At 37.8% G+C, this 72,089-nt stretch overlaps 1 pseudogene; it reads left to right on the top strand.

The window, feature by feature from the left end:
- The first annotated feature begins 12,337 nt into the window (after positions 1 to 12,337).
- Positions 12,338 to 53,849, top strand: LOC149164524 (protease Do-like 9; annotated as a pseudogene).
- The last annotated feature ends 18,240 nt before the right edge of the window (positions 53,850 to 72,089 follow it).

Raw genomic sequence — 72,089 nt, 5'->3', positions numbered from 1 at the left:
ATATTGAATCTGTTTTATCTCTATAATTTCAAATCTCCAAGGTCTAATATTTTGTCTAGTAGTAGTACTATGAGTCTTCTTTCTAACCCTACTATCCTGATCAATATTGGATTCTTCAAGAAAGAGTTATGCCAAATCTCCCACGATGAGTTGATTATAGACTAGTTCAGTAGAGCGAACTTGTACGACCTTCCATGTGTCATTGTTTCCACCTTCGGATCTTAAAACGATACACAGAAAAATACAGTCTATCCTCTTTCTATAACTTCTTATGAAATTCCAATCCAATGTTCAGAGAGATAGTTATGATTATTTTCCCAATGTCAATTGATTGGGATGTAATTTGGGAGCCTGCAAAAACCCTAACTTCCTTGGATCATATGTCCGAAAATATAGCAATAAAAGATTTAAAATTTGGATCCAAATTTAATCAAGATTTCATCTCAAATGGATTTTAATTTCAGATTTTGAAATTTCGTAGAAAAAAATTTATAGCAAAAATTCCACGATGAGTTGTTTGGAGCAGCAAAACCCTAGAATCCAAAGCTCTGAACCAAATGTTATGCAACCAGCTCACAAAATAGAAGAAAAGATAGATCAACGACTTCAAAATCATCCTCTTCGAAGTGGAAACCTCCTTTAAATTACACAAATGAATAATTCTTGGATGATACAAATGACAAGACCTCCTTTTTATGTATAGGAGTCTAAGGGGTCACAATATAATTAGAGTCGACACAACAATAATATTCCAAGGGCACAACAATAAAAATAGTGGGCTTCTAAGGGGCACAATAATAACAATATGGGGACTACATGGGCACAACAATACACTAAGGGAGTTTCACTAATAACAATAAGGGGCTACACTAGTAGTATAGGGACCTAACATCAAATCAAAAGTTTAATATCATGAGTTTCATATCGAAGGTTCTAGTGGAAGATGTCTGATAAAAAGTTTCAATAAAGAGCTTTAATGGAAATATCAGAGGTATCGGAAGTGAGAGGTATCAGAAGTGAGGGACATCGGAGGTGTAACATGATAAAAATTACGATAACGAATGCGTCGATATAATAAATGACAGTTGTGGGGCCAATAGATAATTATAATATTCGTTTATATAAAGACACACAAGTCTTGTTATAAACTTTGGTAAAAGCTATTTATATGATTCTATTAATAAAGCAGGCATTGGGGAAAAAGACATTGGGGAGGAGTTTTATCATAACATTCTTAAAAAGGAAGTTACGTTATAATAGAGTTATGATGGAAGTCTTTCGATGAAGATTTGACTTTATGATTGGGGCTTATTAGGGTTTACGTTTATTGTAATTTTTTTAAAAAGGTGCAGCTCCTATATATGGGTTCTAAAAAAAGAAAGCCTTCATACCTATCAAATTTTATAATTAATTCAAAAATGTCCAAACTTTTATTAAAATTTGAAAAAAAATATTAAAAGAAAAGAAGGGTCCCCATTATTTATGAATAACTAAGTATAAATAAATGGGGGGTTGTTGAACACTACAACAAGTCCATGAAAATAGAAAACAATAATTCTAATATGTGAATTATGAATGAATAAAAGAAAGAGCAAAGTACTTTTTTGAGGATGTATGGCATTGCATGATGTTTTGAAGGTGAATGTAAAATTATTGTAACAAAATATATATAATACTTAAAATACAACATGAAGGTTCATGTTTTTTTTTGTGTTAATGATTTTATGGGGTGATAGGGGCTATTATTAACCTTGGGGAATGGTGTGCACTTATAAATGGAGTTTGGTTCTCATGACAAAGAATTAAGTAGAAGCCTACATAGTTTTGTGAGGACTCATTCTAGTCATCATTTTACACATAAGAAATCTCACAATGTTGGGGGACTCTCATCTCTTTATCCAACACATGTTGAATAATTCAAATCCTTTTAGACTGTCATTTATCTTCCACATTGGATAGGGTTCAACAAATAAGTGGTGACATTGAAGAGGTAACATGGTATTATGTCCTTAGTGATCATGATACCATGGTGAACTCTAAATCAAATGCAACAACTAGGAAAAAAAGGGGTTTATTATATGTTAATGATCATGCATATGAATATCTAATTGCATAGCCCATTTATTCCAATATATGTCAACGAATAATTAAGGTAGATGGCATCCAAATTGCTAATTCCTTCACATGAACCCTGAATAGGAGGGATACGACCTCACACTCTTTGTCACTTGTTCTCATTAATTCACATGTTGTTTAATGAATGTCATACTTTAGATATTTGGTGAGGAGGTGGGATTATCGTGTCCATCACCCTATTTTTATCTCGGGGGAGGAATGCAACATTTTACCTTAGTGTGTATTGGTAGGTTGATTTAGCACCATTCTTCTTAGAATGTTTGACAACCTTCAATCAAAAATTCCAAAGCAAGCCTAGACTTGTCGACAACCTAAGTATAGTAAAGTTTAGTTGCAGTTTGTGTTTTTCTTCTTTTGGTTGGAATGGCCTCCTCTACAATTTTCCATTCTTGAAACTAAAATTCTTCTCTTTGTGTCCATGGAGGCTAAGGAATCAAAGGAAATGCATCTCTTTTTATAGAGACATGAGGAAAACATTTTGGCTTTGACCTATCATTTCAAAAGTGATTTGGATTCCTCGTGTAATCAAGAGAGAAGTGTTAACTTCAAGCTTGAATTAGCTATGGGAATGTTGTTTCTATAGAAACTTTAATTGGATGCTTTAAAACCTTGGTGTGGGAGCTTATTCATTAGAAGGAAATTTCTTTGGTGGAACAACATGATGAGATTTCAACAATCTCACCCAATATTTCACTAACATTGACATTGAATGCACATAATGATGGAAGGAAACACATCCCGCCATCAGCTCCAAGATCAAAGGACATCACCAACACAGAAACCAAAAACCTGGGTTCTCATCTCAACATGTAAAATTTGTTTGACATGTTAATTTTGGCTATGGTTAAGCATATAGCTTCTATTTCATATTTGTTCAGTACACTTTGTATCTATTCATGTATCCTAGTCTGTAAGCTTATTAGACTATTTCTTTTTGAGGAAATTATTAGACCACATAATGGCCACATCATGGTAGGTAGCCACCCTTTCCACTTTTTGTTGTAAACTATGGGTCCAATCCTTTTATTAATACTATATTTTCTAATGTGTATTAAAAAAAAAATTAATTAAAACACAACACAAATCTTGCAAAAAACATTCTAGGAATTACATCAAATTGAATATATGAAGAGCCTATATATGTTTATTATAGATAATAAAAAAAAGAAGAATCAACATAGAATATTGAAAAAATTAAATGGCATAACCATTGTGAGGAAGCATTATGTTTAGTGTATCTTTCCTTCTCACTCGAACTATTGTTTCATTATGAAGAATGGAAGCAACTTGAACAACTATGTGGTAACACAAATGGAATTTGTGGTTATCATCTAGAAAGTGAAATAACTAGTTTATTTTCATACTATTTGAAAAATTCATTTCCAAGTTCAAATCTCTTCAACTTCAATTAAAATTTTGTGATATTGAGAAAAATGATGAATGTCTCACTTTTGTGTTCCTTGATAAGTTAGGTTAGTCTTATTTAGTGTTCGTTTCCACATTTTATTTTGAATAACTTACTCACAAACAAAGTAAACTTATCCAAAGGGACGCTCTTTGCTCCAAAAATTCTAGGTCTCATGATCTTGTAGCGAACTCATCTTTAAATTCAAGAATATAACCTAAAATGCTTCTAAATGAAAAGAAATGCAAAGTAATGTAACTCTTCAAATCCCTCACATACGGAATATTTTAAAGGAAAATCCCTCTTGAATATGCTTTATTGAAAAGAAGCGAAATCTCATTGCTTAAAGATATTTGTTGTTTTGTCTTAAAAAATGAAGAAACAATTTAAATGTCAATTGATTGTTTTGTCTTCAGAAATGAAGAAACACCATTTAAATGTCAATTGATTTTTTGGATTCAGAAATAAAGAAACGCAATTTAAATGCCAAACTATCTTCTTCAAGCATTGATATAAGAGCTAAATATCTCTTTGTTGCTGCAAGTTTCCTTTCAATTGAATGGATATTTGATTCTTGAACAACACCTCATATTATTGCACATAAGAATTTGCTTTCCTCCATTAATTTCTGCAACACTAAGTATATTTTTAAGAGCAACACTTCACCTCTGGTTATTTGAGGGAAATGTTCCACTGAGGTGATAAATGGCATGCTCAACAATGCTCATGCATTCTTGATCTTTTAAAGAACTTGCTCTTAATTTATTGTATTGTCAATTCTCATTCAGGGAAGTCTTGAATCTTGTACTCGTTTTATCATTTTGCATTGGAGTAGCCTATCAATGTATTACTTAGTCAAATGAGTTAAGTAGACTATGGTTTGAGTGATTTGCTCACCTAAATTACCATCATCTTCAATGACTATGCAAAATATAGTGATTGATATTTTGCATACCTTCTTTTTTAATGGTGTTTGTACTAAGTGCCTTTTTGGCAACCATCCCCCGTATAATTTTGATAGAGAGAAATCTTGTATAGCTTATGGAGTTCGTCAACTTGTCCACAACGATGTTGTAAGTTCTTTTCTCTTTTCTAAGGGCTCACTATTTTCTTACATTCATCAACAACTACTTGAAATGCAATTGGGTCTACTTTTCGAAGAACAAAAGTGACTCCTTTGACGTTTTTCTTGTATACAAAAACTGAGTTGGAAAGCAAATTGGGAAATTGAATACATCAACCAAAAAGTTAGAAGACTATTGTGTCATCGAAGGTATGCTATTGCAACATACCATGTCCTATAGTCCACATCAAACTGATATCACTGAATGGAATGATTATATTAAGGGAGATAGCAAATTCCAATTCCATTCTAGAGGTCTTGCCCTACAATTTGGGTTGAAGCCATTAATTGTGCCAACTACATTCAAAATTGCACACTTCACAAATTTGTCAAAGGAGCGACCCTAGAAGAAGCTTGGAGTGAATAGAACCTTATGTAGGTCATCCCAAAGCCTTTGGGTGTAATGCTTGTGTCCATATCCCCAAATAAATTATAAGGAAATGAACATACAAAGTAAGCCTTGCATCTTTGTTCGTTGCCTATAAGATGTTAAAAGGTATAGATTACTTCATCCCAACACACATGAGTTGATGATCCAAAAACACAGGATTGACTATTTGCTCAATTTCACCAAATATTAACTAAGGTTGCTTTTATGTGAATGAATGAGAGAAAATTGGGTTTTTAAGTGCCATAAACATAAACTTAAGAACCGAAAATAAACATGAGAAACAAAAAGAAAAGAATCAAACACAATAAGCCATGTATTTGCACTATGTTGGCATAGGTCACGGGTTCGACCCCAACCCTGCGCATCCGACCCATCTTTGACCACTCGTGTTGACTACCACGTGTCACACTGAAAAACTACCACTTTCCGTGTATCCGATCGATTTTTGACCACTCGTGTTGACTACCACCTGTCACACTAAAAGACTACCACTTGCCCTGTATCTGACTACCACGTGTCACACTGAAAGACTACCAATTGCCCTGTATCTGACCAATCTTTGACCATTCGTGTTGACTACCACGTGTCACACTGAAAGACTACCACTTGGCCTGTATGAAGATCATTTTCGAAACTTTTTCACACTGAAAGACTACCACTTGGCCTGTAGGAAGGTCATTTTCAAAACTTTTTTTTGCTTGTTTGCCATAAATTTCAGATTGTGTTTTTTCCTTCCTACGAAGATCATTTTCGAAACAATTTTTTTTTTTTTGCTTGTTTGCCCTCAATTTCAGATTGTGTTTTCTCCTTCATATTTTCGAAATTGAATATACTGTCGGAATCAGTGCAATGGGCTCTTCGACTTGGCGCCAGTTTCGAGAGCATTTTGGACTGTAAAATTCTAAGCATTTTGAGGATCCTTCTGGATCAATTGATCACTCAATGATAAACATAACCCTCAACATCTTGCATCTTCATATGGTATTCCTTCTTCAAAGTTGACTTCCCTTGCAAATGATAGTGATCTTAAAGCACAACATAATGAAGTTCTTCCTCCACTTCCTAATTGGGGTAAAAGAAGAACTACAACCTCTTTTCAAAGAACTCCTTGAGTATTTATTGTTAGTGCTTCAAATCCAAAGGATTTCTTTGGATTTTCATGAGGCTCATGGTATGGTAGAGTGGGACACAACAATGGAATATGAGTATAGTTCTTCATTGAAAAATAGCACTTGGGACTTGGTCCCTCTTCCAAATGAAAAAATTGGTAATTGAATATGCTACATATGGTACAACAGATAAGAGTCAATTGTCCCTGAATCCATGGTTAAGGGTTTTTCTCATGTTGATGGCACTGAATATTTTATAACCTTTGCACTTGTGGCTAAAATGAATTCTATTCACCTTGTTCTCTCAATCGCTGCATCTTCTAAGTGGAATATACACCATATGGATGTCAAATGTGTCTTTCTTCATAAAGATTTGTAGAAAGAAATATACATGGAGCAATTATTAGATTCGACTCTTCACTTGTGTTTAAGGTTAAATAACCCTCTGATAGTATCAAACAAGCCGCTACAACATGTTGGATTCTTTTCTTCTATCTTTAGGGTTTTCTTGATACCACCCCTATTCAAATCTTTGTATTTTGTGGCTTCTTCTGTCTTTTAGGATTTTCTTAATACCACCCTGATTCAAATGTCTATATTTTGTGGCAATATAATGAACTTCTCTTGTTCTCTATGTTGTTGATCTCATTCTCATTGGGAATTCACTTGTCTTCATTGATTGATTGATAACGTGAAGTTTGTTTATCATTAACAATTCAAAATGATAAACTTGAGTCCCCTTTACTAGTTTCTTGAATCACAAATCACTCAATCTACATTTAGGATAGGTCTCAACCCAAGTATGTCTTTGGTCTTTGAGCAAATTTCACACGTTAGATTACAAATCTGCACCCATGCCATTTTTGTTAGAGATTAGGTTGTGAACAAAATGTTACACTCCTTTGGTTAATCTTATTTTGTATTAGCAACTTGTTGGCAACCTCTTGTACTTTGACTCGCAATGGTAGTAATATCTCCTATATAGCTGCCTTAGTTCCCTGGTTTATAAAGGAATCATATAAGCTTCATTAGAAAGCCACAAAACAATAACTTCACTAACTTAGAGAGACGCACACGCAGATTTAGTGGATTGTATCGACTTTGAGTAGATTGGTGATCCTAATGACCACAAGTCCACCTCTAATGATGTCTTCCGTCTTGGCTTTAGAAAAGAGTGATGTGTTGTGGAGTCTATTTGGATTCAAGAAGTTTTCCCCAACTTTAGTTTTCAGGAGATATCCATATTTCCAAGGAGACACTAGCTGAAGTCCAAATGCATTACATCCAAAAATTGATTCATGGGCACTATTGATTTGCAATGCTATTGCACTAAAATTGATTTATTGATTTGCAATGCTATTGCACTAAAATTGATTCATGGGCACTATTGATTTGCACTAAAATTGATTTATTGATTTGCAATGCTATTGCACTAAAATTGATTCATGGGCACTATTGATTTGCAATGTTATTGCACTAAAATTGATTCATGGGCACTATTGATTTGCAATGTTATTGCACTAAAATTGATTCAATTTGCAATGTTATTGCACTAAGTTACATGTTATCGACATCTTCACTAAGCGATTGCCAAAGACTTGCTTGGGGTTAAGAAAGTTGTCCTTGTGATGCAAGGGAGTTAGTTTGAGTTCTCCTTTCCTGCATTTAAGATGCTTTTTTAGGTTGAACCTCCCTTTCATACCTCCCCAGGTATCACTTGAGACAGGGTGTCAGGAGGGCATCTCAATGTACATAGTTGGCATATCAACCGACTCTCATTTATTGTCCAATTGGCATATCAACCAATACCCTTCGTAAATGTTGGGCTCCTCACAAGTCTGATATAAATGAAGGGCTTCGTGCTATATTTCTTGGTCACACATCTAACTCTCTTTTTGAGTGATATGGCTTTGAATCGAGGATAATTGTGCTCCTTTTGTTGGCTTTTGAGTCAATTAATTTTCTACTAATCTATTCTTTAATGTATGGAATTTACTGAACAAATCTAATAAATGCAGTGATTTTCTTGTTCCTTTTGTTGCCCTTGAATCTCTGTTAATTCTTTGTTGTTCTCTGTCTATGTATGGAGTTGAAGTGAATAATGATCCCATTTCTGATTTCACAAGAGATAGTTGGGAGTGATTTTCTTGTTCCTTTTTGTTGGACTTGGTCTTGAGTATCTGTTAATTCTTTGTTGTTCTCTTTATGTGTATGGAGTTCAAGTGCTTATGATCCTGCTTCTGATTTCATAAGGGATCCTTCAGTCTATGTTGACTCTTTGCCTATGTATGGAGTTCAAGACCACAATGATCCTTGCTTTTGATTTCACTGGGATGCCATTGAATCTCTAATTCTTTGTTGATGTATGGAGTTCAAGTACATAATGATCCTACTGATTTTCACAAGAGATACTCGCGGTGATTTTCTTGTTTCTTTTTGTTGGCCTTGAGTCTCTGTTAATTCTTCTTTGTTCAAAATGTAACATATGGGTTGCACAATGTTTTGTTCAGATTAATTACTTGGCCCTGTTTGATTACCTAGGCCTTCTAAATATGTTCACACACAGGTAAGACTTTAAAGAGCCTTCTAAATATGTTCACACACAGGTAAGGCTTTAAAGAGCTCATGGTCAAAGTAAAGGGCCTTTATTTGAAGGCCATGACAAAAAATAGCTTCTAGGCAATTTCAAGATTTCACCTAAACTTGTTTGAACAAGACAGTGAACAAGCCACACATAGGTCAAGTAATGTAAGTATTTAGGGTTCAACTGAACTGCATAAGAGAAAGCCTATTAGACAATCCAATATATAAAATCTAAATGGCAAATCAGAGAATAAAATATATGAAACCTTAAATGATAAATGGTGGATGGCAAAATGGGAAATTTCACTCTATCCTGGTCAAAAGACTTTCCTACCGAACAACCCAGAGGACTCAGAACCATGCAAACAAATCAAAAGCAACTCCAGCAAACCAAAGCATTTACAACATCCAGAGAATTTGAAAATGGTGTAGGATAAATATTATCACATATTCGTTACCACAAGAAAATGATGCCCTACAGAATCCCTAAATCAGCCCAAAATCAACAACAATCTTGAACATCTCAGCTCAAGAGTACAAGCTAACCCCATAAAATCTTACACGGCTTCGAAAACCAATGGATCTGAAAATAGCCAGTAAACAAAAGCACAAAAATGCAATGAAAAATGCTAAACGCTTATGACGCTTCGGAAAAGAAAAATGAACCGAAAAAAGGACAAAAATCATACAACTAGAACAAAGGATAAAAGGGGTATTTTGAGAAACAGAGGGAGTGTATATAGCTAGGGCGACCGTCAGCTGGTGATGCATGTTGAATCTTCAATATTATGTGATTCAGAACAGGTCTATGAATTCATTCCTCATCCGGCGTGCTCGCTATATACGCACTTTTCCCTTCACAGCCCATATTTCATAAAAACCATAAGCCCCCATTAAAATTTCTACTAACAAATCAAAAAGCATAAATCCGTAGAGTAGAATTCGGAAGACATAGCCCATATTTCATAAAAACCACAAGTCCCCGTTAAAATTTCTACTAACAAATCAAAAAGCATAAGCATAAATCCGTAGAGTAGAATTCGGAAGAAGAAGAAAAAAGAAGGTTAACGACAAGTTAAAAACCCTGATTCCAAAATAGAGAAAATATAATTGCCCCAAAAAACCCAAAACACCCAGGAAATAAACACAAAAAGTTCTCATGAACAGATCCATAGCAAAACTATTTACATTTTAATAAGAGAAACGAAGTGAAACCATTAATGGTCGATGCATATAAAAATCCATCGTCATTCACAACAGATCTAAAGCTCTAACCATCCAAAACTTATACAGAAATAATGCCACTGTGTACTCAAATCACAAAACCCTGAACAATCTGATGTAGTTGAGACAGAAAGCGAGATAAGAAAGACGACCTCCGTGGTCATATCTAGCACCGTCTGTAAAGATGAATTGTTTCAGTTTCTCCCCGTATATATATGCATATTCCTTTCCAAAACCCTAGTTGATCAAAAACCTAATTCTGAAATTTCGAAGAGTTCGAAAAGCATGTTGTGGAACTAACGCTAATCTATCATAATTCTCTCTAGTATATTTACTTTGGTGGTTCCATGTGATATTTTCCCGACATTTATAGACTTTAAGATTCCATCAAACCCAAATCCAAGTAATGTATGCCCATAGGGTTATGTATGGTGTTATGTTTACTTTTTCAAACCCAAATCCAACTAATGTATGCCCATAGGGTTATGTTTACTTTAAGGGGAAGTAAATTATAATTTTCAGTGGTAAAATTAGTAGTATCAATGTAGGTTGATTCATCATTTTTATTAAAAGAAAATTATGTTACTTAGAATAATTCACTATGATTGGTAAGAAACAAAGTTAATTATGCCACTTAAAATAATCCGATGTTGATCCGTAATGGACCTTTATCACTCTAAATCTTGGACCCTTACCTTATTTATTTACATCCGAGGAAAACAAACCCACATACTCCAGACTCAGATGAGCTATATTTACATATCATATTACTCATTTTTACTTTTTATGCTTTGATTTTTTGGTTTTTTTAAATTTAAATAATAATATATTTATTTTAAGAAAATGAAAGTTTTTTATAGCTTAAAATGATTTTTTTAAAGATATAAATAAATTTAATATTTTGAAATTTGTTTATAACCATTAGATTATGCAAATTTCTATTCCAGTGAGAATTTGCTTAAATTTTGGAAATATATCTAAACAAAACCAAAATGTAAACCATAATGGATTATTGATTATGTACTCTCCGGTTGAGAGTTTGTCTTAAATTAAAATTAAACAATGGTCCATATTTATGATATTGTTGAATATCATGATAACCATGACTAGTTGAAGGATCACTTTACTTAAAAGCTGGCGCCTAAAGTATTTAGTTACATTGAAATGGAGACCGTGTCGAAATGATATCAACAAATTGAGCCAAATCATATCTATAAACGAGATTAAATACTTACCTAATATCTCCCCGCCCTTCTTTTTATGGTTGCTACCCTATCCCTGGTTACATCTTCTTTCCCATGTTTTCATTATCACGGCTTTGTATTACTATGAACAATTCATAAAGATTTTAGTTAGGATTTTTTTTTTTCAATTATTTATGGTTTTTTATTTTATTTTTTATTTTATTTTATTGAATATTTCATATTTTTATAAATATTTTATTATTATTTAAAATTATTAAAAAATATTAAAATTTTGGTTTTTAATAATTTTTTAAATAATAAAATAGCAAAAAGGATAATAGAGTAAAGTTTATTTTAATTTACTAATTAGGCTGATAGGCTTTCCTTTGAATGAGTTTAGTCATCTACCTTTTGATTCTCTGATTGAAATTTGCCGTCCAACTGGCATCTGGTTTAATTGACATGTGGCATATGTTCTCAAACTATTCCTCCCTCACAAAACTGCTTTCCGATCTCTGCTCCTCCTGCTTTTCCCTTTCTGCTCTTCCACTGCTCTTCCATGACCTGCTGCAATAATGTTTCCGGGCTCTTCCACGACCTGCTGCAATAATGTTTCCGGTTTCTGCTATGCACTCTGTTATGCACGACCTACCTTGCTGCCTAACGATGAATTTAGCTCTCGGTTATTCAGTGGTGATTCACTATTCTGATTTACAACCTCGAAACCTTTAAATGCCAATTTCTACTCACTAATAATAATGGCGATTTGTATGCAGTTGTTATCCCGCGTGGATAGGACGGCCAGTTATTAGCCTCCCCACCCAAGTTCCTTGCAATACATGTTCGTGTTGTTGTGCAGCGATATTGTACTTGTTGGGTTGCTGATGATGCAACATTTGTACAGAATATCCCGTTGTAATAAATTTTACCATGATGTAATAGGGGAGGGCCGCAATTGCCTGTGCGCCCTCCCCACCACGTCGCAAAACCATGTGTCAAAGTGCATGGATCCAGTACAACACATGTCCACCGTGGAGCTCCACGTGTTGGGCATCGTGTCATCACATAAAATTTTGTGTCCATGCCATTTCCCCTGTTTGTTTGGGGTCATTGCTACGATGTTCCATTTTCACTTTGTCTTTCTGCTCGGGGCTGGTTTTTGGGCGAAGCCCCCCGCCGAAGATGGCGCGGGACGGCCCCAGAACTTGCGCGCTTCGTCTGGTATGCATGTGTTGTTGCAAGCATTTGTTCGAGTTTTAGGGTTTGTGGTTGGAACATCGCTTCTGCTTTTCTTGTGGTTTTCCACCTGGATTTCTTGGTCGTTCTGGACTGCCGGTTGTTTAGGGTTTCTCTGGTGGTGGTCTTATTCGCAGTTTTTGTTGTTTGGGGAGGAGTCGGTTGCAGTTTTACCGAGCTCGAGGTAATTGCTTAATTTGTTGTTTTGTGCTGGTTTTTTTTGTGGTTTTCTGTTGTCTAATGGCTTTTTCTTCTCGTTGCAGGTGTGGAGAAGGTCTGGCGAGCTCCGGGGAAGGTCGGCGACCATCCATGGCCTGTATCCGGTAGGATTTTAATCCTACCAGCAATTTCTCTGTGTTTTTCAACACAAACAACTCTATTTGGATATTTTGTAAACTTTCTATGGCAGGTTTTGAGGGTTTAGGGTTTTTGTGGATATTTTGATGTTTTTGTGGCTTTTCATGATGGCATTTGTGAATTTTCGCTATTATTTTCACCGCCCCGTGCCATCCTCGGCCGTCCCGTGCTATCCTCGGCCGTCCCATGTGTTATAGACATTTTTGGGCACTGCAACCCCAATCATAAATGTCCATAAACCAAGGGCTCTTAAGTCCCTAAAAGTTTTGTTCCAACCTCTAAAAGAACAAGGTCAACTGATTACATCTTCTCCCAGAAGTTCTCCATGAAAAACTGCTCAGAACTGGTCAAAACTGTACCATCTCACCTGCTCCATGGTCAAAGTGCACTGCATCCCACCTAAATACACACAAGAGGTGCGATGCATCTTGAAAAGCCCTTCTATGGGGTGCGATGGGCGAAAGTGGACAAATGGCAGGGTCAATCTGCAAGGTGGAGGATCATGGAATCTTCTAGAAACTTCTCCTGTGACACTTGCCTCTCTGCATTCGCCCAGGGATGAGTAAGAGATCATCAATCTCCAAGTGGAATCAAGAACTATCAGAGAGAGGACAATAATCAAATCTCAAAAGCTGACTCACCCCCCTTGCAGACATCTATATATGGATCCCTCATCCCAGAGATCCAAAGGCTGGAATTTTGTATCTTGTAAGGAAGTGTTGTTGGTTTCTTGGTGCAATATCATAGTGTTGGGTGATCTAAGCTTTTCATGAGGTGAAGAAGGGCTTTCTTGCTGAGAGGATGATGTTGGGTCAGAACAATTGGTTGTAATCCTCTTTGCTTCTCTTGATTATTAATAAAGCTATTCAAGTTTTCCTCTACATTCTTGTATGATTGATGATATATGCATTTGTGTGGTCAATATATATCTAGTTCTATATTGTTTATGATAGTAGATCTATGTTCTTGGATAGTGTTATGCTGCTTTGATTCTACAAGTGCTCTTTGAAGCTGGGTAGACGAAGAAGCGAGTGGCAAGGATCTATCAGAAGGGAGAGGAATCAAGCAAGGAACCAAGCGCAAGACAGAGGTTGGTCTCCTTTATTCCCCTCTTATCTATTTCTCATAAAGGAAAACGAAAGTAGTTTTAGTTTGTTTGTTTCTAAGGTAGCTACCAGCCTTAGTGGGACTAGCAGCTCTGCATAGACACTAGATTTCCTGATAACAAAATGGCGACTCCACTGGGGAGCGAATAGATTGTTTGTTTATCTACATTTGTTTACTTTATAAACTTACAGATGGAGCCTGAAGTTAAGCCAGCTAGCCTTCGAACTGCATTTGCTATGCAAGTGCAAAGTAGATCAATGTTGCTTTAGTATATCTCTGGGTTTTGTTTATGAACTAAAAAAATGATTTACAAGCTCTCTAATTTCCTTTGTGGTGTCTCTAGTAACCTCTTTAGATCTACCCCTGTGATTGGTTTACTGATTACCACTTGCTCGGCCTAAATCCCTGAACTGAGCTGCAAACTGTGACCCAGAACCCAGTTAAAGTCTCGTCCCTGGTCCATCGCACTGTCTCTTCTGTGAATTCTGGATGCATCGCACTTCCCGAGTGTAGTAGGTGCGCTGCATCTCTTTTTCACTGTGTTACAAGTGTGCTGACCAGACAAGGCATTTCCTGCTCCTAGATTTTGGTTTCTGTGTTCACTCTTTTCAGCTCTATTCAAGAGTTTTGTTGCATGTAGTCAGTACACCTCTGTTGAAACCCCCTTCCTTGCCATTATTCCGCCTCCATTGTACAAATAACTGTAAATGTTTTTATGTATTTTGAGTCATTTTCAGTTCTCTTTTACAAAGAAGTAGCGTAATTAAACTGTCGTTTCTTGATTTGAAAGTGTCGCAAGTGTCGTTTTCAGTCATAGAAGAGAATCCGATTGTTCTTGATAGTCGATTACACTATTACTATTGTATTTGATTTGAATTAGTAGTTTTTCAAGTTTCGAAAGCAAGTTTCCAATTCCAAATCGCAAAGTGTCGTCATTGTCCTCATTTTGTCTTGAAAAGAAACTTGCTAGTAATGTCGCTTTGAAAAATAATTCAGATTTGCGCTTAGATTTCTTTTTATCATTCACACATTAAGAAGGCTAAAAACAAATACATGCACGTGCATTTGCATTTAGACTGTTTGTTGGTTTGATTTAGGACAATGCATATAATGTGTGCTCTCTGCTCTATGTTGAAAGAATATCATCTCTCTTTCCTTAGTAGCTAGGATTTTCATTGCAAAAAAGAAGATTAAACGACTGTTTATCATCTTAGATTGCATTTTAGGAATTGTACATCTACATCACGCGGTGAACCTGAAAGGCAAATTTCTTAAGCAAGATCAACTGTAAAATAAATTTAATGGATCTAAAAACGCTTTGGAACCTAACGCACAACATTTAGAAGTCTAGGCTAGAGATGTATTCCGGCGGTGTAAAGCCTGGTAACTGTTGTTTTCATTGATGGTTGGGTGATTCCTCCACTTTGAGACGATAAGTGCCAGTACGGACTTGTGCTCCCACGTACTGTCGAGTATATATTGGGAGACCACAATAGGCTTTATCCTTTATCCATAGGAAGCTGTGTCTGTCGCCCTATCGATCACAATTCATTGAACACAGCATTCAGGAAGATTGACTGTCATACCGTAAAAAGTATTCTGCAGTTTTGCGATTGGTCTGGCAATCCCTCTGTCTAGATTTCCAAAACAGTCTCTTTCGTTCCTTTTTAGACTCCTTAAAGGAAAAGGTCCATCTGAGCACTTGTCACTTCAGGCTCGTTAAAAATGAAAGGCGACTAGAGTCATCTTTTGTTTTTTCTCGACTCTTAAAAATTGAAAAAACAAGTTGTGTCAAAGCGTCTAAAATTCATCTAATTCGGAAACATACTTCCCCTTGATTTTTGGTTGATAAAGTAATTCGCAATCGTGGAAGAAAGTCAATTGAAACCTCGTCGTTCGTGGAGGCTTATGAGTCAACCGTCTTTGTCTCCAGAATCAAAAAGACTATTTTACCAAATGGGCCGAGGCGATGCCTACATTAGATAACACTGGTGAAACAGTTGCCCTTTTCTTTTTCAATCATGTAGCTGCCAGATTCAGCGTTCCACAGGCTATAGTCAGAGATCATGGATCGCATTTTCACAATCACATGATGATCGAATTGGCTGCCAAATTAGGGTTGTCCCACGATAGCTCTACTCCATATTACCCGCAGGCCAATGGACAAGTTGAAGCAATCAACAAAGTCCTGAAGCGGATGCTGCAAAGGATGATTGGAGTCCACAAAAGGAGTTGGCACCTGATCCTATACTCAGCCTTGTGGGCATACCGAACATCGGTAAGAAATGCAACCGGGTTTACACCTTTTCAACTGGTGTATGGCCTAGAAGCAATCTTACCAGTTCAATGTGAAATCTCGTCCCTCAAACTCGTAGTCGACCTTCTCCCCGGAACTTCAGAAGAGGAGGCTCATTTCTTGGAACTAATGCAATTGGATGAAACCCATCGTGATGCCGCTTTGGCTAACGAAGCCCATAAGAAATGAGTCAAGGCGCAGTTCAACAAAAATGTCAAACCCCGTGTCTTCTCAGAAGGTGACTTGGTCTTACTTTATGACCAAGAATCCGATAAATTGGGAGCAGGTAAGTTCAAGTCTTTATGGATGGGCCCCTATATTGTTAAGCGAGTGTTAGCAAAAGGAGCCTACGAGTTAATGGATTATGATGGGATTCCACTGGCGCAACCCCGTAACGGGTTGTACCTTAAGTGTTACTACGCATAAATTCGGTGTGGTAACCCATATGCTTTTGTTACATTTTTTTTTCGCTAAGAGTAATTGTTTTGGTCAAGTAATCCACTTTTTACATTTTTCGTAGATGTCGGACCCATTGGAATCTTTCATTGGATATGCCGACGGAGCGAGTCGTAGTTCGTGGAACCTATCTTCTGCGGCCTGGGCCATTTTTGATCCAAGCGGCGAGTTAGTAAGTTTCAGAGGGGTATGTATTAGTCGGTCAACAAATAACATCGTTGAATATACCGTGTTGATAGAACTTCTCTCTAATGCCATCACACATGGCATAAGCCGACTTGTCATCAGGCTAGACTCACAGCTCATCATACTACAACTCACTGGTATCTACTCCGTCCGAAATCCAACTATCTATCGTATGTTCCTAAGGGTCAAGATTTTGGAAAGACAATTTGATTTTATTCAATATCAGCATATTTCCATAAACTTAAACACATTAACAGACTCATTGGCAAATTATGTGTTAGATAGACATTTGCAACATTTATAAAAGGAAGCATTTCATCAGTATTTGTATCAGGATCATGTAACTTAACTGAAATAAAACTCTGAAAATCAATATATATATATATATATATATATATATATATATATAACTATTTATGGTTTACACATAATGTTCTGTAACCAAGACAAAATTGGTCAAATGACCCAAAACTCAAAACTCTAGGGGGCACCCTAGTCTAATGATGCTGGTGATAACAAGTCACCGCCTGTGCAATCATGCGTAAAAGCCTAGTCCACCGACTCGGCACACCAGTAGTATGTCGCTGCAACCTCAAGGGCAGCTCGTTGGTCCTCACGTCTGGAATACCAAGAGTAAGGCCCTCGACCTGATCCTGCAATGCTGAAAGAGTCTCGACCACATCAAGATTGTGAAGGATAGCCCTTCCCGCACCCTCTCTTGCTGGAGCGGCAACTGGCACTCTCAGGCGTACTACTGGTTGAATTGGTCCAACATTTGCATGAGCACATGAGTTTTGGTTAGTCTTGATAGAATAAAGCACAAGAACCTTATAAAGAGAAACGATAAACAGAGATATGGTCAGAAAATTTACCGATGACACCCCACTGCTCGCCAGCAGGCAATACCAAATCCGGATCACCCCGGAAATCCATACCGGCATATGGATACTCGGAAAAAACCATCTCCTGATGATTGAACCACTCGAAAAAGGTATCAGAAAAGGAAATCTGGGACTGACCAACATGTCTAGCCATAAGGTCGACCCATCTCTACATCCGTGGCTCAGTCGGTGGAGGTAAACCAAGTGAAACATACTGCGGCTACATCAGCGGGATCTTTTCCAAGGCGAAAGTTGTCAATACAGAACCATATCCAAAGTTCTTCAATCTTCCATTTTTCACCTTGGTCAGTTGTTCTTTCATCACAGAGAGTATTGCATCACATCAGTTGAACACCTTTGGTTCAAGGCATTCCAAGGCGTACTGCATATAAGACCTATTGGCCACATGAAGTGCCGCACTACCAGCTAGTCTAGCAAAAGTGAACAGAATGGTCCTCAGGGACCTATCAATGACATCTCAGATAATGATCTTTCCATCCTTACTTGGCTGAGATCCCTCTCTGTAATACCTGCGAATGTAATCTCTCACAGATTCACCCCCATGGGTCAAACCTGATAATGAGATAGGGGCACCATGCCTCGATAAGCCGGTCAAAAAATAGATGTCCACGACAGTCAAGGGGATGGACTTGCCCCTAATCTGGAACTCCTGGGTGGTAGGATCCCATGCATCGAGAAAATATTGCAACAGGTTGATTTGTTGCCTCATGCAAGAGATGTAGAAAAACTTGAACAGGCCACAGTTTCGCAATGCATTTACCGTAACCGAATCATGTAAAGCAAGCATGTCCTCTTCTTCATGCTCATGTTCTCACCATGTAACAGCCATTTTTCTCCAGTGAATCTCTGAAACAAACAAGAGAAGAATCAAGATCTTGATTTGGTGAAAAACAGGCAAAATTTTCCATGAAAAATTGTGCATAAATTGCCCTCTTTGCGCCCATCGCACCCCCAACAGTGTTCTAGGTAGGATGCATGCTGACTGGCCAATGGCCAAGCCAACATGCATCACACCTTTCGATGTAGGAGAGGTGCGATGGAGCCAGGGCGAGTTTTTCAAACCCCAGAGGCTAAAAAAAACCAGAAAACATGCTCAGAATTCAAAAAGGAAAGGATGAAATTAAAGAGCTCAGGTTTAGCTCCTACCTGGTCCAGATGGCGCCGAGAATCGTCCACAGAATCTCCCGGAATCAGCTGGTGAAAATCAAGGGGGAAAGCACCTCCAAAGCTCCAACAAACCAAAGTTCAAATGAAATGTTAAAATGAGAGGTAAAAAGCACTTTTAAATTACTTTTCACGTAATTCAAGTAAAATATTAGTGTTTTAACTCATTTTTCAAACATGTATTGTTCGTTTCTAACTAGTTTGATGAAGCAATTGAGCAGGCAGTACAACCTTTGAAAGAACAAAGTTGTCAATGGTAAAATCAAGCCAATCAATGACCATTATATCGAGCATTTTTAACGCAGAATTCAAGCTCGTTCAAAAATAAACATAAGCAACGAGCAAATGTTCCCCTAGAGTTTAAGCTCATTAAAAAATAAACCAATTTCCTGTAAATAACCATCGTGAATGTATTATCATCAGCCTTTGAAGCCTTGGTCGTGTTTTCATTATCACCTCCACTCTGTATTGGCCGATCATTCACCTCCATTTGATTGTTTACCCTTTTTGAGGAACAGCTGTGAAGAGTGATCCTGTTAGCCATCCTTGTGACACTGCCGTGATTGGAAAATTCCAAACCTTACCTGGAATCAACTGCTACCCGAATTTATCACTCGTTCCTCAAAAAACGAGTCTCCTTTAAGCTCTTTTCAACTGACTCGTAACATATGAAAAGATTGTCGAGCCATTGGCCTCTCCAGCTTGTTAAAGGGACCGAAGTGCTATCCCTCCTTTAGATTTTAATCTCTTTGGACTTGAGGGATCATTACACAAAAAGATCGAGCGTTTGTCTTGTTCGGCTCGTTAAAAGTACCGAAAATTCATCCCTTTTGTATTGTTTTATACTTTTTCAGACTCAAGGGATTATATGACGAAAAAGGATTATTGGAGTTTTCTTTACGTCCCTTTTCCAGACTCTCTAAAATTGAAAAGGACCGAGTTATCCTTGTCGTTAAACTCGTTAAAACCGAATAGCGACAAACTTGTCCATACAGACAAGAACGAGTTTCACTATCGCTAGGCTCGTTAAAACATAGCGATGGGTTTGCCCGAAGGGCAAATTATAGAACAAGCATATTTTATCCTCCTCAAGCTTGACAAAAATAAAGGGGTACTAGTCAGCAATGACTGGGGAAAAATTGGGAAGAAAACTTGAAAAAACTTTATTGGTAGCAAGTCACTCTTGAACATGACACTTTCACTCCGCATCCGAGTCGGGTTGGGTTGTTCCATTCACTAGTCACATCACCATGGTTTCGTCACACCATCCATTTGGGGTTAATGCTACCGATCCACCATGTTAGTGTCGCCGATATGTTCAAGAGAATTCACTCAGAGAATTCACCTGTGTCTCACCCACTGCAATACATTTACGCTCCATTCTTTCATGACCACCACTCTGAACCTTATATCACCAGATCGTTTTCACCTCCATTAAAATTATTTGCTCCGTTCTGTGTCATTTATGTGGGATTCACTAAGGCCCTCCTATGATGGATCGCTTCTTGTCGACATCAGCTCATTATCCAAGAAGTCGATCTAGGAACAACCCTTTCAGTACTTTGAAGCTTGCATGCCTCAATGGCAAGTTTCTCACTTCCGGCGACAGGTTTACATCAATGGCCTTCGACCGAAAGATTTTGCGTGGTGTTCGACGCCAAGTCCCTTATTCACACCACGTGAATTGTATTGTAGTACCTTGAGGGTCATCATCATTATCAGTGATTCCTCTCGTGCCTGTTAACAGCTTACATCGTTGGCTGGTAATCAGGCGATGTCTTTCCATGTTCGACTCCAGAGCATCTCTCACATGGATTGACTTGTACTTTGGGTGAAGATCGAACGAGATTGAAGACCCCGGATCTAGTTTCATCCATCTGGGCTGCGATGTATATTGAGGAAAGTAAAGACATCAAATGTACATCATTACTGCACAGATAATCATCCAACCTAAGGGATGATGGCTCTACCAGAATCATCAGTCTACACTCAGACGATTGTCTGTCTTATGTACATGAAAATGAAATTTATAAAGCTGAGCATGGGAATGCCCGCCTAAGCTAGATCATGAAAATATTATGAAGATAATGTATTGTATTGTATCTTATTACAGGTCGCCTTGCAGCTCGAAAAAAACTTCAGATCCTCATGATAAAGCATTTCACCCGACATCAACAGATTAACGACCTCCTGCTTTAGGGGGCAACTGTTACAGACATTTTTGGGCACTGCAACCCCAATCATAAATGTCCATAAACCAAGGGCTCTTAAGTCCCTAAAAGTGTTGTTCCAACCTCTAAAAGAACAAGGTCAACTAATTACATCTTCTCCCAGAAGTTCTCCATGAAAAACTGCTCAGAACTGGTCAAAACTGGACCATATCACCTGCTCCATGGTCAAAGTGCGCTGCATCCCACCTAAATACAGACAGGAGGTGCGATGCATCTTGAAAATCCCTTCTATGGGGTGCGATGGGCGAGAGTGGACAAATGGTAGGGTTAATCCGCAAGGTGGAGGATCATGGAATCTTGTAGAAACTTCTCCTGTGACACTTGCCTCTCTGCATTCGCCCAGGGATGAGTAAGAGATCATCAATCTCCAAGTGGAATCAAGAACTATCAGAGAGAGGACACTAATCAAATCTCAAAAGCTGACTCACCCCCCTTGCAAACATCTATATATGGATCCCTCATCCCAGAGATCCAGAGGTTGGAATTTTGTATATTGTAAGGAAGTGCTGCTGGTTTCTTGGTGCAATATCATAGTGTTGGGTGATCTTAGCTTTTCATGAGGTGAAGAAGGGCTTTCTTGCTGAGAGGATGATGCTGGGTCAGAACAATTGGTTGTAATCCTCTTTGCTTCTCTTGGTTATTAATAAATCTATTCAAGTTTTCCTCTACATTCTTGTATGATTGATGATATATGCATTTGTGTGGTCAATATATATCTGGTCCTATATTGTTTATGATAATAGATCTATGTTCTTGGATAGTGTTATGATGCTTTGATTCTACAGGTGCTCTTTGAAGCTGGGTAGACGAAGAAGCGAGTGGCAAGGATCTATCAGAAGGGAGAGGAATCAAGCAAGGAACCAAGCGCAAGACAGAGGTTGGTCTCCTTTATTCCCCTCTTATCTATTTCTCATAAAGGAAAACGAAAGTAGTTTTAGTTTGTTTGTTTCTAAGGTAGCTACCAGCCTTAGTGGGACTAGCAGCTTTGCATAGACACTAGATTTCCTGATAACACCATGCCCTCGGTCGTCCCGTGCCATCCTCAGTGGAGGGCTTCGCCCAACAACCGGCCCCAAGCAGAAAGACAAAGGGAAAATGGAACATCGCAGCAATGACCCCAAACAAACCCTCGAAACCCTCTTGACTTTTGGTATGACTTAATTTCTAATATGTCTGATAGATTCCTTGTTTTCACTGTTATTTTCGTCGTCCCGTGCCATCCTCGGCAGAGGGCTTCGCCCAACAACTGGCCCCGAGCAGAAAGACGAAGGGAAAATGGCCAGCAATTCCCTCTTCTCTTGGCATCAAGGACAGAGCACAGGCTCTATCTGTCAACAGATAAAATGTGTTCAGGTTCTCTGATGTTAACAAGCCTTCAAAATTGTCTCTGCATATAACATTTATGTTTGTTTGTTTGTCCCCTTCTCTATTAGTTTATAGGAAAATTTTGTTCACGATGATGGGCTGCCATAGCTGGGCTTCATGCCCTGGCTATCTTGATGTACAGTTCTATATATACATGATTAAATGATACGAGTTTTACTTAACTGTTGCAGTTTGTAGCCACCGCAATTGAAATTTTTGTGTCCTGTTTATTTTTGGGGATGAGAAGATCATTAAATGATGCCAGTTTTACTTAACTGTTGTAGTTTGTAGCCACCTCAATTGAAATTTTTGTGTCCTGTTTTTTTTGGGGGTTGAGAAGATGATTAAATGATGCCAGTTTTACTCAACTGTTGTAGTTTGTAGCCACCTCAATTGAAATTTTTGTGTCCTGTTTTTTGTGGGGTTGAGAAGAGATTTGGGTTTAGGTATGGTTATTGGTCAGAAATGCATAGGAGGATGATTAAACTTCATTTTCTTAAGGATTTAGGTTATTCTCATATTTACAACAATTATATTGGATGTGACTCTTTGGTCATGTGGTGGTGAAGATCTAGACATGGGGTGTGTTGCTATATTAGCGATCTATGTTTGGACCTAGAACCTGAATTTGAATTTGAAGGTTTTCATGTTAGTGATCTAGGACCTGGAACCTGAATTTGAATTCGAAGGTTTTCATATGGAAAAAAATATAGAGATGGGGTGTTGTTATTTTAGTGATCTATGTTTGGACATGGAACTAGGATTTTGAATATCTGAATTTAAATTTGAAGGTTTTTTCCTACTCTACTTAATAATGAGTGCTCTCAAAAACTTATTATGAGATAAGACTGTCTGGTCATTTGATTTCTGTATTTAGCCTTTTTCCTATACCTTTGTCCATTATCTCTTGTCTATTGTTCATATCCAGAGTTGCCACTTCTGCAATGTTTATTTCATTTATTGGTCTATAATAGTATTCTGAATTAGAAGATTGGTTTTCTCGTTCATCGAACAACAACAAATCATTCTGTAGCTTTGCTGGCATATTCCTCTTGTTAATGAGAAATTTTCTTCTTCCTAAGCAATTTTTGGTCAATTTACAATTATTTAATTGTTGGTTTTGTCTCTTGCATAGAGTCTCTACACCTGCTCGCAACTTTGAATCTACCCTATCGAATCTGGAAAATGACTGAAATAGTAATCCTAACGCCCTCAGAATCCTATAATACAAATTTCATTATTTTTTTCCTTTTTATAAATAGATGTCAACTATATTTTAAAGATAAAGATAATTCTAGGCCAACAATTCCCTCTCCTCTTGGCATCAAGGACAGAGCACGGGCTCTATCTGTCAATAGATAAAATGTGTTTAGGTTCTCTGATGTTAACAAGCCTTAAGAATTGTCTTTGTATATAACATTTCTGTTTGTTTGTTTGTCCCCTTCTTTATTAGTTTACAGGAGAATTTTGTTCACGATGATGGGCTGCCATAGCTGGGCTTCATGCCCTGGCTATCTTGATGTATAGTTCTATATATACATGATTAAATGATACGAGTTTTACTTAACTGTTACAATTTTTAGTCACCGCAATTGAAATTTTTGTGTCCTGTTTATTTTTGGGGGTGAGAAGATCATTAAATGATGTCAATTTTACTTAATTGTTGTAGTTTGTAGCCACCTCAATTGAAATTTTTGTGTCCTGTTTTTTTTGGAGGTTGAGAAGATGATTAAGTGATGCCAATTTTACTCAACTGTTGCAGTTTGTAGCCACCTCAATTGAAATTTTTGTGTCCTATTTTCTGTGGGGTTGAGAAGAGATTTGGGTTTAGGTATGGTTATTGGTCAGAAATGCATAGGAGGATGATTGAACTTAATTTGCTTAAGGATTTAGGTTATTCTCATATTTACAACAATTATATTGGATGTGACTCTCTGGTCATGTGGTGGTGAAGATCTAGACATGGGGTGTGTTTCTATATTAGTGATCTATGTTTGGACCTGGAACCTGAATTTGAATTTGAAGGTTTTCATATTAGTTATCTAGGACCTAGAACTTGAATTCGAATTCGAAGATTTTCATATGGAAAAAAGTATAGAGATGGGGTGTTGTTATTTTAGTGATCTATGTTTGGACATGGAACTAGGATTTTGAATATCTGAATCTAAATTTGAAGGTTTTTTCCTACTATACTTAATAATGAGTGCTCTCAAAAACTTATTATAAGATAAGACTATCTGGTCATTTGATTTTTGTATTTAGCCTTTTCCCTATACCTTTGGCCATTATCTCTTGTCTATTGCTCATATCTAGTGTTGCCACTTCTGCAATGTTTATTTCATTTATTGGTTTGTAATAGTATTCTGAATTAGAAGATTGGTTTTCTCGTTCATCGAATAGCAACAAATCATTTTGTAGCTTTGCTGGCATATTCCTCTTGTTAATGAGAAATTTTCTTCTTCCCAGGCAATTTTTGGTCAATTTACAATTATTTAATTGTTGGTTTTGTCTCTTACATAGAGTCTCTATGCCTGCTCGCAACTTTGAATCTACCCTATCGAATATGAAAAATGACTGAAATAAGAATCCTAACGCCCTCAGAATCCTATAACACAAATTTCATTATTTTTTTCCTTTTTATAAATAGATGTCAACTATATTTTAAAGATAAAGATAATTCTAGGCCAACAATTCCCTCTCCTCTTGGCATCAAGGACAGAGCATAGGCTCTGTCTGTCAACAGATAAAATGTGTTCAGGTTCTCTGATGTTAACAAGCCTTCAAAATTGTCTTTGTATATAAGATTTCTGTTTGTTTGTTTGTCCCCTTCTCTATTAGTTTACAGGAAAATTTTGTTCACGATGATGGGCTGCCATAGTTGGGCTTCATGCCTTGGATATCTTGATGTACAGTTCTATATATACATGATTAAATGATACAATTTTTACTTAACTGTTGCAGTTTGTAGCCACCGCAATTGAAATTTTTGTGTCCTGTTTATTTTTGGGGATGAGAAGATCATTAAATGATGCCAGTTTTACTTAACTGTTGCAGTTTGTAGTCACCTCAATTGAAATTTTTGTGTCCTATTTTTTGGGGGGTTGAGAAGATGATTAAGTGATGCTAGTTTTACTCAACTGTTGCAGTTTGTAGCCACCTCAATTGAAATTTTTGTGTCCTGTTTTTTGTGGGGTTGAGAAGAGATTTGGGTTTAGGTATGGTTATTGGTAAAAAATGCATAGGAGGATGATTAAACTTCATTTGCTTAAGGATTTAGGTTATTCTCATATTTACAGCAATTATATTGGATGTGACTCTCTAGTCATGTGGTGGTGAAGATCTAGACATGGGGTGTGTTGCTATATTAGTGATCTATGTTTGGACCTGGAACCTGAATTTGAATTTGAAGATTTTCATATTAGTGATCTAGGACCTGGAACCTGAATTTGAATTCGAAGGTTTTCATATGGAAAAAAAATATAGAGATGGGGTGTTGTTATTTTAGTGATCTATGTTTGGACATGGAACTAGGATTTTGAATATCTGAATTTAAATTTGAAGGTTTTTTCCTACTCTACTTAATAATGAGGGCTCTCAAAAGCTTATTATGAGATAAGACTGTCTGGTCATTTGATTTCTGTATTTAGCTTTTTTCATATGCAACTTGATAATGAGTGCTCTCAATTTCTCAAGTGTCCCCTCAATGAATAAAATTATCAGTGCCTTTTTGACATTTAATAAAACTTATTATGAGGTAGATTGCCTCCTCATTTGACACTGTTTGGTCATTTTATTTTTGTATTTAGCCATTTTCCTAACCCTTTGGCCACTATCTCTTGTCCAGAGTTGGAATGGAATGTTATTATTGAATTCCCAAACATCGCAGCAATGACCCCAAACAAATGGAGGAAATGGTGCGGACACAGAATTTTATGTGATGACACGATGCCCAACATGTGGACCTCCACAGTGGACAGGTGTCGTACCGGAGCTTTGCGGGTTGACATGTGGTTTTGTGACGTGGTAGGGAGGGTGCACAGAATAACTTATAGAAATAGTTTTATCATAATTAATATTTTACAGAAATACATATTCCATTGAAAATTTCTTTTCAACACAGTTAGGTTGCCACAAGAAATCACTACTAGGTTGTAAGCCAAAATGTTTATGTGACAAGAAAAAGATACAATCTAGTGTTGTAAGCCAAAATGTTTCTGTGACAAGAAAAAGATACAATCTAGTGTTGTAAGCCAAAATGTTTTGTGCCAAGAAAAAGATACAATCCATCCAAAATCCACATCATAATGTGGTTAGAACCAAAAACATATGACACCCCTATTCTTTATGACCCTGAGAATCTTGAGTGCCAAAACTCCCCGAGTTACCTTCTTGAGCCAGGTAGGTTGGCCTACCAGTCAAGGGATGATTAGGAAATGGTTGATTGCTGCCATATGATTGATTCCAATTTGCAGCTTCCAACCATGGAGGTACTGAGTACCCATACCTCACATTTGCACTACTGACCCCTGCATTAAGTGGAGGTGTGTAATGAGCATACAGAGAATTGACACCAACTCTGGTAGGAACAAGGCAAGTGGGAAAACCCTCAGTTTGATAGTGGGGCACTTGAATGTTTAAGAGATCTTGGAATAATGGTGTATTATCTGCAATGGAGTCCAATGAGTTTGAAATAATCCTGGTTTCATCAGCTATTCTTGTATCGTTGATCATCCCTTGTTCCTTTTCAAGCATTTGTTGTGCCTTTCGTTTTTCCTTTTCCTGTCTTACCATTTGCTTTTGTTGGTCCTTAACTTGCCTTGCTTTATCTCTTTCAATCCTTTCATCTGCTCGACATTGTGCTGCAACAATCCTTGCTGCCTTCTTCTCCTTGACTAGATCCTTCTTTTTCTGTTTTAATTCTTGCATTTCAAATTTATTTTTTTTTAGACTCAACTAACAGGTTTATATAGTCCTCTGAGGTGAGTAACTGTGAGCTTCAGCCCAGACGAAGACTACCCGGTGCACCTTGCTTTTTTTTCATTGATACTCTCTCTACTGGTAGCTTTAGGAATCATTCAAGTGTCTTCTCCACCCCTCCCACTTGCATGTCATTGCTTGGTACTTCCATTTCAGTATCTGTTGGAACTGATTGAACTATATCATTATCTTCATTTGATGCCTCATTACGTCCTTCATCTTCTTCTGTTGAGAATGCAACAAGATGATGGAGCTTAGTGAAAAGAAGTCGCCTTCACTAAGTGGGCCCGCAGGCTATTCTTGGCGAAAAGTCTATTTTTAGACATATGGATCATGGTATATGAGTTGCAGGATGCTATTTGTGGATGACTGGTCATGTTGGTAAAAATAGATGGACTTCTATTTTTAGACATATGGGCGGTTTCTATTTTTAGACTACCATGCTAAAAATAGAACAGTCGAATATTATTGTCTCATAATAGTATTTGGACTATAAATATTATCTTATCCTCTTGGAGCACTTCAGTTTGAGCTACAGATGTGGCACATGCAACTGTCCGAAGGAAATATGCTTTTCTTGTGGGTCAGTTAAGCTATTGCATGTAGGACTTCAGTTAGAACTCATGTGGTTGAGTTTGGTGGAGTTGATTGTGGAGTTGATGGAGTTGTGTTCAGTTTGACTTGGTTGAACTAGTTGTATTTAGTTTAACTGCAAATACACTAGTGATGAGTGATATGAATTAATTATAAATTAATTCACTAATTATTAACTCATAAAGCAACTAAAGAATACATAAGTTAACTCAGTGCATGGACAGTTCAGTGGAGACAGGTGTTAGAGGTTGAGATTGCTATCAGTTGGGACTATAGTTGTGCATGAGATCTTGCACAATCAATGGGATTGAGTATTGCCAATGAGGATTGCATGGTTCGGCCAAGGAAATACGAGTTTGCTTCAACCATTCATCATTATTCTCATGCAGGATTGCGCAGTGGAGGCAAGCAAATAGTGGAGGAGATTTGAGGCATCAGATCTGAGCTAGTTTGTGTGTAACAGGTGGAGATAGTACTGAGTACTTGTGAGGAGTATTGTGCTATGTATTGTTACATGTTCTCAATCATTATAATATACAGATAGTGTGGGGTTTTCAGCTGTATGCTTTCCCCGAGTTACATACTGTGTTAATGTGCGCATGCGATTGATGTTTCATTGTTTTTAATTCTGCAAAATTGATGATCAACGTAGAGGAGGTTATGTATTGTGCATGTATTCCGCAATAGTGTATAATCGGGATAATCTCTGTGAATAAGTGTCATATTATTCAAAATTTCTACATGGTATCGGAGCTGTTGATCATCAGATCTATTATTCAGAAAGTGTTTACATTTTATTTCTTCAGGCAGAGTCTGTAATCGGGCCAGGTAACCTCTGGATTCATCCTTCCTTTGGAAGTTGAGATATCCGGTAAAAGCCCATACAGTCAATCTCTGTACGAGAAATACTTTGTTCTCACGAATTTTAGATCAGAGGCGGTTGAGTTTTGAGCTGGTGGAATTCGAATTTGCAGTAGTGTTTTCTTAGTGTCAAAGTTGAAATGTCTTTCAACGGATTGCAATTGGAGTATGCTCTTGAGGGCAACTCGAATTATATTGCATGGAAAGACAGGATGGATGCAGTGTTAGATGATAATGGGCTGAAGGAGTTCATAGAGGCTGAGGTCCCAAAGCCTACTGATACTGCGCAAGTTGATGCTTGGCAAAAGAAGACAACAAAGTGTCGAAGGATTCTGTTGGAGGGCGTGAAGGATCACATTATGTCCACCCTGCATGGAAAGGCTTCTCCATACTTGATGTGGAAAGCATTGACAGATCTATTCCAAAGCAAGAGTGATCAGAGGAAGTTGGCGCTCAAGGATAAACTCAGAAACATTAAGTGCGAGAAGGGAGACAGTATGCCCAAGTATCTCACGGAGTTCACTCAGTGCAGGGATGAGCTGGGAAGTGTGGGGGTGACTGTTGATGATGAGAAGTGGTGAGCTTGGCTCTCCTTGGTCTTCTGAAGAGTTGACATTCCTATCAGGACTCTGTCAATGGTCAGGAGAAATTGCCAGGATGGGAGGGACTTTGGTCAGATCTTGTGCAGGAGGAGATCAGGCGGAATACTAGGGACAGATCTTCATCAAAGACAACTGATGAAGAAAATTGCGCTTTGGCTGCCAAAGAAAAGAAGGGGAAGAACAAGAAAGCTTCTCAATTCGGTGCGAAAGGCAAGAATCAGGACATATCCAAGGTGAAGTGCTTTCACTGTCACCAGCACAGACACTATGCCACAAATTGTCCACAGAAGAAGAAAAATAAGCAAGCTGCTGGATCTGCAGTGGGAGAGGCCTTAGCCTCACAGTTTGAGCTTGATTTTTCGTTGATTGCATGCTTGGTATCAAGTGTGATGGGATCGGTATGGTTCTTGGACAGTGGTGCATCTTTTCACATGACAGGAGATCGAGATTTGTTTTCTGATCTGGAGGAGAAAGATCTTGGAGTGCACATTGAGATGGGTGATGATAGTAGATATAGTGCGACCGGTATCGGTACCATTTCCTTTGAGAGGGAGTCTGGTAAACCCTTCGTATTGAAGGAAGTGATGCATGTTCCACGATTGAAGAAGAATCTTATCTCTGTGGCGATGTTAGAAGACAAGGGATATGATGTTGTTTTCAATGAGGGAAAGGCTTTCCTGTGCAATAAGACAACTGGAGAAACCCGGAAGACAGGGGTTCAAGTCAGGAACCTTTATCAGTTGCATGTAGATGGCTGCACAACAATGGCATGCAAGGCAGAAGGATTGGTGAGCCAGGATGATGGCGAGCTGTGGCACAGGAGATTGGGTCACCTTCACCATGGAGCCTTGAAGATACTGCAGCAGATTACTACAGGGCTTCCTAAAGGCACTCTTGCGCAGTCAGATTAGTGCAAGGGGTGTACTTTGGGAAAATTTGTGAAAGCCACCTTTCACGAGAAGGATAGTCGTGCCACGACGATCCTTGAGAGAATTCACACAAACGTGTGTGGACCTTTCTCAGTAGCTTCGACAGCAAAGCACATGTATTGTGTAATCTTTGTTGATGATTTCTCTCGAAAATGCTGGATCTTCTTCATGCAGAAGAAGAGCGAGACATACTCAAAGTTCTGTGAGTTCAAAGCACTGGTCGAGAAGGAGTCGGGGAAGAAGGTGAAGGCTCTTAGGAACGACAATGGTGGTGAATTCATCTCTGGCAAGTTCAAGGATTTCTGCAGTGCAGAAGGGATTCGAAGAGAGCTCATAGCTCCCCATAACCCACAACAGAACGGGGTTGCTGAGCAGAAGAACAAAATGATCGTGGGTGTTGCACGGGCGATGTTGCATGATCAGGGCCTACCCCTTCACTTGTGGGTTGAAGCATGCAATACTACAATATATGTGCAGAACCGTTGTCCTCAAAGGATGCTTGGCATGAGTACACCCGAGGAGGCTTATTCTGGTAAGAGGCCTGATATTTCTCATTTGAGGATTTTTTGTGCTAACGTTTACATGCATGTGATGAAGGATGCTAGGAAGAAGCTGGAGCTAACCGCGGAGGTTGGGATTTTTGTGGGGTACACTGACACGCCCCACAACTATCATGTGTATTTGCCAGACAGTGGCAAGACTGTTGTGCGACGGGATATAAAATTTCAGGAGGAGAAAGCCATGAAGTGTTCACTTGAGAGGGAGCCACACTTGCATGCAGATGATGAGCTATTAGTTCCTAAGGATGAGCTTCAGGATGTGGATCAGCCACAGGATGAAGTTCATGGAGTGGAAGAGACCACTCATGCAACGCCAACCATCAGAGGGTGAAAGCGCTTGACAGAAGCTGAGCGACTGGCTCAAGATGCAGAGAAGGTTGTAGGACCACCTACAACTCAACGTAGATAGAGACAGTCACCTGATCGGTACACTGGATACATGGCTCTTATGAGCAAATGTGTTGTGACTGAGCCATCCTCTTTCGAGGAAGTTGTGGAGGATCCCGCATGGGTAGATGCCATGGTGGAAGAGTATGATTTGATTGTCAGAAACAGTGCATGGGAGATTGTACCAAGACCAGAAGGGTAATCAGTGGTGGGTTCGAGATGGATCTACAAAGTTAAGCAGGTAGCTGATGGGAGTGTGGAGAAGTACAAGGCAAGATTTATTGCCCGAGGCTTTTCACAGATAGAGGGGATCGATTATGAGGAGACCTTTGCACTTGTCGCAAGGTATTCTTCCATATAGACGATTCTTGCTCTCTCAGCACAGATGGGGTGGCACATTCATTAGATGGATGTGAAGACTACGTTCCTCAACGGAGTCATTGAGGAGGAGGTGTACATAGAGTAGCCCGAAGGTTTCGAGATCTTCAGCAGTGAGTCGCATGTGTGCAGGCTCAAGAGAGCACTGTATGGGTTGAAACAAGCACCACGTGCTTGGTACACATGGATAGACGGTTATTTCACCGGACTTGGATTCTCCAAGAGTGAGGCGGATCCTAACCTATACCAGATTGTGGTGGAGGGTAAGTTGCTTATCATTGTAATTTATGTAGATGATTTGATTCTAATAGGTGATGAGCTGTTGATACTTTCATGCAAGGATGATCTTGCTAAGGAGTTTGAGATGAAGAACTTGGGCCTCCTTCATTATTTCCTGGGATTGGAAATTTGGCAGCGCAGTGATGGACTATTTGTTTCTTAGGGTAAGTATGCTCGGGAGATATTGGAGAAGTTCAACATGCATGGTTGCAAGCCTGTTGATACTCCTCTTCCTGGAGGTTGGAGGAAGGAGGATGCTACTTTGACAGAAGTAGTGGATGCCACTGTGTATCGACAGTTGGTGGGGTCGCTTACGTATCTAGTCAATACACGACCTGATATATGCTATGCTGTTAACCAGCTTTCACAAGCTACGGTTAAGCTAACCAAGCTCTTCTGGAAGGTAGGCAAGCATGTATTGCGTTATCTTAGAGGCACACCGGGATATGGATTGTGGTATAGACAGGAGGATGAGGTGAAGCTATGTGGCTTCACGGATGCAGATTGGGCAGGGATCCCAACAGACAGAAAGAGCACATTTGTAGGGGTCTTCAGTATCAGGTCGACAACAGTTTCTTGGTACGATAGGAAGCAAAGATCCATGGCACTCAGTTCAGCAGAGGCCAAGTATATGGTAGCAAGTTTGGCTGCATGCGAGGCTATATGGATGAGGAAGATCCTGGTTGGGTTGTTTGGTTCATACTTGGAGCCTACTGTGATTTACTGTGATAACCAGAGTTGCATTAAACTCTAGGCTAATCCAGTATTTCATGATAGATCTAAGCACATTGACTTCAGGTACCATCATATCAGAGATTGTGTGCTGCGGAGAATCATGTTACTTTCATACATTCCAACGGAGGATCAGGATGCTGATATCTTGACGAAGGCGCTCACCAGGGGAAAATTCGAATACCACCGAGGCAGGATAGGGGTTGCTGATAATCCATATCTTGTTGAGAGGGAGTGTTGAGAATGCAACAAGATGATGGAGCTTAGTGAAAAGAAGTCGCCTTCACTAAGTGGGCCCGCAGGCTATTTTTGGCGCAAAGTCCATTTTTAGACTATGTCTATTTTTAGACATATGGATCATGGTCTATGAGTTGCAGGATGCTATTTGTGGATGATTGGTCATGTTTGTAAAAATAGATGGAATTCTATTTTTAGACATATGGGCAGTTTCTATTTTTAGACTGCATGGCTAAAAATAGAACTGTCGAATATTATTGTCTCACAATAATATTTGGACTATAAACATTATCTTATCCTCTTGGAGCACTTTAGTTTGAGCTACAGATGTGGCACATGCAGCTGTCAGAAAGAAATACGCTTTTCTTGTGGGTCAGTTGGGCTATTGCATGCAGGACTTCAGTTAGAACTCATGTGGTTGAGTTTAGTGGAGTTGATTGTGGAGTTGATGGAGTTGTGTTCAGTTTGACTTGGTTGAACCAGTTGTATTTAGTTTAACTGCAAATACACCAGTGATGAGTGATGCGAATTAATTTTTAATTAATTCACTAATTATTAACTCATAAAGAAACTAAAGTATACATCAGTTAACTCAGTGCATGGACAGTTTAGTGGAGACAGGTGTTAGAGGTTGAGATTGCTATTAGTTGTGACTATAGTTGTGCATGAGATATTGCACAATCAATGGGATTGAGTATTGCCAATGAGGATTGCATGGTTAAGCCAAGGAAATAGAGTTTGCTTTAGCGATTCATCATTATTCTCATGCAAGATTGCGCAGTGGAGGCAAGTAAACAGTGGAGGAGATTTGAGGCATCAGATTTGAGCTAGTTTGTGTGTAACAGGTGGAGATAGTACTGAGTACTTGTGAGGAGTATTGTAATATGTATTGTTACATGTTCTCAATCATTATAATATACAGATAGTGTGGGATTTTCAGCTGTATGCTTTCCCCGAGTTACATACTGTGTTAATGTGTGCATGCGATTGATGTTTCATTATTTTTAATTCCGTAAAATTGATGATCAACGTAGAGGAGGTTATGTATTGTGCATGTATTCCAGAATAGTGTATAATTGGGATAATATCTGTGAATAAGTGTCATATTATTCAAAATTTCTACATCTTCCATTGATCTATTGTCCACAAAAAAATGAACAATTTCATTGTTCAATTTTGCTGGTTGTGAGGGCATGTTCATGCTTTCTTCATTGCTTGCTGAGACACTATGTGCATTCATATTGATCATTGCTTTTGCTAGCCATGAAGGTGGGGTTACTTGGCTTGGGAATGTCAATTGGTCATTGTCAACTACATGTTCAACAATATCATTAACAATATCAGCAACAGGAATTTCATGTTCTTGAGTTGGTGGAACGATCCCCATGTTATTGCGAATTTGTTCATTGTTATATTGTGTTTCACATACAGTTTCATCATCTTCAGCATATAAGTGTCCTTGAGATAGGGAAATCATATTACCAGCTGCAACAACATTATCTTGGTCATCTACTTCTTGCACTTCAACACCTGTTTGGGTATTCCCTTCTTCCTGACCATCCACATGAAACGCTTGGCTACAACCAATATCATGCATAAGAGCATCATAGTTCAGTGACCAGATTCCTGTCCTCCTAAAGCCAACCTTGATATTTAATGGTGTCAAAGCCCTTTTAAAAGCTTTACTTGCAAGCTCTGCTAGCTCAAAACTTTTCACCTCAACCCCTGGATTCTTTGCCATCCATGCAGCGCGCTCCAACCTAAAATAGTTCTTGAAAGGGCCAAACACACTAACATCAAGGGGTTGTAGTGTGTGAGTGGTATGAGCGGGCAATGTCAACAGGTCGATGCCTAAATTTTTTGCTTCCTCAATTGTTTGTACAACCATGTGGCTCCTGTTATCACCCTAAATTTTTTGCTTCTAAACTTTGGAAAGTTTTCCTTGTTTCTAGTCATAGTCTTATAATCGGTTTTGAGTCATCTCATATCAATAGTGTCATTCTCTTTTTCAAATAAAGTTTGACAGCCTTATTCCATGTCCTAGAAGCCTGACCATGTGTTTAGATGTCATATCTCACATCATTTTGAAGAAATTTTGAAATTAGCTACAAATCCATGTTTTAATAGTGCAGACAGTGTAAAAATATTGTTTTGCGCTATGAAATAACTGAACTAGGAGTTTTCGTAGCACGCTATGAAACACCTGAAAAAGCTTGTTTCAGCATAAAAGACTTTGTTTTATGCTTTTATTAGTCAACTTCTAGAAGGGTTCTTGAGCAGCTGAGAACTCAATTTTGAAAAATGAAAGAGGCTTTTCTTCCTAACATATTTAACTACAAAAACCTCTTTCAGTTTCTTCAAATTCTTTCTGAGGTGGGAGAAATTTATGATTAAACTTGTGCTACGAAACTGCTGAAAGTCAAGCTTTGTCTTCTGGCTTTAGCAGTATTTTTCATGATCAGTTTTGGTCATAGGAAAATGTATTTTGTAATTTTGAAGGAGGTTTTTCTTCATCAACTCTCCAGCTACAATAACCTATCTCACTTTATTCATAAGTGTTTCCAGTTGGGAGATACTAAACTTTGTTTGAAACCCTAATTTCAGAGAACAAATTTTTCCTGTTTTACACGTGTTTTTCAAGGACAGATTCTAGACAGCTGGAGAAGTGTTTTAAAAAACCAAGAGAGGTTTTTGTTCTAGACAGCATGGGCTACAAAAAAATTCTTCAGTTTCATAAAATTTTTCATGGATGAGAAGATAAAGGCTCTGTCCCACGTGCCAGTTTTCAAGGATCCTAAACCTAAAAACAGGGAAACATGTTCCCTAATTTCTAGGGTTTGTCATCAGCAGTAAGGTGACAACGTGGGAGGCTTCATCAAATTCGACTTCATGAGGTTGTAGCTGTCAAAGAATGCTTTCAATGTTTAGATAAGGTTGTTGTAATCATAATAAGGAGTTACACTCCTAGTTGTATTAGGTCACTAGCACTGCTAGTTAACAGCTAGTTCTAATTAATGGTTTGTTTTATGGTTAGAATAGGTGTCATTCATAGAAAATTCGAATTCTATTGATGAGGGATGAAAGAATACATGTTTTAAATGCTATATATAAAGCAAGAGGTCGAATTAACAAAGGGTTGGAGACTTTTTGGCTCAGTTGCTGCTCTATGTGCAGACTGTGTATATTTTTAACCTAATGCAGAATTTCTACTTAGACAACTCAAGATTCATGAAGAGTTCTTGTATGTTCTTGTTTTGATGGAATCTTCCTATACTCACATTGCAGTGGTGTTTAATTATGATACTCAGAACTCATCAATGATGCTCTGACTTCCTTCATAGATAAACTAACTGTGTTTCACTGTTTTATATTTGCATTTCTGCACTTGAACTCTATAATGCCTTGACTTCCATGCTAGGTAGAATTTTTTGGCTTCACTACTCAGGATTCAAAGAGAGTTTTTAATGTCCTATTGTCTCATGGATTTCCTCTTTCACTTACTTGTAGTGGTATGAATACATGTTACTTAGAACTCATCAATGATGCTCTAACTTCCTTCATGTATTTATAAACTGTGTTTCCTTGCATTGTATATTTGTTTTGTTGATGTCTAAAAACTCTCTATGCCCTGACTTCAAGTTTAGCTGATCTTGCTGTGGTACTGAAACATACTTTGACTCCATAGCCCAATGGTAGCCAACCTTCATCTTTCAACCTATAAACATATACAATCACAAACCATAGAGTTAGCCATCTATCCATATCTTTAATCAAAATCATTAACCCTTTGAGAGAGCCCTCTCAGGCGGAGGAGGCTAAGCCTTATCTAAAAGATTGGTTTGAAATAGTTACACTGAGATAGTCTGATCAACAACCTATCAGGGTCTTATTTTGGTGATAACATTTTGGTGCGTTTGCCAGGAGCCTGAAGTCTATTCATTCCCAAAATTAAGAAGCTGAACTTCTGAAGGTAGCAGGAGCTCAGACATCTTTCCGAGGCTGCAAAACTACCTTGGCAACTCCACACATCAAATAAAAAATTGGAAGGTGACTCCACTGCTAGAAGATCAGTAGCTTGATGAAGTTTCAAGATGAGTTCCATTGCAAGAATGAATGCCAAGTATGCCCCTATGAATCGGTCTCATATCCCTGGTTTTCCAAATCCTATGCCAAAGGTTGATTGGTTAGATGATCTTCCAATATTCAAAGATGAAAAGAAAGACAATGCTGCTCTTCATTTGGTTAGGTTCCATATGCATGTACGCAGTCTTAAGGTTCAGTTCCCTAAAGATTGTCTCATGAAGATGTTTATGACCACTTTAGAAGGAAAAGCATGGTCTTGGTATAAAATCTTGGAAAATGGTTCATTATATTCTCTTGCTGATTTCCATGATGTATCCTATGACATGTATAAAGAGTGTCATCCCTCCTTATTGCTGATCAAAGATTGTTGCAAACATTCTACGAGTTTTATTCAATATTTGGAGGATTGTTATGATGATGATGAATTCATGGATGAAGAAATTTTAGAAGCTATTCATAACAATACATTTCAACACCAAGAAGAAAGGATAACATCCCATGAAATGCAGCATGAAAATCAGCAGGGGTTTACTTATGAAAATCATATTACACCTCCGAGATTAATGTAGATATGCAGCGGACTTGTCAGTCTTCAGATCATAATGAAGATGAAAATAATTGCAAACACCAAGAAGAAATACTGGAAGAATTTTTTTATAATCCTCAGGCAGAGGAAAAGGTTGTTCATTTATGTAATTCCTTGCAACAGATTACTTCAAATAATGATCATAATAGTGAGGAAAATTACATTGTCTATGGGAATCATGCAGAAAGGCAGTTGGATAGCATATCAAAGGAATTTTGTGTGGCCGAGAATCAGTTGTCTGAAGATATAGAATGTTACGATGATCATCAAAATAACCATGTCCTCTTTGACCCTATAAATGAATACATGGCAAAGTTTTGCACGTCAGTATTTCATTTTCATTTGCATTATGAAGATCATATACATTATAGGTTGATTTGGTCATCTCACTATCATGGTTATTTTGAGGTTGAATGCAGTCAAGAGATTCAAGTGTTAGATCAGATCGATCACTGGCTTCATTGGAAATTTCATGTTCCTTGAGCTACAAGTGGAGATTGCAACTGATAGGGTAGGTAGGAATGTGCAAATAAGCTCAGGGTAGGTTGATTGAGCATCTATTTCAGTAGGTGCAGTTTGAATTCTTCTTGCAGAAAAATCATTAAAGGCTTGAAGATCAAATTGGGCAGAAGTTCAGAGTTTTATTCTAGAGGATGGATAGTTACATTGGAGCTACAGGTTCTTAGTGTACCACAAGGGCACACTATCCCTAGTGGAGCCATTGTTATCACCCTAAAATTTTTGCTTCTAAACTTTGGAAAGTTCGCCTTGTTTCTAGTCATAGTCTTATAATAGGTTTTGAGTCATCCCATATCAATAGTATCATTCTCTTTTCCAAATAAAGTTTGACAACCTTATTCCATGTCCTAGAAGCCTCACCATGTGTTTAGATGTCATATCTCACATCATTTTGAAGAAATTTTGAAATTAGTTACGAATCCATGTTTTCGTAGCGTAGATAGTGTAAAAATCCTATTTTGCGCTACGAAATCACAGAACTAGGAGTTTTCGTAGCGCGCTACGAAACCCCTGAAAAAGCTTGTTTCAACATAAAAGACTCTGTTTTCTGCTTTTACTAGTCAACTTCCAGAAGGGTTCCTGAGCAGTTGAGAAATCAATTTTGAAAACTAAAAGAGGCTTTTCTTTCTAACATACTAAAATACAAAAACCTCTTTCATTTTCTTCAAATTATTTCTGAAGTGGGAGAAATTTATGGTTAAACTTGCGCTACGAAACTGTTGAAAGTCAAGCTTTGTCTTCTGGTTTTAGTAGTCTTTTTCAAGATCAGTTTCTGGTCACAGGAAAAGGTATTTTGGAATTTTGAAGGAGGTTTCTCTTCATCAACTCTCTAGATACAATAACCTATCTCACTTTATTCATAAGTGTTTTCAGTTGGGAGATAATAAAATTTGTTTGAAACCCTAATTTCAGAGAACAATTTTTTCCTGTTTTACACGTGTTTTCCAAGGACAAATTCTGGACAGCTAGAGAAGTGTTTTAAAAAACCAAGAGAGGTTTTTGTTCTAGACAACATGGGCTATAAAAAAATCCTTCATTTTCATAAAATATGTCATGGATGAGAAGATAAAGGCTCTGTCCCACGTGCTAGTTTTCAAGGATCCTAAACCTAAAAACAGGGAAACATGTTCCCTAATTTCTAGGGTTTGTCATCAGCAGTAAGGTGACAACATGAGATGCTTCATCAAATTCGAATTCATGAGGTTGCAGATGTCAAAGAATGCTTTCAATGTTTAGATAAGGTTGTTGTAATCATAATAAGGAGTTATACTCCTAGTTGTATTAGGTCACTAGCACTGCTAGTTAACAGCTAGTTCTAATTAATGGTTTGTTTTATGGTTAGAATAGGTGTCATTCATAGAAAATTCGAATTCTATTGATGAGGGATGAAGGAATACATGTTGTAAATTCTATATATAAAGCAAGAGGTCGAATTGGAAAAGGGTTGGAGACTTTTTGGCTTAGCTGCTGCTCTATGTGCAGACTGTGTATATTTTTAACCTAATGCAAAATTTCTACTTAGACAACTCAAGATTCATGAAGAGTTCTTGTATGTTCTTGTTTTGATGGCATCTTCCAATACTCACATTGCAGTGGTGTTTACTTATGATACTCAGAACTCATCAATGATGCTCTGACTTCCTTCATAGATAAACTAACTGCGTTTCACTGTTTTATATTTGCATTTCTGCACTTGAACTCTATAATGTCTTGACTTCGATGCTAGGTAGAATGTTTTGGCTTCACTACTCAGGATTCAAAGAGATTTTTTAATGTCCTATTGTCTCATGGCTTTCCTATTTCACTTACTTGCAGTGGTATGAATACATGTTACTTAGAACTCATCAATGATGCTCTAACTTCCTTCATGTATTTATAAACTATGTTTCCTTGCATTGTATGTTCGTTTTATTGATGTATAAAAACTCTCTATACCTTGAATTCATGTTAAGCTGATCTTGCTGTGGTACTGAAACATACTTTGACTCCATAGCCCAATGGTAGCCAACCTTCATCTTTCAACCTATAAACATATAAATCACAAACCATAGAGTTAGCCATCTATCCATATCTTTAATCAAAATCATTAACCCTTTGAGAGAGCCCTCTCAGGCTGAGGAGGCTAAGCCTTAGCTAAAAGATTGGTTTGAAATAGTTACACTGAGATAGTCTGATTAGCAGCCTATCAGGGTCCTATTTTGGTGATAACAGCTCCCATGGCCATCTAATATCAAAAGGTGTCTGTTATTAGTCGAGACGCCACCTGGTACCGATGCAGCAAAGTGAAAAAGCCAACTTAGAAACAATTCTTTAGTCATCCATGCATGGGGATGTGCAGCCATGCATGCACCTGGTTCACAGTTCTGTATAGAGTTTTTCAGTTGATTTTTACCTTTGAATAGATAAAATCCTGGGATCAAGTACCAATTGCATTGACACAACATAAAATAGTTATCCACTCCCTGCTCTTGGGCAAAATCTTTGGCACATTTCGGCTCCCTCTCTTGGCAATTACCCGCATGCCACAATTCCTCCCTGCCTGTAAACCTGTTTCATCACAGTTCCATATATGGTCTAACTCCATAAGAATGTTTATCGTAAGCACTAGAAAGTGTGTCATAGAACTTTTGCACAACTGCAGGGCGCAAGTTTAATGCTCTGTCTCCATCAAGGCCCTCAGCAGTATGCAATACAAGTTCTGGATGCCTTTTCTTAAACCTAAACCACCATGATTTACCAGGAAACCCATCTTTGAATGGGTTTGGCCTCCCTTGACAGATTTGAGCAACTGTTGATTTGACTTGTATCAACTCTAGCCCATGTCCCAGTTGGGCCATCTCTTTACACCACTCAACCACCTCGGCCTCCTCCTCCTCAGTCATAACTGTCAGAGGCCCTCTACGTTTTGTATGAGTCAGTCGATTTATCCAATAATGTATTGATGAGGGAGGAATACCATGTTCTTTTGCGGATGCCCGAACTGAGTATCCATTAAACTCTATGTCGTCAATTGCAACTAACATTTTTTCTTTTGTCCATCCTCTTATAACACTGATCTTTTTAGTTGAGCTTGCTCCTTGGACTGTTGTTGATGGTGGTTTTGTGGCTGATGGTGTGTTAACATCAGCTATTGTCACATGGTCGTCCTCAACAATGTTCCCTGGTGCATTGTTGGCATTGACGTCAGTTGTCCTGTCCTCATCAGACGATGTGCATCGCAGATGCGCACCCCTTGTCACTCTCCTGCCACTTCTCCTTGTACGAGCAGAGTAAATTCCTTTTGCCATAGATGCAACAACCTGTAAAATTATTGCATGCATTTAGACATTAGAATATTTGTAAATTATGCTTTATTACTTCTGCAAAAATACTTTTCCTTTATTACAGGAAATTATCAACATGTATGTTACAGGAAATCGAATTGCATTACTTATGTTACAGGAAATCGAATTGCATTACTTCATAGTCTCTCATTGCAAATTACTTCGTAGTCTCTCAATTGCCTGCCTGTTCATTAGTTTAGCAACTTTTATATGGATTCAAGTAGGATTCTATGGTAGTTGTTTCAAATATCATTTTCCATTTTTTGTTGTTGTTTGGCATTGCCAAAAATGTCTCAGTACTGCAACTTCTCCATTGCAGTCCATGGCCACCATTCTAGGAATAAATTCTATGTTGGGAATAACTTGCAGCTGTGATCAGCCTTGGAATGGACTTATCAGTCATAAAAAGTTTTAGAAAATTGAACTGAAAAAATTAAGTATGTTGAAGGAATTCATTTTTTGTATTTTAAGGAATGGGTTTAACTTTTCTAAATAGTTGTATTTAGAACCTACTTTTTATTCAATGGCTATTTGTGAAACCATCCAACTATCCTTTTAGCAGTTATGGCCAGACAGATCATGTAAGAACTCTGATAAATGAAAACAATGAAAACAGAACTGTAAGAATAATGACTTTCAATGGCTGTTTGTGAAACCATCCAAGTATCCTTTTAGCAGTTATGGCCAGACAGATCATGTAAGAACTCTGATAAATGAAAAATGAAAACAGAATTGTAAGAACAATGACTTTCAATGGCTGTTTGTGAAACCATCCAGGTATCCTTCTAGCAGTTATGGCCAGACAGATCATGTAAGAAATCTGATAAATGAAAACAGAACTGTAAGAAGAATGGGTTGTAATTGATATAACTAACCTGGATATATTGGAAACTGTTTTGTGATGTTGTCTTCAAGTTTGTTGAATAGTTTGAAGGCATAAGATGCAACTTCAACAATGGGTGGACTTATTTTATAGTTTTTGGCACTTGAATTTAATTGGTGGACATGGATGCACATGGATTGAAATGGCTTCATTTGAATGTGTGGTCTGGATTTAATTTGATGTGATCTAATGGTTGGGAATTGGTTATTTGTTGATCCATGTGCTTTGATCTATTTGAATGAGAAATAGAGTGAGTTGGGTGTCATTTATTGAACAAAGTGGGTTTAAATGTTATTGGGTTGGGTGTCATTTATTGAACATAGGGTGTTTAGTTGTTGAACAACACAACAGTTATGGCTGACATACATTCCCTTTGTTATGTGCAGGTAGGCATATTTATTTGGGATGCAAAGCTGCAGTTCTGATGAGTGGGGGTTGAAGTGACTAAAGCTTTGTACTTCTGGAATAGACCATTTTGGATGCCTTTATGGTTTTAGCTATTTTCTAGTTGGGTCAATATGGTTTGCAGTCTTAAGTAGTAAAATACTATTTATGGACAGTTGTGGGCCCAGTTAATGTATGGGGAAATTTTGGACATAAATTAATACTTATTTATACTTAATGTTATTTATTTTTGTTTAAATATTGGTTTCAAAAGTCTCAATTTATGGTGGTTTGGTGGGACCAGTGCTATATCAATTACTGGTCCTTGCACAACATTAGGAATCTCTCCCCTATATAAAACTTCTTCAAAAAAATTTCCCCACTGAAAAAATAATAATGGCGATACCAGTATGACGCAATGGTGAGGCTGTACACCTACTCGCATTCACCTTATATATACAGGCTTGCAGTTTCCATTTCTCATCTCAGCTACCCAATTTCTAGGTACTTTAAATTTTAAAAACTATTGTGGAGGGCGAGGGTTTATCAGGGGTTTAGTTCTGCCATTTAAGATGTCGTTAGATAGTGCTCAGAGCGTCTCGAGCTCCAGTCACCATAGACCCGAGCAAAGGCTTTGGTTTGGCCGTGAACAGGTTGTGTTGGGGAAATTTCTCCAGCGGCATTCGTTTTGCATTAAACAACGGATTAGAAGGTGTCCGATTTTGTACTCTTTGGCTCCTAGGGCGGCCAAAGCGTGGCTTGCGTTCAGAAGAATGTAATTTTCTGTTAAGGTTTTGTGTATTTTATATAATTTTGGGACATGGAAGAATTTTCCCCAAATTTTTCCTGTTACCGGATTTTTTGGTTCTTGACGTGATTGAACACTTGATCACGTCCTGAAAAAGAATCTCCTCTTCATAAGGTGCCTTTGTGCTTTGTGTGTTCTCATCGTTGTGATTGTTCTCTTTGTGATGCCTTCTTAGTTGCAAGTTTACTGAGAAACAAAGTGGGGTTCCATGGGAAAAGATACTGGCAGAAAGCTGAGGTTAATTCTTGTCTTCTTACAGAAAATAAAATAATGTGCGTACTTTTTTTTCTTGATTTCTTCATTTTGTATTCATCTGCGACCACGTTTGGTGTATTGTACCAGAGTACAATACATTTAACGGTGCTATTGTTTGATGTAGGGTTTTTGTAACTAGGTTTTATTATTCAATGAAATTCTTTGCTGCAAGTAGTTGTTGTGGTATAAAGTGGTTGTTAGCTATTTTTGTGGTCGATGTGAGTAGTTTTGTGAGCGTGGCCTCAATGCAGAGTGTTCTTTGTCTTCTGTGCTTTTATTGCATTGTCTACAAACCCATTCTGGTGAAAATTGGGTTTGCTAGGAATTTAATGCAGGACCTGCTCTACCAATGAGCTACTTTCCCTTTTGATGACGGGCATATTTACCGGTTTGATATCAACGTGTGAATTGGTACCTCCAACATTCCACTGGGTTAATGCCAAATGGTATTGTATCACATAGGCAACTTTTGCAGTGATGTTTCAGGGGAGTAGTTCAAGTTCTGCTAATATTCACCATCTTCTGCTAGCTAAAAGTGTGTTTTAGGTATGGTTACCACAAGGTTGAAGTAAAAGAGATTTAAAAGACCCAGGTATGCACTCCAAATTAGTCCGCATGAAGAGGACTTGGCCATGTGTCATGTAATGCTTGCAAGTGGAGTAAACACTACCCAAAACCCACAATTTCACGTTGGGGCTGCAGATCCTGAAGCAGGTTCCCTCAACCTTCCCAATATTGGTTCCTAGCTTCCGAAATCCATGAACAAGAAGGTCAAATATAAGAAAATTAATGATGATGCTAGTCTTTATGATGATGATGATGAGGCTACGAAGGGCAAGTTCAAGTGCACCACCTGCAACAAGGTTTTTCATTGCTATTAGGCTCTGAGAGGCCACAATGCTAGCCATGTTAAGTTCAAGGGCGGTTTTACACAGACATAGGATGAGAATGAGAGCCTAGAAGAAGACATAGCTGACGAGCTCAGTACTGGATCGGGCTCTCAGCTGCCTGGAAATTTCCACAAGTCTCTTGCAAAGGAGAGGACTAAGGTTTATGGTGCCAAAGCCAGAGATGGAATGAGGAAAATTGAGTCTGCTGCTATTTCAGGTAAGAAGATTCCAAGGATCCATGAATGCTCAATTTGTAAAAAGGGTTTTGCTTCAGGTCAGCCTTTGGGTGGTCACAAGAGATGCCATTGGGGTAGCAGAGCTTTAGATACTATAATTACTCGTACTTGGCTACTGTGCTTGCGATTGGCACTGAATGTGATATTGGTAAGCACAAAATTGTTAGTAAATTGTAATGCTTCTTTGGAGAATTTACTGAATGAATGATTAAGCACAAATTATTGCAGCTAATAAATGTATTTTTATATGATTTTTACAGCAATTCTAACTGTGAGTGATGATGAGTTTTGGGAAGGAGTATCTCCAGTGCAATTTGGAACGCTGCCTACTTTGCAGGATGTTGTCACTGTTGTAGGTTATCCAATTGGCGGTGACAAAATCTCAGTGACTAGTGGAGTTGTATCACGCATTGAAGTTATTTCATATGTCCACAGGGCCACCGAGCTTCTTGGAGTCTAGGTGACTTGCTGAGTACTTTTATTTTGTTTTGGTGGTTTCATATGTTAACACAGTGTTTTGTCATCAATATTCACACATTGAAGTTCTTTCATATGTGAATGGAGCCAGAGAGCTTCTAGGAGTGCAGGTGACTTGCAGAGTAATTTTAATTGCTTTTGGTGGTTTCATATGCTATCAGAGTGTTTTGTCATTAGTATAGCCGAGTCTTTTGCGCTGCTTTCAATGACTGTAAAGTTTGTGCCATATGGGATTGAATCTTAATTAGATGTTTCTATTTATGCTGGTGTGCTTTTTGGTTTGATCAATTCAGATTGATGCTGCTATAAATGCTGGAAATTCTGGGGGACTTGCTAATGACAAGGGCCAGTGTATGGGAATTTCATTTCAATCACTTAAACACGAAGATGCAGAAAATATTGGATATGTTATACCAACTCTGGTTATTACACACTTTATCATGGATTATGAACGCTCGAGAGACTACACGGGTTGGCATTTTGTGTTTTATCTATGAGTTTCAGAAATTTCTGATGTTCATGGTGGATGAATATTTCTTGTCTACTCTTGCATTTATATATCTTTCTTTAGATGCAGCATCCATGTACACTCATATTGTAATATTCACCGAAGATAGAACATTATAATAGGGAACAAAGTACCATTTCATGGCAATGGGATAAACAATTAAGAGTATCTTGAAAAGCAACTTTTGTTCAATTGGTTCTATGCTGCAACTATGGTTGGCCATACTGCCATCCAAATTCTTTTTGTCATTTCTCTAATCAAATTCCTATCCCAAAGACAAAAGCAATGTAGAAATTTCTCATTTCCCACCCCGGTTTTCAGTTTCTCCTTATTTCTCCCATATAGTTAAATGCCCTTTCCCATAACCATACATTCAACAAGCTGAAAAAAATAAATTTGCTGAAAACACAAATTCTGGAAATTTTACAGAATGCTGGAAATTGCAGAAATAAAAATCAGCAATAATAAACAACCATTTAAACACATTTAAACACTGATATTTTTGGTCAATGTGACCCTAGAAAAACCCCCTACAACTCTTGGGGAAAACCAGTTTGAGAGCTCTTCTTTATTTCTGGAAAATGCCTTTTTACAGTAAGAGAAATGTTCAGCAAAAAAAATCAGCAAACAGAATTTTACAACTTATCTCAACCTTGCTGAAACTCAGCCTTGCTGATACTCCGTTGTTGTTACACCGCTGCTGTTACACCGCTGCTGATACTCCGCTGCTGTTACACCGCTGCTGATACTCCGCTGCTGTTACACCGCTGCTGATACACCGCTGCTGATACTCCGCTGCTGTTACACCGCCCAGAAATCTCCCTTGCTCTCTTGCTCTCCTTCTCTCAATCTGCTCATGAAAGAATTGAATCGAATGTGATCTTTTCCTCCTTTTCCTCCCTTAATATAACTCCAAGTGACTTTTGGGTGATCCAAGTGACTTTTGGGTGATCTCTAAATCCAATGGCTGAAATAGATTTAGATCAATGGCTGAGATTAAATGCTCATTTAAATCTCACCTTTTATTTTTTAATTCATCCCACTTTAATAAAGACCCACTTAGTCATTTATTTCCAAAGTCACTTTTCCTTTCTAATTTTTCATTGACTTTATAAAAGTCACTTTAAAATTAGACTTAGTAACTTTATAATTTAAAGTCACTTTTAAATTAAATTTAACTTTATAAAATTATAGAGTCACTTTAAGAGAAAAATTAAATTCTTTTGGACACTTTTCCCAAGGTCAAAGATCAAAGCCTAAGGGAACCACCTGTCCTCCGGTACCAAATTTCAACACTCCCTCTTACCGAGGAAGGTGTTCCTCACCACACTCATCTTGTCTCTGAAGTAGAAATGCTTGCCCCGTGGTAAGGCTTTGGTAAGGATATTTGCAACCTGCTCATCAGTGGAAATATACTCAAGCTTCACAGCTCCCTTCTGAACATAGTCTCTGATGAAATGATATCTGATCCCGATATGCTTTGACCTGTCATGAAATACTGGATTCTCCATGAGTTTAATGCAACTCTGATCATCACAGTAAATAACTGAAGGTCTCAATGGCTGACCAAATAAGCCAAACAATATCTTGCGAAGCCAGTTAGCCTCACAACTAGCTAGACTGGCTGCCATATACTCTGCTTCCGCTGAACTCAGTGCTACTGACTGCTGCTTCCGGCTGAACCATGACACTACCGCTGAACCCAACCCAAAACAACACCCTGAAGTGCTCTTCCTATCAGAAGCACAACTTGCTCAATCAGAATCAGTGTATCCTGCCAATCTCACTCCATCTCCCTGCCGGTAGTCCAGACCATAATCCACTGTACCCTGCAAGTACCGCAAAATGTGTTTTGCAGCCACCCAGTGAACCTTCCTAGGCTCACACATAAACTGACTCATCGTGTTGACTGCAAAACATATATCTGGTCTAGTGTTGACCAAATACATCAAGGAACCAATCAGCTGCCTGTACAATGTGGGATCCACCAACTCGGAATCCAAAGCATGAAGCTTCTTCCAGTTGGTGATCATCGGTGTCGACATGGGTCTACAATCCTCCATGTGGAATCTGCTAAGGATGTCCACAATATACTTCCCCTGCCCCAGGAAGAAATGCCCCTCCTCCTGCCACACCTCCAAACCCAAAAAGTAATGCATCAAGCCGATGTCCTTCATCTCAAACTTCGTCGCAAGATCTCTCTTGCAGTGCTCTATGAGTCTCTCTGAACCTGTAATGACCAAGTCATCCACATATAGCACCAGAATGAGAGGCTCCTCACCAATCACAATAAAGTAAAGGTTCAGATCTGCCTCACTCTTTGTGAAACCCATCCCCTGCAAATATGTATCTATCCTGGAGTACCAAGCTCTGGGAGCTTGCTTCAGGCCATAAAGGGCCTTCTTCAGTCTGCACACATGGGACTCCTTCCCATGCACCTCAAAGCCCTGTGGCTGCTCAATGTACACCTCCTCCTGTATGAAGCCATTGAGAAATGCGGTCTTCACATCCATCTGGTGGATCTTCCAACCCATCTCTGCTGTTATCGATATAATGGAGCGGATCGAAGTATATCGAGCCACGGGAGCGAAGGTCTCCTCATAATCAACTCCCTCTACCTGGGAGAACCCTCTAGCCACAAACCTCGCTTTGAATTTCTCAATGCTGCCATCTGCAGCATGCTTTACCTTGTAAAGCCATCTGGAAGTAACCACGGATTTGCCCTCAGGCCTCAGCACCACCTCCCAAACATCATTCTTCATGATAGAAGAATACTCCTCCTGCATGGCCTCTCTCCAGACCTGCTGGCTAGCTGCCTCCTCATAGCTAGAAGGCTCAGAGTCAAGGATGCTGGTAACCATCACCATATAGCTACAAAACCTCTCAGGTGGTCTACTCTCTCTGACCGGTCTCTTTGGTTCAGCAACAGATGTGGCATCTCTCAAAGTGTCCTGAAGCCACTTGGGCTTTCTCTTCCCTGAGCATGCTTCTCCCATAGGAGAATGAAACTCCTCCTCCTCATCACCATCAGTAGCCTGAACTCCTGACTGTCTGTCTGCTGCCCTCCTATCTGCACCTGAACCTGTAGAAGCTGAGGCACCGTGTGAACTGTCCATCAATGGACTCCCTAGTGAACTGCTCTGCATGCTGCCCGGAGCACCACCCCTCTGGCTCGGCGAGCCACTGCTTACTGACAGACCTGACATCCTCATAGATGTACCTCCAGATCCTCCTGATCCCTGCCCACTGGATCCCTGCGACTGACTCAACTGCTGCTGAGGGTCTGGCTGATCCAGATACTCTAACTCCCGTGACCTCCTAAAGGCCCTGTCCTCCTCGAACTTCACATCCCGTCTGACAACAACTCTCCTTTGTGAAGGAATGTAAATGCGAAAGGCCTTTGAGGTCTCACTGTAGCCCACAAAGATACCCTTCTCTGCGGTGGGCTCTAGTTTGGTCCTCTTCTCCTTGGGTATATAGGAGTATGTAATGCATCCAAAGATATGAAGATGACCCTTATCATGCTTCTTCCCAGAGAAAGCCTCCTCTGCCCACAAGAACAATGGCAACCCCTGATCATGTAACATGGCTTTGGCAGCCCCTATGATGGATCTGTTCTTCCTCTCCACAACCCCGTTCTGCTGGGGGTTGTAAGGAACAGTGAACTCCCTCCTAATGCCTGCCTCCGCACAATAGTCAACAAACTCTCCAAGGGTGTACTCTCCTCCATTGTCCGACCTCAGGGACTTGATCTTTCGACCTGTCTGAGTCTCCACAAGAGCTCTGAACTCCTGAAACCGCTTGAAGACCTCACTCTTGGTCTTCAAAAAATAAATCCAGGTCCTCCTAGAGTGATCATCGATGAATAAAACATAGTACTCATATCCACTCAAGGAAACATGAGACATCCGACCGCTCACATCAAAATGAATCAAATCAAGTATCCCCGTCGCTCTGCTGTCACTGCTGGGAAAAGGGGATTTGGCAAACTTTCCCATCACACAACCTCTGCAAGTATCAAAGTGATCAGTACTGAAATCTGGCACACCTGTAGTGATCTCCCGCAATGTCCTCAAGGCTCCATGATACATATGTCCCATCCTGCGGTGTCAAATCTCACACAGCTCAGAACTGCGAGCTCTGCTGTCAGTACTACTGCTCAATGCCAAAAGGGGTTGGAATGAAAACTTGTCCACCTTTGCATGGCGTACACCTATCACTCTAGCTGAATCAACTGGAGTGCCCCTGGGATACATCAACACCTATCCTCCCCTGAACAGTACCTCATATCCTCTGTCCTCCAAATCTGAGACAGATATGAGGTTCTTCCTCATCCCTGGCACATAAAGAACCTCTGACACCTTCAAGGGAGGTTTGGACTCCCTCTGAAATGTCACTGTGCCCACCCTGACTGCTCTAACAACTCTGTCATCACCGAGTACTACCTCAATATCAGTGCCACTCTCTGAAAGCTCTGAGAAGTACTCACGGACTCCTGTCATATGACGTGAAGCCCCACTGTCCACATACCAGATACCTGAAGATGCTCCGCTAATCGAGGGAAAAGCATGCTCCCTCTGAGCCTATGTGGCAGGTGCTCTTGCACTAGAGGACTCACACGTAGTGAACGCGAACACCGTCAAAACGACTTGCAAAGTCCTCAATCTCTGCTGAAGCTGCCACGTCCTGGTTCTTCCCCTTCTTCTTCTTCTTCTCCGGACACACAATTGCATAGTGTCCCATCTTTTGACAATTCCAACACTTCACCTTGGAATAGTCCTTCTGTGTGTTCCCCTGTTTACCTTTACCTTTGCCTTTGCCCCCACCACTGCTTGTGGAAGCATGCTTCTTCCCTTTGCCTTTCTTGCCTCCTGCCACCAGTGCTACATCCTCATCCTGCTCAACTGGCTTGGCTGCCCCAAGCTGACCTTTCCTGATCTCTGTCTGAATGCAATCATCCCAAAACCTCTCCCATGTGGGAAGGGTCTCACGTGCACAAACCCCATCAACAAAGTTCAACCATGAACGGGGGAGGCCATTCACTGCAATCCGCACCAACTCAGTGGGTGGAATGGCCTCTCCAATCGCTGCCAACTCATCTCTCACATTAGTAATCTTTGTGAGATATCCAACTGCACTATCATTACCCATCTTAATGTTCTTCAACTTCTCCTTTAGGACCATCTTCCGGTTCTCATTGGTACTCTGGTAGAGATTGGACAATGCTATCCAAATCTCATGGGCATTGCTATTTCCTCTCACATGAGGAATGCAATGGTCTTTGATTCCATCTAGAATCAGTCTCTTACCCTTGTTGTTCTTTTTATTATAAGCTGTCAACTGAGTAGCATCAATAGGCACAACAACAGGGTTCTGTGTGGTATGCACCATGATATCCCAGACTTCTGCCTCCTTAAAGATACTCCGCATTCTCTCCTTCCAAATGATGTAATTTATATGCCCATCCAGCCTATCCTCCACCCTCAATCCCAATGACATCCTGCTATCCTAAAACTGAAAAATAACACTGTTGTAGTAAAGATAAAACTGTTGTTTATGAAAAAAAAATCAGCTTGCTGGAATTTTCTGAGTGAAAAATCAGCAACTGTAATTTTTCCTTTTGCTGTCCCAAACTACCCTTTAGCACTCAAGCTCTGATACCATGTAGAAATTTCTCATTTCCCACCCTGGTTTTCAGTTTCTCCTTATTTCTCCCATATAGATAAATGCCCTTTCCCATAACCATACACTCAACAAGCTGAAAAAAATAAATTTGTTGAAAACACAAATTCTGGAAATTTTACAGAATGCTGGAAATTGCAGAAATAAAAATCAACAATAATAAACAGCCATTAAAACACATTTAAACACTGAGATTTTTGGTGAATGTGACCTTGGAAAAAGCCCCTACAACTCTTGGGGAAAACTAGTTTGAGAGCTCTTCTTTATTTCTGGAAAATGCCTTTTTACAGTAAGAGAAATGTTCAGCAAAAAAAAATCAGCAAACAGACTTTTACAACTTATCTCAGCCTTGCTGATACTCCGCTGCTGTTACACCACTGCTGATACTCCGCTGCTGTTACACCGCTGCTGTTACACCACTGCTGATACTCCGCTGCTGTTACACCGCTGCTGATACTCCGCTGCTGTTACACCGCCCAGAAATCTCCCTTGCTCTCTTGCTCTCCTTCTCTCAATCTGCTCATGAAAGAATTGAATCGAATGTGATCTTTTCCTCTCTTAATATAACTCCAAGTGACTTTTCGGTGATCCAAGTGACTTTTGGGTGATCTCTAAATCCAATGGCTGAAATAGATTTAGATCAATGGTTGAGATTAAATGCTCATTTAAATCTCACCTTTTATTTTTTAATTCATCCCACTTTAATAAAGACCCACTTAGTCATTTATTTCCAAAGTCACTTTTCCTTTCTAATTTTTCATTGACTTTATAAAAGTCACTTTAAAATTAGACTTAGTAACTTTATCACTTAAAGTCACTTTTAAATTAGATTTAACTTTATAAAATTATAAAGTCCCTTTAGGAGAAAAATTAAATTCTTTTGGACACTTTTCCCTAGGCCAAAGATCAAAGCCTAAGGGAACCACCTGTCCTCCGGTACCAAATTTCAACAAGCAACAATTTTACCACACATTCAAACAAGGTTCATATGTTGTTGCATGCTTGCTGATTTCTTTCATAGTTTTGGAATGATATTCTTATCCTTTACTTTCACCCACGTAAGCAACAGTTTGCATTATTGCCCTTTCTCAATTGTTCTCCTTATTTCTATGCTATTATTGGTTGTTTTCCATTATTTCATGTAACACGATGGCTAGCATAATTATATCCTTATTTTGAGTAATGCAATTATAATACGTTGTGCCTTTTTCTTATTAGGATTTTTAATTGCAGGATTTCCCATTCTTGGAATAGAATGGCAGAAAATGGAGAATCCTGATTTGCGTATTGCAATGGGAATGATGTCTAACCAGAAAGGTGTTCGTGTAAGAAGGGTAGAACCAACAGCTCCAGCAGCGAAATTCTTGACATCGTCAGATATTCTTCTTAGTTTTGATGGAATTGATATTGCTAATGATGGAACTGGTAAGAAAATCTCTCTTTTTATATCATCCTGTTTACTCTACCACTTGTGGTTATTTTCCATCTTATACATTTCATGTAGGTGTTCCATCACGTGTGTTTCAATTTTGGTGCATGTCATATTTCCACACAAATGTCTAGTGATGTGTTTTTTGTAAAACTTAATCATTTTAGTTCCTTTCAGGCCTAGTGAGCGCATAGGTTTTAGCTACCTTGTTTCAAAGAAGTACACAGGAGAGCATGCCAGAGTCAAAATTCTATGTGATTCTGAGTATCATGAATTTGATATCGAGCTTTCTACTCACAAACGCCTAGTCCCTGCAAATATTAAGGGGAAGCCTCCATCTTATTACATCATAGATGGCTTTGTATTTTCAGCTCTGTCCGTGCCATACCTTCGTTCTGAAGTATGTTGTTGAATAATATCTTTTGGTGTAAAGTATTTTGGCTTACATTAATGTTAGGATGAATAAAATCTATTTGCATAGTTTCTGATGATCAATGAGATTCCAAAGTGCAGTATGGAAAAGATTATGACTACGATGCTCCAGTAAATTTGTTGGACAAGCCACTGCATTCTATGGCACGAACAAAAGATGAACAATTGGTGGCGATTTCTCAGGTTAGAATACAAGTACGTGTAAATATATAAGATTGACAAGCTGTCACTGAATATTATTCATGTTTGTTGATTATACATAATAAGGTTAAGAATACCTACCCCCAACTAAGGTTTTTTGGTGATTGACAGGTTCTGGTTGTAGATATAAATATTGGTTATGAGGATATTGTAAATACATAGGTAGAAGCATGCAAACTGAAAATTATTTATCTCAACTATTAGGAAGTTTTGTTGGCAATTTCAACATTCTAGGCATTCTGGATTTTTGTCAAGTTATGGGCTATAGTTTCTGATGTTTGAAGAATTGATCATTTATAATGTCCAGGTCTTGGCTTTCTGGCATATGTTCTCAGACTATTCATATGCAATTGGTGGTTGTAGGTTGTATCTGGCATATGCTCTCGGACTATTCCTCCCTCAACCTTTCTTTACAATATTTCTTATTGCACTGCACTAATGTGGCAGATTTCACGAAGAATATGAATCAATGTTGGAGAAGAGTTACAATTGTGGAAGCATGTGTTTGTGTAAAAGTTAACCAATACCCAAATTGACAGTACAATTGAGATTTTAATTAATATATAATAATAATAATAATAATAATAATAATAATAATAATTTAGACTGTAGATGTTATTTGGTTTCCAATATTCATTATTTTCAATTTTTAATATTTTTTTTTGAAAAATACTTGTACTTTTTAATTAGTCATAGAAATTCAACAATTCCAACTTCATAAGTCTATTGGCCTCTCTTTGTATCTTTTAGGACAATTGCTAGTTCTATAATGCTTCAACCATACAATAATGACTTTTTAAGTAATCTTGGCCATATGAAACAACTTATTCTTTATTCTTTTCAACTATACAATAATGACTTTTAAAGTAATGTGGATCATATGAAACAACTTATTCTTTTTAATATTGAATGAATTTTATATGACTTTAAATTGTTTTCTTTTCTTTTTTTTTTTAAATAAATCTATTTTTTTATGACTTATCTATTTAATAAACTTCTTTTAATTTATTTATATATTTTTTTCATAATTAAAATTAAAAACCATGTTATAAATTTGAATAAATTTATAGCACCCAATTCTTTAATGATTTGCATTTTCAATTTTTGTTATAATCTAAACTATAGTTGCATTTATTATTGATGGATTCTAAAGATGAAGGAGAAAAAATAATCATCAACATAAATGAGTTGAAAGAAAAAATACTCATTTTTTTTTCCTTTTAGCTATCTTGCAAAGTATCAATTTTAGCTTGGGTCAAAGGTTTAATAATAAGTAAAGGTGGTTCAAGTAAGAATGAATGGACATAATTCTCGATAGAGTAATTAATTTTAATTTTTTTTCTTATGGGTTTCATTGCAAGGCACATCGGTATATGAAATAACGCAGTGGATGGATTTATTCATCTCTAAAGGATGTAGAAAAGATATAATTTGACTAAGCAATTGGTAGTGATGCTACCTATATCAGAAATAAGTTTGATTTAGACCAGACATTCTATCTAGAGTTGTTTAGATACATCAGCATAGATCCATCTTAAATATGGATCTAACATGAGCCGAGAGGGATCCAATTTCTTCACTTGCAATTTTTTTTATGAGCAGGCATTATTTAAATGTTTTGTATAATTTTTTATTTTTTTATTTTATTTTGGCAGACATGAGCAAAATTTCAACTTTGATGACGGATGAACAATGTTACATGTCATACTGGGTTGTAGAATAAGCCTCTTGGCTCAATAAGATATAGTCAATCCTACATACAACAATTCTCATATTCTTATGATTACATATATAAATAGAAAAAAAATATGCTAAGGAGTGTTATATCAGAAAAGAACAATTAAGGAATTTTATTGTTGTACTTATTATATGATCATATGGCTCGTAAGCCTTGCATTAAAGCTAGGTAATGATTCAATAAGGATCCATTGAATTAAAAGTTCTCTACTTTACATTAACCTAATCTCTCCCACAAAGAGAACTACACTAACTAGGAAGAGAAGGGACTTTTTCCAAAAGAAATGTTTTATGTGTGCTTAGATTAGAGCTCTATAATAAAGAGATTAATCTTTTGAATGTTAATTAAACAAAGGAGGTAAAAGATAATTAAGAGATCATTTCCCAATTTTATCCATTGAGTAATAATCAAACAAAGTAAAATTGAATTAAAAAATAAACCTCAACTATTCAATAATCATCCATGATTAAATTATCATTGCTATATCATATACTAAACATTTTATTTAATAACTCCATAAATATAAAGAGATAATACTAAAAATACCAAAAGAACCAAATTAATCATATTTTTTTATTGCAAATTCTTATTATACAAACATAATCTAAATTTTCTAATTTTTATTTTTTAATTTTTAGTTTGATATAAATCATATCTAATTTTTAATATATAAATCTTTTTAATTTACCTATAAAATCTTTAAAACTAAATTAAAAATTATACTACATATTTATTAAAAAAATTAATTTCAAATTATATATACATATATAACTTACTTACTTATCCTTTCACTCCTATATTGAAATCTCAATTCACATGGGAGTGAGACATTGTTTTATGATACTATTCTCCAAAGTAAATAATTGTTACTTCAATATAATGATACTATATCTTTTGAGCTTCTAAAATTTCATGATGGCCACGTATAAATCTCATTTTACATGCCATTGAAACATCTAAATGTCTTAGTGGTCAAATATTTTGTACAAATTAAATAAATGTTACAGATGTTGTGTCTCCTTTAACTTTTAAAATCTCATAATGATAACCTTCAGTTTGTGTTCGTAATAAATAAATGATATTTATTCCATCTCATAATGATTTTACTTTATGAGTATATGTGTTATTATATTAAGAGGTGTTTATATTTCACAATCTATGTAAGAGGATGGGCTATTATTCAAATTATTTATAATAAGCCTTATTTTATTTTATAGTAAAATAAATAAAGTTATGTGTAAATATTATAATAATGTAATATAATTGAAATATAAATATATATAATAATAAATATATTTGAAAAAAAATGATATTTAATTAGTTTTTTATAAATTTTTTTTTAAATGAATAGATTTGGTATTAAATTTGTGCTCGTTCACCACAAAATATTTGGGAAATGCTTACAATTTGTTCCAAGATGCATGTTTTTTAAAGGATAATAGAAAAGGAAACAAAAAAATTACATCTAGGAGGCTACCAACTACAAACATTTTTGTAACCACTTTACAAATGTAGGCACGATAAAACTGTCTAGACAAAAAAACAACTTTACAAAATGTGATCATAAGTCATGGAGGAGGATCAATTAACATCTTATCTGATGGGAAATCGAAAGAGTTGTTGGTCGTGTTGTGTTGTTCATTTGCATTTCTCTGAGAATGAAATTTAGCAAGTTGACATTGATTTGCGTTGTTCTCATCTTCTTGTTGGTTCACTTTCACTTGGAGCTTTTGCATTTCTTCAACCAATAGGAGAATAGTATTTGAATGTTGATGGATTTTCCTTTGAAGGTTACAACTCTCGATTTGACAATAGACAGGGCCCGAGGACAAGAGTTACAAGTGTTGGTGCAACATGTGACAACAAGAATATAGCCCCAGTTCTCCATAAGGATCAGGAAGTAGGAGGAGGAACAAGAAATCAAAGGCGCGGGGTGACAAAAGGGCCAAAATATTGGGCTTAAAGGGAATGAATAATGGAGGGGGGTGCACAAAACAAGAGGATCAAATGGGGAAGGGGAGGTTGTCCTCGTAGGAACAACTAGCACAAAGGGATGGCTAAGATATCTAAGGCACAATGAGAGCTTTAGATAAGAAGAAGAGAAGGAAACCGCCCAAAAAATTGAACGAAGTGGCACTAAACAAAAGGCAACAGTGGAATTGAAATCTAAATAGGTGAAAGGTACCTTCTAAAAACTCGTGAACCCAAAATTGCTTGTAGCTTCTCCATCATCGATGTCCCCAAGTCAGGCTTGTCTCTGTCCAGAGAGAAAGCAGGAAGCACATAGTGTGGTAGAGGAGCCCTGAATTATTTTGAGAGAACTATTGAACTTGCTTGAAAACTTTAGAATTGACCGCTTTTGCTTCTAGAAAAACCACTAACATGCTAGAAAGAAAGCATTCCCAACTTATTTCCATGCTAAAGATGACAACCAAGTCTATATTGGACAAGAGAATTCCCATAATTTTTATTTAAATGTTCCTAACATGACTGTAATCTTGACACAGAGCAGGAGGCTCATGTGTCTGAAGTAATTCTATTCACCTTTGAAGTCTACATGAATGTGAAGAACCCACCGACCACCAGGAAGATTGTTTTGGTCCACAAACAAATAACAACAACTTGATACTTGCATTATTGTAATTTTAGCACCGACCATGAATACAACCTTAGGTCCCCGGTGTAGAAATTCTTGCAAATTCTCTACAATTCTACCTCTTAGATCTATGTATAAAATATGACTGTAGATTAACTCGATGATGCAATATACCAAAGCAAAATACTATAATCTACTTCTACTATCAAACTTGCGGAAGCTTAAAGATCGAGCTGAATCAGAGGTGAACACATATAACCAGAAGAAGAATCAATACACATGAAACACAGAAAATACTCAGGGGAAAGCCTCAGCTAAAAACCCCACTATTTGTATTATCATACAAGGTGGAAATACATCAGAATTATACAAAGCCTTAGCTCTCACAGCTAGCCAACTCTCAGTACAATCTTGCTGGATGCTCATAGGCAAACAAGGCTTCTCACAAACCTTCTCCTTTGCCCTCCAAGCCTCTTATTTCCTTGCGCAGTTTCTCCTGGGTGATCCTCCTGTTACCAAGTGTAACAATGATCACTCACACTGATCTCACACCCTGTAAAACTGCGCAATCCTCAAGGAACCTTCCCTTGACTGCATGCATGCGTTTCCTTTATAGGAGAAAACATGCAACTGATAGTACATTGCCCTTGACATTTAGCTCAACTGGGTCTTTCTCAGAACAGAAATGCATGAGTTTCTGATGAGGGAATCTTCAGTTATTTGGAGTACACTGGTTGAGTGCATGCATGCATCAACTAACTGATAACCCACAACTAGTTCCTCAAACAGTTTGGAACTAATTTAAGTGGACTTAACTCAGTAAACTGAGCTAACTAATTACAACTCAAATATAACTCAAGCTTATCTCCTTAATTTAAGGCTTATGTCCTTAATTTAAGGGATAACTCTTGCATGAATTCATAAAGACTTCTAACTTGAATTTCTCCAACTAATTAATCCATAATGAATTATTTAATTATTTCCAAGCAACTGGTGAGACTAAATTCGAATTTAATTCAAGGAAAAATTAAAATTGGAATATTCTGGATTCTATTGTTATCGTTTCTTGTTTTTATTTTCAAAACTCCCTCTCAACAAGAAAGGAATTCATCTCGATCTCGATCCTGAACCTTTGGAATGTTTTGCATTCAACACTTCTCTCAAGCGTTGTTGCTATAGCAATCTCCAGAAATAGGAAAAACATCCAACCTGAATCAGAATGATGCCTCTGTCATCAAAGTCTCTGATTGTTATTGCCTCTATCGACTGAAAACTTTGCGCTTCTGCTGGCTTAGCCTTTCTGCATTGTTGTTAATCCTTCTCTGCACTCTTCAGTATTTGACTGCTCTAGCCTATGTCACTTTGATCTCTGACTACATCAATCCCATTGATTCCTCCCGCTACTGTGTACTTTGCCTCTCGTAGCAAGGTATGATCCATGAGGTAAAACCTCTCAATGGACCCTACCCAATTTTAGCCTTCTTGGGACTATCACTTCATATCGCCCCACCTCACACCTGGAGGTATGGCTGCATGTGATCCCTCTGCCCACTTGGCTCAAAATTTCCCCCTACTGGAGGTCTCAGCATGAGTGGATGCCTCCACTCAGTCTCCTCTCAGCTTCTCCAATTGTGGCTCCCCCACAATTGTCTAAGACTTCTTCTGGGACTACAGGTTGAGAGGTAATTTACTCTCCCTCTCAACCACCAAGTCTTTAACATTTTCCTTGTTCCTCAAGGCTTTGCATGCATCTTGAACCTTCAGAGCATATAGGTTCTTAACTCATGAACCGATATGTTTCACCTATCCTGTGGTGATGTGTCTAAGGAAAGCCTTTCCCTTGTTGAAGACAACATCGTAGCCTTTGTCCTCCAACATCGTGATCAATACCAAATTCTTCTTGAGTCTAGGCACATACTTCACATCTGTCAAGGTGATAAGAGCTCCAAGCTCCCTCTGAAAAGCAACTGTGCCCACTCCTAAAACACTATACCTTTCATCGTCACCCATCTCTATGCGCATCTTAAGGTCTTTCTCCTCCAAGGTACTGAATAAAATTTTATCGCCGGTCATGTGGAATGAGGCTCCACTGTCAAGATCCAACCACAACCCATCATTGATGACACCATGCATGCAATGAGGGTAAATTCCATCTCGAACTGAGAGGTTAATTCCTCACCTTCAGATCCTTCCGAGAATCCCTTCTTGGACTTCTTCGATGGGCAATTAGTCGCATAATGACCCATTTCGTGACAATTAAAGCATCTCACTTTAGACTTGTCAACCTTCTTCCCTCCATGAGAAGAATTCGATTTGGAATGGGAATCCTTCCCCTTCCCTTCCCTTGACTTACTCGCTAAGGCCAGATTTTCTTCATCATCATCCTTGGATGAAGAACCATCTCGAGTGCTCCTCTTGATCTCCTCCTGCATGAGATTCGACCACAGTTGTTCCTAATTCGGTAGTTTCTCCCTTCCATTCATAGAGTCCTAGTAGGTATTCCAGCTCTTTGGAAGGCCAAGGAGAGTGAGGCTCACCATATCATCATCGACAGTAGTTATTACCACACTACCAAGCTCATCTTGGCAGGTTGTGAGCTTGTTCAGATATGTGGAAACAGTATTGTCGTTCTCCATCTTGATTCTTCGAAGCTTATCCTTGAGCGCCAATTTCCTCTGGTCGCTACTGTTTCGGTAGAGGTCCTTCAATGTCTTCCGCATTGAATATGGAGTATCCTTACCATGGAGACTCGAGACAATATGGTCTCGAACTCCCTCAAGGATGATTCATCTCGCCCTCACCACACACTTCTTCCACTTAGCCAACTCTTGTGCATTAGTTGAACCTGGCTTTCGGCTTTCTTGATTAATGAAATCCTTCAAGCCATTGTCTTCTAATACAACCTCCATGCGATCTTTCCATGCTATGTAATTTGAGTTTCCATCCAAGGCATACTCGAGTCTCAAGCCATAGAACGCCATTGACCAACCTAAAGTATGATATGAATTCGATTTGCACCTGCAACCTCGAACTTAAAAATTTGAATTCTCTTCTTTGTATATTTTTCACAGCTCCAACAAACCAAGCTCTGATACCATGTAGAAATTCTTGCAAATTCTCTACAAATCTACCTCTTAGATTTATGTAGAAAATCTGACTATAGATTAACTCGATAATGCAATATACCAAAGCAAAATACTATAATCTACTTCTACTATCAAACTTGCGGAACCTTAAAGATCGAGTTGAATCAGAGGTGAATGCATATAACCAGAAGAAGAATCAATACACATGAAACACAGAAAATACTCAGGGGAAAGCCTCAGCTAAAAACCCCACTATCTGTATTCTCATACAAGGTGGAAATACATCTGAATTATACAAAGCCTTAGCTCTCAGTACAATCTTGCTGGATGCTCACAGGCAAACAAGGCTTCTCACAAACCTTCTCCTTTTCCCTCCAAGCCTCTTATTTCCTTGTGCAGTTTCTCCTGGGTGATCCTCTTGTTACCAAGTGTAACAATGATCACTCACGCTGATCTCACACCCTGTAAAACTGCACAATCCTCAAGGAACCTTCCCTTGACTGCATGCATGAGTTTCCTTTATAGGAGAAAACATGCAACTGATAGTACACTGTCCTTGACATTTAGCTCAACTGGGTCTTTCTTAGAACAAACATGCATGAGTTTCTGATCAGGGAATCTTTAGTTATCTAGAGTACATTGGTTGAGTGCATGCACGCATCAACTGACTCATAACTCACAATTAGTTCCTCAAACAATTTGGAACTAATTTAACTGGACTTAACTCAGTAATCTGAGCTAACTAATTACAACTCAAATATAACTCAATCTTATCTCCTTAATTTAAGGCTTATCTCCTTAATCTAAGGGATAACTCTTGCATGGCTTCAGAAAGACTTCTAACTTGAATTTCTCCAACTAATTAATCCATGATGAATTAATTAATTATTTCCAAGCTGCTGGTGAGACTAAATTCAAATTTAATTCACAATTTTAATTCAAGGACAAATTAAAATTGGAATATTCTGGATTCTATTTTTATCATTTCCTGTTTCTATTTTCAACACTGAGAATTCCCACACCTTAGAGATCGTATCAACAATGAAATTCATTAAATCTCCCCATCTTATAACCTTCAAAGAACTTGGTATGAGAGCGAAGGAGTAAATGAAGAAATGTTTGGCATCATATGTCACCAAATGTGAAGGATGCATGGGCACATGGCCTGCACGCCCACCACTCATCACCTTAGCCATGGTGATAGGTCCATGATGCCAAAAACTATACGAATGGTTGCTAATATTGGACGAGTCAAGGGGCTTAATAAGGAGGATTTAAAAAACCTTGATATGATAATTCCTATAGTTCACATATCTAATTTCCCTAATGTTAAGAGGAGGGAAAAAATCATGACTGTAGATCTTCATGGTATCACTTTCCATCTCGACAAGCCATTGCCAACATATTGACTTGCTTCAAGGAGACAAGCTCGGTTTTCTTGTGCACCCGCCTCCTTGTTTTGACTTCTTAAGATACGATAATAAGCCTTTTGAGAAAATGAATACCAGATACTAATAATTCTGTTGAGAAGGAGGCTTAGATGGTTGTTCTTTGGAAGAGAACCCCTTTAAAGATGTTGAATAATGATAAGGGAATTACCTATGATCACTATCTTGGAGACTTCCCAATATTTAGCTAATTGGAGGCTAAGAAAGATGTCGTACATTTCTATAAGATTGTTTGTCCTTTGGTCAAGTCCCCATGAATACTTTACTTCTTGATTTCCCTTGGGATTTAAGAGAATCCCTCCCCCTCTTGCCACCCCTGGATTTTTTTTTTGAGGTTTCATCAAAGAAGAGGATACAATTCTTTTGCGAGTTTTTTCAATCTTCAAATTAAACATCTGAGAGGTGAAGTTTCAAGGTCTCTCTAGCAGAGAGATGCAAAGAAGTAGAGAGGGGAAGATGACCCAAAGGATTAATGAACAAAGCCATCCACATGCTCCCTTATCGGTCTAAAAAAGGATCATGATCTCTTAATTTTTCTTTGTTGTATTCCACACAAAAGGAGAGAGGTTTAAGGGTTGTTGATCTAGGAGAAATGGAAACATTTTTGAAGATATTATTGTTTCTGGATAGCTAGATCTACTAGAAGATATACTTCAAGAGAGAGGTCCATACCCATTTGAAAAGAGGTTTCCCAACTAAAGTTCTCGAGTGTTGTCTGTGCTAGTTGTAAATGAGGACAAAGAGATCTATAGGCACATTCAGTCAAATAAATAAGGGGCCCAAGGAAAAATACCAAACTTGAGAAGTGAAGGGACAAGAAATAAATAGATGGAGAATTGATTCTTCCTACTAGTTACAAATGGAGCACCTTGAGGGACCTTGTATGCATCTTTTTTTGAGGTTTTTAGAGGTCAAAATATTCTTATGGATGAGGATCCAACAAAGGTGTTAACTTTGGGGATGGAGTTATTCAACCGTATTTTTTTCCAAATAGAGGATTTAGGATGGATCTACGCAGAGAAATGAAGATCTTCATAACTAGCCCTAACAACATAAACATGAGACTTCGAACCCAATATTCTTCAACATGTAGGTTCAAGGGGGAATAACCCATTAAACTATCTTTAATATTGAATGTGAGCCTAATATGATTGTTGGGAATATTTTCAAGTTTCCATCCTATCCATAAATATGAACTATTCCACTTGGAGATTTGAAGTAATGTAGTGATCCCATGACTAGATAAGTAATTCTAGAGAAACCCCAAAGTTTCATATTCTTGAAGTTGGGGTCACTTTATAATAGAGTTAGCCCAAAGGCATATTATTGTACCATTTCCCGACCTCCAACTAATATTATTATTGATCAATCTAGACATGGTTGAGATAAGTTTCCATATAGGGGAGCAAGATATCGATGATAGTGGAGGACGTATTTGATTCCCACTGCTTGGCTATAGATATTTAGCATTAAGAACCTAGGCCCACCAAGCTTTCGAGTTGTATTTGATTTTCCATCCTATTTTAGTTCCCATGGCTTGGTTCATCAAGGAAAGGTCCCTTATCCCTATACCCCCATGATCTCTGGGAGCATAGATGGTGGCCTAGTTGACCAAATGAGATTTCTTAGAAGAGGCCTTGCTACCTTCCCAAAGGAACTTTCAAGTCATCTTCCTAAGAATGTGCATAATATAGTAAGGAGTTAGAAAAGTTGAGAATCAAAACAGAGTTGTCTTTATGAGGATGATGCGAGCAACTAATGTAACCCATATGGTTCCTCAAGGATCCAATTTTTTTTAACCTTAGATAGAACATTTTGACAACCTTGAGGAGAGTGGGGTTTTAGACATACCAGGGTACCCAAAATTTTAAACTCTTTCCAATTATCAACAATACTAAAGCCAAATACCTCCCCATTTTGAAGTTTCTTCATCGCTGAAATGTTCCACATGAAGATCTGGGACTTGGTTGATTTAATTAAGACCCCTGAAGCAACTAAGAAGTTGTTCAAAACCAATTTAAATATTCCAGCAATATCCATCGAGGCACCCCCAAGAAGGATGGTATCATCTTCAAATTGAGAATGGTTGACACTTTTGATGTTATGAGTAAAGAAGAGTCCTGAAAGGTAGCCATTTATATCATCATATTCTAGACGCCGAATCATAGTATCTGCAACCAGAATGTAAAGGAAGGGAAACAACATGCACCCTTGTCGCAAACCACAAGAAGCTTTGAAGATTCTAGATATTTTTCCATTCACAATAGGAGAAATCCAGGGGGAGCTAATATATAGAGAAGCCCACTGAATCAATGTGTTATCAAATCCAAACCTACTAAATATTTTGTAAATAAAGTTGTGCCTAACTATGTCAAAGGCATTAGCCATGTCTAATTTGATGAAAATCCCCTTGTCCCCTCATGATCTATTGGCGATTATGGCTTCCTAAACGAGAATGATGTTGTCAAATATTTGTCTCCTTTGCACAAAGCCACCTTGATTCCCTGATATGATAGTAGGGAGAAGCATCTTAAGTCTTTCAACAAGGATTTTGGAAAGAACTTTAGAAGAGACGTTACACAAGGAGATGGGACGAAATCTATTGAAGGAGGAGGGATTATTTTCTTTTGGGACTAGGGCGGGGAAGGATGAATTTATCCCACCTCCAATACAATAGTGCTTCAAAGAGTATCCAATCATTCTGCAAAAATCACGTTTGATTATCTCCGAGAAGTGTTTATAAAAGTGCATAGAAAATCCATCCAGGCTCACGACTTTATCTGGGTGAAAGGAGAAGACAATTCTACAAATTTATTCTTCTCTAGGAAGGAGATTGAGTTGTCTATGCATACATTCTATAATTATTTGTGGAATGTGAGCTAGCATATAGTCTTCGGATTCCTCAGTGGGTGGATTGATTTGAGAGTAAAGATCACTGAAGTATGCCACAAATTCCTCCTTAATTTGTTGCAAGTCTCCCACCTTGGTGCCATTTATTGTGATTTCCTAATTTTCATTTTCTCTCCCAATTTTTAGTTTACTTGTGGAAAAAATTGGTATTTCTATCTCACGCCTAGAGCCACACACTCCTAGAATTAAGTCTCTAACACTCTTCCTCTTCTTTCAACAAGGAGTGGTTTATATCAAACATGGATCTATCTTGGTTTAGCATCTCAACCGACACTGGTTGTGCTTCCATAGACGAGAGAAGGAGATTGATTTTTTGTTCCAATTCTTGAATAGCTTCTTGTCTAGTAGGCTACAAGGATCTCACCCAGGATTTGATGCAAGCTTTGGGCCATTTTATATTTCTTTCCTAGATCTGAATTGGGCTTCCCTCCACCTAAGGGAGCTGAGACTGAGTGACCACATCATGAAAATCTGGGTATTGAATACATAAAGGGTTGAATCTAAATGGGATAGGGCCATAATTAAGTGGTGGGGACAAGTTGATTGTGATAGGGCAATGATCAAAGCCATTCCAGGGAATAGTGGAAGATTTATTAGAGAGATTATAATGCAAAAAATCATCATAGATAATGAAGCAGTACAATCTGTAAGCAATATGATTTGGGCCAACTCTCTTATTGTTCTTGGTATTGAGGCTAGAAGGTTTAATGTCCATTAATTGGGATTGAGAAATAAAGTCCTCCATTTGATTTTGGAAGGGATCTTTCACTGGAGATCCCATTTTTTTCTCCCAACTGTGTAATGCGGTACTGAAATCTCCACCAAAAATACTAAAATACGTGTACACAGAGTCACCAAAGTGTTGAAGGGAGGCCCAACATTCTTGTTTTTCCTAAAAATGGATTGGTATATAAACATTAAGAACAAAAAATACTTGATTCGAGGAGACTTCAAGGAAAGAGGTTGCAAGTCAATGGTCATTTTGAGGGAGTTGAGCAACTGGACCTGGGACTGATCCCAAAGTGTAAAGAGACCTCCATATGCCCCTCTAGTTTTGAATGACATTATTCCATTGCCATTCAATAACTATAGTTGTTGAGCTAATATTTCTTGTTCCTCCAGTTTTGTCTCTTGTAGTTGAGCGATTGAGGGTCATTCCTTCCTAACTAGAGATTTTACTTTTGATCTTATTTTTTCAGACCCCAACCCCCTACATTTCGCAGAGAGGACTATCATTACTTATTCTTTGGGTGAGAGGTCCCCTTTGGTGGGGTAGTGCCAAAACTTCTTTCATTTCCCTTGCTGCCATGTCTCCCATTTGAATGTTTTTGAGAATGGACTAATGGAAAAACATTTTCTCTTTTTCTATTTGTTTAATCATAATTTGTTTATTTTCTTTTCCAGATCAATGGGTTCGACACTCTTTCTCTACAACTTTTTCTGCTTCTAAATTCTCATGAGTTGAACTTGCAAATGCGGCTTGTTGGAGGGGCTAGTCAACTTAGTCAACTAGTCCAGTCGAGTCAACTTAGTTGACTATCCCAATCGAGTCGATTTTATCGACTAGCCCAATAAATTCGATAGTCTAAGTTAGATATGCTAAGTCAATTTCGACAGTTAAATTGTTGTAACTATCTCGACTGAATATATATATATATATATATATATATATATATATATATATATATATATATATATATATATATATATATATATATATATATATATATATATGAATGTATCAATGTACTATTTCTGATTGGATTCTCAAAGGAATATAATATCAAGTAGTGTCTAGTTGGTTCTCTGCTACTTTGTGTCTCTTCTCTTATTCTTATGTTGTGTATGTTCATGTGATTTCTTGTTTACTTTCTATTGGTAACCAATGCACACCATCTTCTACACTACAACATTGGTTTCGTTTGTTGTTAGTATTGGACTGGAGCACTTGCAACATGCAAACATAAATTTAACTTTAGAAGAGATACAAAAATGGCGGTAGACGAACATTAATAACTACTTGAAGAATTATGTGAGATGAAACAAATTGTCAATTGTGGAGTCTAGAGCACATATTTTTACAGAATCCCATGAACGATTTGTTGAAGCAACCCCTACCAAGATTAAGAAACTCCTCGACTAAACTACTAATGTGATGGAAGGAAGATGAGATCCAACTAATTTTGAAACTCACAAACGGTGGTCACACTAACTTGAATGAGTGGGTTGAAAAGATCTTGGATGAATTTTTTGAAGAACAAGCAATAGAAGAGTGAACTTCTATTGAGCAAGTTAAAGTAAGTTTTTTTGATGATTTTCATGTTAGAAAAAAATAATACTGAGAGGGGGGTGAATAAGTATTACAAAAATATAAAAAATGTTTCTACAAATAAAACTTATTCAGAAATTAACTTCAGAAATATATATCAATATGATGCACATGAAAAACAAAAACAATCATCACATGCAGAAACTTGGATTTTAGGTGGAAAAACCCCCCTCCAGGGTAAAAAACCACTAAATTCTTTGTTGCTTCTTCTTATTATCTATTGCTTCAAATATTCTCATTTGCATTACATCATCTAGCACCCACTAGCAATCGAGCACCCACCCCTTGAATGAAATGAGAATTTTTGCCACAACCAACTTGGAGCACCCACTCCTATAATAAACAATCAACATGCACTTAGCTTGAAGCCCCAATCCAAGTACAAAAAATTATGCAATAAGATAATGAAATTTAGAATTGAAAACATTGTTGCATAAACAAGACTAGCAACAAATAAGTACAAACATGCAACTACAAATCCACTCTCCAAATGAGAGAAAAAATCTCTCTATACAAACTCTCCAAACTGATCTTCAATCTCTATACACAATTCTAAAACTCTGCTAGAGAATAATCTCTAAAGAACACTGCAATTTTGAAACTCTAAACTCACTGGTTGTGCACTAGTAATTCATTTACACTCTCTTACTCACACTGCTTGAGAACCAACCAGATGAACTTCCTACCTTCACCATATTTGTAGAATATGGAGATGGTTAAGTCAATTAATTTTTCAGATGATGGAGCTCACATAAAGTCTTTTCACATGCTTTAGATATTATTGAGATTGGCATGTTGACCAAATCAAGCCACTCATTCCACTAGCCCTTTGATAATTTCAACTTTAACCACCTTCTAGAGGCCCAACGACTTTGTTGACCACTTTTTCTCTTAGAAATTTATATTTGATCAGTATGTGCTTGGTCTTGGAATTAAGAACCAAATTATTGGAGATGCTTATTGCACTTGTGTTGTCTACCATGATGGGAAGAGGCTCTTTGTACTCAACATGGATATCATGAAGAGTTTGCTTCATCCATAATATATGTGTACAACAAGTGGTTGCTACTGTATATTCAAATTCAACTGTGGACAAAGAGAGGGAGTTTTATTTCTTGCTTGCCCAAGAAACCAAACAATATCCCAAAAAGTGAGTTGCTCCTTAAGTACTTTTCTTGTCATTAATACTACTAGCCCAATCGACATCAGTAAAACTAATCAAATTGAAATGTTTACCTTTGGGATATCATAATCAAAAGTCAAGAGTGCCTTGAAGGTACTTGAAGATCCTCTTTACAACATTAAGATAAGTCTCTTTGGGATTAGCTTGAAATCTTGAGACCAATCCTACAACTTGCATGATATCAGGTCTAGAAGCAATTAGATACAATAAGCTGGCAATCATGGAACGATACATGGACTGATTTACTTCTGGTGATTCATCATATTTACTCAACTTACAACCAGTAACCATAGGAGTGCACACTAGTTTACAATCTTCCATGCCAAATTGTTTTAATTTCTCTCTAAGATACTTTGATTGAGAAACAAAAATGCATTTTTCATCTTGAATAACTTGAAAACCAAGAAAGAAAGTAAGCTCACCCAACATTAACATCTCAAATTGTTTTTTCATTTCTTGTGCAAAATTTTGGCCCATCTTCTCCAAATCGCTCCTAAAAATAATATCATCTACACACACACAATTATTAGAAAATGATCATCTTCAAATTTTATATATAAATTGTTGCCCATGGATCCCTTTTTGAAGCCTTTCTATTGTAGATGTTTGTATAGCTTTACATACCATGCTCTTCTTCATGAGTGCATGCAATGGGATCTCCTCCAATATTTTGCTTCAAATGTTCATTTTCTTTCTCCAACTTGGCCAGATTATTTTGTTGAACCACAATTTGTTGCAACAATTTTTCTTTGAATTTCTCAAGCTCATCCAAGTGGATCTTCAAAGAATTATCAACCAAAGAGGGTTTATTCCCCTTTAGTTTGTGTATTTCCTCCTTCAACAACTTGTTTTTATTTCTAGCTTTGCTTAGCTCATCAAGTGCAGTAATGAGCTCACCTTCATAATCAATTTCTCCATCCTCAAGATCTGATTCATCTTTGGACTCAAGGGCCATAAGAACACATTCATTGTGCTCTTATTCTTCTGATGAATATTTCTCACTACTTTCATTTGAAATATCACTTTCTTCTTTGGAGTAGTAACTCCTCTTTTGAGCTTTAGCTTTTCGAAATTTCTAGGTTTTATCCTTGCTCTTCATATCCTTCTTATTTTCCTCCTTTTTACTTCTTTTGAGTGGACATTTTGCAGAAAAATGTCCAACTTCTCCACATTCAAAACACTTGAAAGGAAGCATGCCTTTATACTTTCCAATACTTCTCTTTAATTTATTAGCAAACTGAGAAAATTCTTCATCAGATTCACTACTAGAGTATTCTTCTTCTTCCTTGATTTTCTTTGGAAGTTTCTTGAGATTTTTGGTAACAACCTTGAACTTCTTGGAGGCCTTGAATGCAACTTCACTAGATTCAGATTTCTCTTCAATAATACACATCTCATAAGTTGTAAGAATTCCAAGAGTGAGAGTGCTCAAATCAAACATTTCTTCAATAACAGAAACCTTGGGGTTAAATCTTGTTGATAAAGACCTCAATATTTTTTGAATAATAACTTCATCTTCAAATTTTAAATCTTTGTTCTTAATTAGATTGGTCATTGTTTCAACTCTTCTAAATTATTCCACAATAGTTTGGAGCTTTGATTTCTTCACTTTCTGATCACCTTCATAACTATTCTAAAGTTTGTCCCAAACTTCTTTATCTGATTTGTAGTGAATGACTTTGATCATCTCATTCTCCCTAAGTGTTGCAATGATGGCATTTTTGGCTTTTGCATTATTTTGATACCTCTTCTTTTCATCAGGGTTTGAAGGAAGAACGTCAGGAACAACATATCTAGACACCATAGTAGAGAAGACATCAACACCTAAACTCATGAGGTGCCCCCCCATTCTCATCTTCCATAAGTTGTAGTTTTCACCATAAAAAAAAGAATTTTTCACATCATGGCCAACCATTGTCCCTTCTCGAATTCTCGTTTCAACAGTCAAGATACAACAAAGGAGTTGGCTTTGATACCAATTGTTATACAAAAGTAATACTGAGAGGGGAGGGGGGGGGGGTGAATCAATATTATAGAAATATAAAAATTGTTTCCACAAATAAAACTTATTCATAAATTAACTTCAGAAAGATATATCTATATCATCCACATGAAAAACAAAAACAATCATCACATGTAGACACTTAGATTTTAGGTGGAAAAACCCCCCTTTAGGGAAAAAAACTACCAAACTATTTGTTGCTTCTTCTTATTATCTTTTGCTTCAAAATATTCTGATTTGCATTAAATTAGCTAGCACCCACTAGCAATGGATAACCCACCCCTTGAATGAAATGAGAAATGTTGGCGACAACCAACTTGGAGCACCCACTCGTACAATAGACAATCAACATGAACTTAGCTTGAAGTCCCCACTCCAAGTACAAATAATTTTCCAATAATATAATGACATTCAGAATTGAAAACATTGATGCATAAACAAGACTAGCAACAAATAAGTACAAACATGCAGCCACAAATCCACTCTCCAAATGAGCGAATAAATATCTCTACACACACTCTCCAAACTGATCTTCAATCTTTGTACACAATTCTGAAACTTTGCTGAAGAATAATCTCTGTAGCACACTGCAATTTTGAAACTTTGAACTCACTACAAAACTCAATATTTGTGCACTAGTAACTCATTCACATTGCTTGAGAACCAACTGAATGAACTTCCCGCCTTCACGTATTTGTAGAATCTGGATATGGTTAAGTAATTTAATTTTTTAGATGATGGAGCTCACATAAAACCTTTTTGCATGCTTCAAATATGATTGATATTGGTATCTTGACCAAATCAAGCCACTCATTCCACTAACCCTTTGATAATTTCAACTTTAATCACCTTTTAGAGGCCCCATGACTTATTTTAACCTTTTTGTAGAAAATTTTGACCATAGACCCCGCCAAAACCAAATTAATTCTAGAGGAGTGTGATAAATCCAGAGAAAAACTTGTAAATACTCTCGGTCACATGCATAGGCCTCGACAAAATCGACTGGAAGATCTGGTAACTTGCATGAGCCTGTCCTCCAAGTGACTGGACTATTTCAGTGAATATGATGAGCCTCCATCCATACGAATGGGGCAGAGCATAAGTTGAAAC

Source organism: Pinus tabuliformis, chromosome 5_1 (assembly GCF_031772625.1).
Source record: "Pinus tabuliformis cultivar Carrire ecotype Pingquan chromosome 5_1, CPIR1, whole genome shotgun sequence".
In the NCBI taxonomy this organism is placed as follows: domain Eukaryota; kingdom Viridiplantae; phylum Streptophyta; class Pinopsida; order Pinales; family Pinaceae; genus Pinus; species Pinus tabuliformis.
This window is presented reverse-complemented; position numbering and strand designations above follow the sequence as displayed.